The 72,089-nt window shown below is 38.2% G+C and overlaps 2 protein-coding genes across 2 annotated transcripts; both read right to left on the bottom strand.

Moving 5' to 3' along the window:
- Window positions 1-16,266: 16,266 nt before the first annotated feature.
- Window positions 16,267-58,667, bottom strand: LOC140152206 (dual oxidase 2-like). Its single transcript, XM_072174504.1, is given in 35 exon segments — window positions 16,267-16,389; window positions 17,177-17,305; window positions 17,849-18,004; window positions 18,713-18,871; window positions 19,460-19,689; window positions 19,852-20,183; window positions 20,842-20,946; window positions 21,829-22,048; window positions 22,649-22,798; window positions 24,078-24,253; window positions 26,258-26,351; window positions 27,388-27,413; window positions 27,415-27,613; window positions 28,311-28,712; window positions 29,761-29,859; window positions 31,240-31,416; window positions 31,936-32,054; window positions 32,573-32,751; window positions 35,386-35,573; window positions 35,680-35,776; window positions 37,218-37,329; window positions 37,652-37,748; window positions 39,080-39,155; window positions 39,266-39,432; window positions 40,899-41,112; window positions 41,688-41,872; window positions 42,790-42,951; window positions 43,572-43,664; window positions 45,930-46,010; window positions 47,451-47,547; window positions 49,124-49,251; window positions 50,083-50,408; window positions 52,395-52,629; window positions 53,250-53,550; window positions 58,566-58,667. Coding segments are annotated over 35 exon segments (5,736 nt in total).
- A 9,495-nt stretch (window positions 58,668-68,162) lies between these two features.
- On the bottom strand, window positions 68,163-69,218 carry LOC140152204 (uncharacterized). Its single transcript, XM_072174503.1, has one exon. It carries the CDS (start codon window positions 69,216-69,218, stop codon window positions 68,163-68,165), a length of 1,056 nt encoding a protein of 351 aa, XP_072030604.1.
- Window positions 69,219-72,089: the final 2,871 nt, after the last annotated feature.

Raw genomic sequence — 72,089 nt, 5'->3', positions numbered from 1 at the left:
GATATGTACCTGTTTCCTCACAAGCTTCCACACTTTCGAAGTATATATCCTTTGTCGCATTCGCTGATGCCCGATAGTAAGATCCCCAAATCTCTGCCTGGTCTTCGAGGTCAGCAAGCCCAGGGATTTCTAATTCTCCTCTCGCAAAAATGAGACGAGCGGCCAAGGCTGAGTAAAACGGTTTTCGAAGTTCCACCCATTGTACACTCGACCACGGCTTCCCTATCAGGGATGAGACCGATTTGTCTATGTGTACCAAAGACTCGCTTTTTGTCGTGTTTTTGGTTTCCTCGAAGCTTCGCTCATCAACCTAATTATAATAATTATACATAATGATCAATAAAATTGATTTTACATAAGCTTTACGAAATGAGCATGCTATAAAATGATAAAAGATATTTTGAGAAAGTCTCGTTTTCAAACGTTAGTTTGTGCAATTTGTATTATGTTGTTAAATTCAAGCCTATGTTATGTTGTTTCCGTTTTTCTCGAGTTTGTTGACATTTTTTATGGTGTGTAGTTTTGATTTTATTTTTTGGGGTTGGGTCTGTAAGATTTGTAAATGTTGAATAATATACATGTGCTGTTTTTAAGATAGGGTTAAGGGAGGTGTAATGGGCATGAACCTGGTTTGGATTCCAGAGGGAGTGTGCCTGTAACAGACACAGCCACTAGAAAAGGACCAGCTCAGATCGCGCGCTAAATAAGTTTGCAGTTCAGAAATTGCATTTTTTTTCTCAGCCTTGAAACAATAGGCAGGGCTGGGAATCAAACCCGGGACCTCCCTTTTCTAAAACCACTAAGCCAACGGACAATAGCTGTGAGAAGTCTATTAGTAATCTTTGATATTGCTGAATAGAATAAATCAATACTGATAGATCTATTTATCTAATGTACGATGCTATTCAAAATTAATTGACGTTCCATAGAGCCTATAAACTAGGAATATAATGTGAAATGACTATCAAATAACCAATCAATCAAGTTATCAACAATCAATAATAAACCGATGAATCATGGAATAATACCAATTACTTACTAATCTACCAAATAAATAAATAAATAAATAAATAAATAAATAAATAAATAAATAAATAAATAAATAAATAAATAAATAAATAAATCAGTAAATAAATAAAAAGGCATAGGCCTAAACAAATAAATAAATACATAATGCAGAATGCAGTTAGTATTTTAGTTAGAAAATTCCAAACATTTTATTATAATTTTCTGCTATGCACGCAAAGGACCTGTGCTATTAATTTCCGCGCCTTATCAATAATGGGTGTTTCACCATGCTCACACAATGTTAAACTACTGACTGCATCCCTGTAGGATTATCTACTGACCAGGTGCTAAACAACCCAGTACAGTGGATGCCTTTACAGTACCCAATCAAGTCTACATAATTATCAAGGTCATAGCAGGGCATTTACAAAGAATGGTCAAAGGTCAACGTTTCCAAAGAAGTATAGTATAGATGTTGACACAAGCTTTTGTGTGGGAAACATAAAAACATACTCGCCAGTCGTGGCCTTTTTATGAGATTTGATACGGCGCTGGAGTTTATAGCTGTTCCAAAATCAGTTCCAGACCCGGTTTTCAGACGCAAATTTGTATCTTGTTACAAGTAATTTTATCATCAAGTGACCGACATTGAGGAATGCGACATTTATCGTGAGCCAATCTGTTTTCTGTTGCCTGCAAAAGCCGACGATCAGGTAAAAATTCTAAAAGTAGTGTTAATTTCATGATAAGTTTAAAACGCATTGAAAACACCAAATTGCAGTCACAGAATATATAATATTAATAAATAACCAAAGCAAGTGGTAACATAGGTATGCGGAAAAGAACTGCAATAACAATTAAAAACTATGTGCCCAAAGAGTTGTCTTTGGCATGTCGTTTTTTGAAATATCTTCAAAAATATCGAATTTTGAAAAAAACGCCGCAAAACTTAAAACAAACACGAACCTTCCGAAATAAATACATATTCGCACTCGGAGGCCCAGTGACTACCTGCCGCTATGATTTGGGGTAAGTCGTTGCTTCCCCTCTCCAGATACCTGTACTTCAATTTCGCCCATACCCCACGCTAAAAGCTATTTAATATTTGTGTTTTCCGTTTTTCTCGAGTTTGTTGACATTTTTTATGGTGTGTAGTTTTGATTTGATTTTTTTGGGGGGTTGGGTTTGTAAGATTTGTAAATGTTGATTAATGTACATGTGCTGTTTTTAAGATCGGGTTAAGCTATTTAATATTTGTGTTTTTAATAAGGTTCCAGTTTGTTATGGTTTTAGTGTTTTAAGCTTTGAATTTATTTTTACATTTAATTATTTATTCAGTGTTGTTAAATAATAGTGACATTTATAAAGCATCTTTTACATAAGGACATAAGGTATTCAGGTATTGGGAAAAGGAAAAGGAAGGCAACAAAAAGTGAAAAAGGTTGGTAAAACAACCAGCTTAAACCAGTTAAGCTGTCAGGTAGAATTCCTACTGGTGTGTTCATACCAAAATGTCATTATTTCAGCTTAGATTATTTTCATGTAATCGGATTAGGAAAATTTATTAAGTGAAAATAAGTAAAAATAAAATAGGATAAAATATCAGTGTCTATGGTCAGGCAGACAAAAAAAAAGCCCTTGGCAGTCTATTAACTCCTTGCATAATCAAGAATTCATCAAGATTCAACATTAACCAAGGTAAAATTGCTACTACTGCATAAAGAAAGGTTTAGGAAATATTATTAAGAAAGAATAACTATCTAAATAAGAAATTGACCTCTGCATGTTGAATAACAAATTTGAACTTTACCACATAGACATTGCACAGATGTCCAAGGAAGAAGGGAAAGGTTATTTCCCATGGTTTGGTCGGAGCTGGGAAGTTCTTTAAGGATCCGTCTAGGAAATGTTGTGCTTGAATGTGATACTTTATAGGAACAAGCGAATATTTGGCAACAGAGGAACATAAAAAGTAAGAAGAAGATTTCTGTTTAAGTTATAACTCATAACATGTAATTTAGTTGTGCGGGGGTAGCAATGCAATAAATTTGTCAAAATAGGAGGAATGTAATTAGATGTTGTTGTTGCCTTCTTCGATTAATTGGCGTATAAGGACTTTGTGCAAAGGTAAAAGTTCATAATACATGGACCTTGTGGCACGACTGCGTCACAAATATATGAGTTACGGTCTATTAATCTTTAAAAGAAATTGTATCTTGACAAATTACTGTACTGGAGGAATTTGACATAGCTGCTGGACTGCTGAAGCCGTGTGCGCGGTTTGTAAATTCTCTACGCGATTGGGAAGGCCTGTCCTTTTACCTAATTAATACTGTTGTCAGATACAAGTAAAGATTCTGCCTAAAATACACGGCAATCGGCTGAATCACAAGCAGGCTATATGTTAGTACATCTATGAAAATGACAAAGGTATCAATTAATCTGAATTTTGAGGATTTTTACGATCGCCCGGATGGACAAATCACTGCATGGGCCTTTATTAAATTAACAAAAAACCTGTAGACTACCAGTATCACACTATATACGTCTAGCCCTTTTCTATTCACAGATTATCCATTGTATTTCTTTTGTTTAAGGTTCGCTGCCCACACCACTACCTAGAGTAATGGAGGTGGCTAGCTGCCCAGAGACCATTATCAACACAATAGCTCAAGATAACGGTCTCGGGCTGCGAGCTAAACAAAAGGAATACCATGGACATTCTAGAAACACTATGGAAAGGATCACAACATACATGTAGAATCTGAGTTCGTTACTAGTCTCAGGTAGACTTAGAAAACAAATGCATTTACAGCTCAATTTAAATGCAAATGTTACATGGCAAGAGAAAATTATAGAGGGCTACTGCAGTCCGTATAACATTAACAATACTATTTTATAGAACACCACTGGTGCTCAATTAATAAAGATTGTTAAATTTATGCAAATTAAAATTTAATTAGCATTACGAGGTAATACTCATAAATGAAAAGTAACCGTTTCGTTGAATCATGGTTGAATGTATACTCAGTACATGTATATAAACTTGCCATTAGTTTCTAGAAGGGAATCTGTCTTTATCCTTGCCCAACCCAAAAACGCTCAACGGTCCATGCTAATTAGCTACTAGGCAAGAACCCCCGGGATACTACCCGACCAGGGGAGCTTCGCAACTAACCTGCGGTACTCATTACAAGTCAAGAGGCTGGGAGTGCAAAGCCTTACTGTGACCTACCCATAATGGGGAGCACCATTGGACACACGTTACTAGGTGTTTCAAATATCTGGTTACTCACATTTTTCTAAAATATAAATTTCATGGTGTTGAAACCCTAGAACAAACGTTGACAACTCTTTGCATTATTCACGAATCATTTGAATAACAACGGTCACGGGGTGAATACACTCCAGCGGATTAAAAACCTACCAAACCACTTCAAATACAAATGTAAATTGAGATCAATAACTATTATTGATTTGATAATGCTGGCGTCTTAGTGTTTTTAATTCAAGAAAGTACAGTTTGGCATTAAACTTATTTTTAAACAATTATATATACATATTTTGATGCAAACAATTTAATTTTGCTCGCCGTATATGTAAGATAAACGGTTCAAAACAGACCATTACCAGAAATAATGGGTGTGTTGTTCATGACTGGCTCAATGTTAGTTGGTTTGAGGTTTCGAACCCTATCGGGGTCTCAACCTCAAACCAACTAACATCTCACCAGTCATGAACAACACGCCCATTATTTCTGATAATGGTCTGTTTCTCACCTTTTATCTACTACGTAATTCCATAAAGAATGGATCATATTCAAAAGAAACATTTCCGTGTTCTTTTTGCATGAATGCTTTAAGGGCTGGGGTATGAACGTTTGGACAGTATTTATTTTGGGACATTAGAGCACATCAGACATATCGAATTGCATTCTGAATACGAAGAATGTCATTCTGATATCAAATAATTTTGATTTTTGAAATTCGCAATTTAATACACATTTTCTGGCAAATCATTAAAATTGATATTTTGATATTTAACAGTACTTGAAGTAAACTTTATAAATCTGATGATTTATACTTAAAGTGTATGTAGGTGGGATGAAAAGCCGACGATCAATTGAAAATTTTGACCTTTCGTATTGAAGATATGGATTTTTTCCCAAAACACCCAAAAAAATTAGGTCTTTTTGGGAAAAAATCCATATCTTCAATATGAAAGGTCAAAATTTTCAATTGACCGTCGGCTTTTCCTTACTGCTACATACACTTTAAGAATATATCATTAGATTTATATAATTTACTTCGAGGACTGTTATATATCAAAAATTTGAAAAATATCAAATTTTTATAATTTGTCATAAAATTTGTATTATATTGTAATTTTCAAAAAATGAAAATTATTTGATATCAGAAAGACATGCTTCGTATTTAAAATGCAATTCGATAGGTCTGAGGTGCTCTCATGTCCCACAAAAAATACTGTCGAAACGCAATAAACGCTCATTTTAGATCCCTTAAAGGGACAACAATTCAATTTCAATTTTCCAAGTACATCAGGTAACCTTCCTTTAACTTTCTTCACGCGGGTGTCGACGACTGCAGACGACATGTTTAAAAAAAATCAAAATTCAAAAATTTCAGAAATGTAACTGTTCATGACCATTTTTAGAATCAGCATGACAAATGCATTAAAATGAGTACAAACAAGCCTAGTATTGGTACAGTAGATCTTAAGATAGCTCTTGATATTTTGAGAAAATATCTCAGAACTTCAACCACTTTTGTTGACACTCATGGCTAGCACGCAGAGCATCAAGATGATAATCTGCCTTTAGAACAAATGTTGGTTTACAAAATCACAAAATATGTTGCAGGTCCAATATTTCACACAGAGTCAATTGTGATATAAATATTAAGGGCGTTACGCTGAGATCAAATGTTTATTTTGATGGCAAAATTTGGACGATGGTTGATGTCGTTTCAGTCAGCATTTATTTCAATATAATCTCTGGGAGACCGGGGTAGGAGACTTACCTGCCAGATCCCTCCATGGTATCCATTGCGGTATGTTTTAGTGTCTGTTCCATATTTAGATTCCACACATGCAATTCGACGTAGAAAAACCATATCATCTTTAAATATTCCACTATACAGAATTTGGTTTATAGTCGCATCGACCACGTCTTTGCCTGAAGTGTTTGGTTCTTTTGTAGCATCATGACCACGTAAAATGGATTGGTTGGTCGTGGAGACAATTGCCAATAAAAACGCAATAATTGGCCAAGTAAACTTGGTGTTTTCAGAAGAGAAATGTGAAGAATGCACCACTTTTAGGAATAACACCGCGAGATTTTGAAATAAACGAACAAACATGATTGAAAAATCTATCCGCCAAGTGTACAAATGGAGTTGAACTGAAATATTCTCTACATGCATCAATGGTTTAATTATGGTAAGTTCGTAGTTGTAGGTCTTTGAAAAATCGATCCGCCAAGTGTACAAATGAAGCTAGGCCTACACTGAAATACTCAAACCAATGTCATAGGTTATCCTCTGCATGCATCACTGGTTTAGGCAAGGTCATAGTTGTAGTTCTCTGTCATATCCATGGTACAAGAAGGATAAATTAATAATATCTGAAAAATGACTTTGTATCGTAGTATATACCATCAAAAAATGACTCAGGGCTACATCATGTATTCGTCTCAGGACTACAGCATGTATTCGTAATTCAATCTGTATTAAGGATACGAACTCTTTCGAGGTTTTGAGCAAAAAATGGGATGAATTTGCCACATTAAGTATCAAATTTGGCCCAGAAATAATCATCGGAAAAATGAAAGTTATACCTCATCTTAGAGGTAAAGGTTTAGCCTATATATTATTATATTTCCATTGTTATTTTTATAGCCTTAATCAAATTTTCACTGGAAGCCTACGACTTGAGTCCTCGTTTTCACCATTCGTGTTTTATTTTTGGACCATTGACATTATATTATACTTCATTCCGATTTCTCTATGTCAAACATTCCAAAATTACATTCTTGCTATAAATTTTAATATCTAACGAAATATAATTTACAAGTTAGAAAACGTACATTTTGAACTGAGCTTTTTAATCTGCCAAACTGTTTTTAAACTCTCAGGAATTCATAGATTGATTCATTATTTCCCAAAAATTCAAGTTTGCAAGACATCCAGGCATGTTGGTATTCAAGCACATGTAACATTTTAGGCAATATTATTGACCAATTTGTCAGAATTGGGCGGTTTAAATGGCTGTGTACTCTAATTTCGGCTTAATTACACTGAAAGGCATTCGATCCTTGATTTTATTTCTATGAACTTTTTGTAATTATCAAGCATAATGAACTTGGTACCAATTTTATATGTTTATTAAAGACAAGTTTTGCCCATGTTTGACCAACGCATATGTATTGCCCATAGACCTACATAATGGTGTGTGGTAGTCCTCAATAAACATAACACGGCATATTAAAGGACTGAGAGCGAATCTAATTCTCTATGTGGTAGTGGTTGCCGACGAGTGTTTGGAATGACAGAAACTGTCGGTGAAGGTGACTACATACATCTCTAACAAATAAACGTCCTTAACAACCATCTACCATATTCACAATTTTCGAAATAGGAAACTTTCATGATTTTGTTTCGGGTTTTTTGGTATCACCTGATTAATAGACATATCGCCTTGCTAAAAAAATGAAAATATTTTTTTAGTAGACCAATCAAACCAGTATACCAATGTATGTACCCTCAAATCAATCGATCTACTATTATTTTTGTTTTTGTCGACAATTTATCGTTATACAAGGATGATGATAAATTAAATTCTCAATATTTTGTATTTATTCACAGCCAAAGTATGTCATCAAAGCTTCATTATGCATGATAACATAAGAATTGCCCAGCATCGTATTGCGTGCTATTTATTATTAACTCCAAGTGATGAGTACGATCAACGGTTGAGTTGTACATGAATCAGCGTTGGGTAAAAACCTACCCTGTGTTTAAACAGTGTAAAATGAAAGGTCGACAACCCAAACACAAAGAAGCATTTCGTTTAAAATTATCACGTTCTGCCATTGACGTCTTCCATAGCTTGTGTTTCTGCATTCCGAAATAAAAGTAGGAGCAAGGTCCCTCTTTGTCCTTTTGCGAATCACTGACCTATATTATCCACATAATCGTGTCGTTTTGATGGTGGAATGGTACCATAGTATTTGTGTAAGCACGTACCGACGAAATAATCAAATAATGCGGCTGTCAGTTGCAGTCCCTGCCCCCGGGACCCGGAGGTAGCGGGGACTTAGGCGGGGACGTTATTTTGGAAAATGTTACAAACATGAAACAGTCCTGGCTCCCATCCTGACTAATTCCTGGTGGGCGGGGCAATGTTTTCTTGTATATCCCCAGGCAAGTCCCTGCCATGCCCTCGGGCAACCGCCGTAATGATCACAAAACGTGTATGAAATCAATTATATTGTCCTGGATAGATTCCTGGCCCTTTCGAGATGTTTTACATCCCCGTATAAGTCCCGGCTATGTCCCGGCAGCAGTGCGGGACCCAATGAGCTGTAACATCTCAGGCTTAGTCCCGGCTAAGTCACCGCTATTGCCGCCCCACGGGGGGATGATTCAACTGACAAGCGCATAACAGGTAATAAAAGGTGAGAAAACGTCAACATGTGAATTAGACAATTAGAATTGTAATTAGCAATACACATTACTTGAATAGATACGTGATAGCATTTTCGATCCAAAGTATTTTAGGGAATCGAATAGCATTCTGAATACGAATAATGTCCTTCTGGTATCAAATAATTTGTTTTTAATTCGCGATATAATACAAATTTAATGGCAAAAAATTATCTATTTTTGTTGACATTTAAACAGTCCTTGAAGTAAACTATATAAATCTTAAAGTGTATGTAACGGGGGGGTAGACGTCCATCATTAATTTGGAAATTTAGACCTTTATCTACATACACTTTAAATACATATCACATAATTTGCCATAAAATTGCTAGGCCTATATTGCGAATTTCAAAAAATTCAAAATGATTTGATATCAGGACATTCCTCATATTCAGAACAGCTATGGCACGATTTAGGGTGTATTTTGTGTGTGAGGATTTTGTGCCTCATTCACATTACCGCCCTCTAACATGTCTTAAAGGAGTATTTCGTGATCCTAGTATCCTCTTTTTATGACATTTTTCAATACATATCCACGAAAATAGCCTATTCCCAAAATTTCAGTTGATTCCGATTTTGCGTTTGCGAGTTATGCATGATTTATGCGTATTACACTGCTCCATAGACAATGTGTTGTAATTTCGTTCTGGTATACCAGAACGAAATTCAAATTTCACGATATCTTTGCTAAACGAATTAATCTGCAAGTAAACATTATGTAGCCAGCGGTTTCCAGTAATATAAAAATCTCAACTTTTTTGAGAAAAGTGGGGGGGGATGAGGCTGTGGATCACGAAATGCCCTTTTAAGTCTCTCTTCATACATTATTATATTGCGTGGAAGTATATTGTGAGTTGATTTTCTTTTGTTATAATTGTTTTGTGAGGCTGCCATTTTAAGGGAAAGATTTTTTCGCCTCACTCACATTCACACCCTCTACCTTCTCTATACGCATGAACTAATATGTTTGATATTTGTGTATATTCTCAGTCATCCAGGTAAATAAAATATCAAGTTGATTTAATTAAAATCTAGTCAACTGGACTTACTATTTATTGACTGTCGACGTTTCACATCCTATCCTGGAAGCCGTCTGATTTTTCGGCGGCGATTGGTCAGTGACCCGTGACGGGGAGACGTCGAGGGAACTTTTGGATCTATTACTTCTTTATTTATATATTTCTTACATCATAATACCTAACATGATGCAGTCATGTCTACAGTAGAATTCATCTCGACCTTTGCAGGACTTAACCCCATTAAAAGCTATTAAACCAAGATAACACTCATTGAAACAGCTCAACTGATTAAATCGGATCTTCTCTGGTTGTGCACAAGTGTCTGTTTTCATGTGCGATATCGCAATAAAGCTGGTATTATAGCTTCAGTTGGGTAACCGATTATAAAGGAAACGAAAGGAAACAATGGTATGTGTACCTTTGTTCACGAAATGAGACAATGGCGTGCTTTTTGTAAACCAGCATTCTTGAAAATGAGTAACATAATGATTGTTGACTTAACACGGTTTGGAAATAATTTCTTCATATTTTTGGTGTTATCTGTCGTTTACATATCCTTCCTAAAACACAAAAGTGCGACCCTCTCCAAACACCTAAATTAGCTAAAAATTTAGGACATGTTACAAAACTATATTGTCTAGAATTTTAGAAGAGTACTTTTAATATTGGCCGGTTATTTTTCACACAGCGACGTTAACTAGGCAATGTACTATTACCTATAACATTAACTAAAACACCAAAGTACGAATATTTCCAAACATCTAAATTAGCTAAAAATTTAGGACATGTTAAAAACTATATTTTCTAGAACTTTAGAAGAGTACTTTTATATTGGCCGGTTATTTTTCACACAGCGACGTTAACTAGTCATATCCCCATACTTTTAACGTAGGGCTATTTGTAGAGGTTACGCGTCAATGGGAAAGAGCACTGTGTATTGTGTATAGGAAAATGGACAGTAACTGCAGTATGATGATCAGCTAAATGCTAGCTGACACGGGGCCCTGAGTATTCCACATTTTAAAACCATACAGATTCAATGAGTAATATACAAAAGCATATAAAGCATAAGCATATAAAGCACAATTTTAAGGAATAAAATGTTGAGCTTATTTTATACATAAATGCTAATTAATTCTGCAAATATGTAAGTTAAAGAGCGGCTAGAAAATATGCCCTGAACAATACTTTTACCAAGTTCCAAGGCAAAACTTTGCGAAATATTCATGAGCAATTTATGAATTGATTTTAGCCAAATACTGGCAGTTATTTCAGCTCATAACTAATATTTATTATTGATAAAAACAAAAAGATAAAAATAAGATATAGATTGATGTATTATAAAAACCGTATACGTACAAACGTATTTCCTTCAAACGAACGAGATGGTGTAAAATGATTGTTTGATAGAAAATGTGCTTTCCATGAGTTTGCATTATGGTGCTCATAATGTAAGGAAGATTCAATAACCCCGAATATGTTTAAAACAGAGGCTCAGAGCACTTACTAATTGCCAGAAAATTCCTCATATGTGACTGGACGCGGCGAATCAGCCGTAAAGTCGGCCCCGGTCAATTTTGTTTTATTTCGTGTTTAGAAAATATATACCATAAGCTTTAAAATGGTATATCATTTGACTCAAACGATATCCAAAAGCGGGGTTATGATTTGTTGAACTCTGTTCCTTCGACAAAATTGTATTTTTTATCGGTTCTACATGTGTCTCTTTTTCTACATTTCTGGTAATAAATATCCAACAGTCATAATTGGCGGTCATTTCAAATCATCCCCAAGTCAACGAGGTTCAGAAATATCCTCTCATTGTTCATTGTTGATTATACATACCTAGACAAAATACAATGCTTTGTTATCTACCACTTGAACAGGATTTAGCCAAAGCAAACAAAGACAAGACTATTCTATAGAAATAGGTAGAAGCTTATTATCCTCTTCAGCAGTAGTATTATTGATTGATTTAAACAGCGTTTGATAAGATACTTGTCGCAACGAATTGAGACACCTATGAATACGACCTTCACATACATTTTACACTTTAACTCAGAATACAATTTGCCGAGTTTACGGCTGATTCGCCGCGTCCACTCACATATTCCACAATAACGTGTACGAAATTGTGTCATTTATGTGTACAAAATAATTAGTGCATAATTGAAGGGTTATAGAAATCATCTAAATTCAAGAGTTGATTTCCTATTTCATACATAATTCTAAGTAATAAAATATAATGTATTTTCGAATAAAATAAACCATGTTCACATCAGGTGCGGAATGTGGCTCTGTATTAATAATCTCTTTCAATATTTAATTATTTAATTAATTATTTATTCTTACTGTTGTTCCAAGACTAATCCAAATTAGAAATATATCATAATAGATTTGAATTTCATCTCTAGAATCGCCAAGGTTTGGATTGCTTAAAGCCATATTGTAACATTTTCAGAGGAGGACGCCATCAATGTTTTTCAAACTTTTTATACGATTGTAATGATGTACTTTAGTAAACTAATAGTGCATGACGCTATGTGGTGATTTTTATGTTAGCATCTAGCTGTCCTACATTAGTGGAACAAATGTTTTTGACATCCTTACACCTCAAAGGATAAAACTAGATGTTTATAACACTGTACGTACATGGTATGTGGGAAGGTCATCACCCATTAAAAGCACCGACCTCAGTCAAGCGTGACACGGATGAATTAAACAGCGATTTCATTTGTTTTGCCTCTTTGTTTTGTTTTGCTTTGTTTTATTTCTTCTTTAACCTGGGACACTCAATCAGTTGAAAACACAATTAATCATCTGTTCTTCCTTGAGGCCCTCTTCTGTTTCGGATCAAAATTAAAAGGAGACGTGACAGTGAAACTGAATTGAATCAGAATCAGATTTTATTGACATTCATCTTACAACAAGATATGGTCAACGGATACAAATAAGTATACAAATAAAGTACAAGAACAATAAAGTTTACAACTATAAAGAATATAATATAAATTAACTAGGTATATATAGGCCTATTATTTAAATCCCGTTTTTCAAATGCAGTATAAATGAAATTGCCATCTGCATTGGTGGTGTCAAAATCATTGGCACCCATGATAAGAAGAAACTTATCATTTTCAGTTGAATTGTTTGTAACAAAAATATCATCTATTAAAGCCATATTATAACATTTGCTGAGGAGAACGCCCTCAAAAAACATTTTAAATTCAGGTTTTTACACGATTGTAATGTACTTTAGTAAACAAAGATTCTCTGCAAAAATCAAGACTTTAGGTGCTGTAGTTTTGTCAAAATCCGAGAATTTTGAATAAACCGCCGGAACCGGCGTTTTATTATTACGATAGAAATATTAGTCGAACGCGTATGCGATGTCAACACACCCCTACGTACACGGCGTGCGGGACAAACACACACACACACACACACACACACACCCCCCAGAGGGTCGTACTATATTACAACCACCGGAGTAACATGCATTGGCGCTAGTTGTAAATTCCGATTTTCTTTGGTTTACCTCACTTGTTCGGCTCAAAATTAAAAGGGACATATCTGACAGTAAATGCTAATATTTTATTGAAAATGAATACTAATCTATTTTTAAAGAAATGTTATAATATGGCTTTAACGTCATAAATCTTTTATGGATATCGTTATTTCATAGTGAAGTGAAATTCATCCTCAATTTCATTGAGATTACAATATTTACAGATTCTCCATTCTAACTTTTTGTGGAAAAGAACAACTCTATTTCTTATGGAAATGATAAAATATGGCTTTAAATGTTTAATTTATTGGATTACAAGTTTATGGGTTCGTTGTAGCCCCAATAGCAGCATGTTATTTAACATTTTGCGCGCTTTGCGAGCACTGGTCCTTAATCAAATAGCACAATTCGGCTAAAATAGTATGAACTTGAATTTTTGTCGCCATAGTAACATCGAACAAAATATACTCGTCCCAGTCTAAGTCTTATTGCATCCGCTACCGCTGGCCACTTGGCCATTGCACATGCCTTCCTCGGCACGGTGAGTTTGGGCCCTCCAACCCTTGGCCAGGCCCATGGCCCCTCAAAAGGTAATTCCGGCACTGCTTAAAAAACTCTCTCCTCATTGTAGAAAGTCCAGTGGCGTAACTTTGGGTCAGGGTGCCCGGGGGCGAAAGTAGTTCGGGTGCCCCTGACCAACATGGTGCAGAGCTAATCAATTTTAGTATTGAAAGCCATAGACCGAATAACTTACGAAGTGTTTCAGATTAAATTTATATCATGTTTCAATGCAGTTCATTTTAAAGGGGGATAACCCTATCAGTTTAAGATATGGATTGTCTCCAAACTTACATACAATTTCAAATATTGTCCCCTTTATGCATCTATGTGAGAAAACGAGAACATTTTCAGCGTAAAAGTGAATAATTAGCACAATTAGTAAGCCAATAAGTTGGTACGCATGAATTGCATTGTGGTCCGGCATCCAGAAACAACACTGCCGTCGAGTGCTTCGCCATACCACTACGCTCATCATTATTTTGACAAAATATCTCATTCTTTTTATTTTAATTTGACCCTGATACATTTCCCTTTAATTTTGTATATTATCATCACGTACATTTTACACTTATCTTTTATTTTAGGATTTGTTTTAATGAAAAAATTGTTTTTTTAACATATTTTTAATTAATTAATTAATTAATTTTATAGTGGGGGACATTTTTTCTCATATTTTGTTTTCACATTCCTCGTATCATACTTAACAAGATAAGGTCTTGTTTTGTATTTATTTCATCCTTTATGTATTTCTTTATTTTTGTTTTAAGCGTTTATCATTATAGCGCCCTCATTTTTTTCGGACCTATTTCCGTTCGTGCGAATTGGCACGGGAGTAAAACGGCTCTTATTCACGGAATCATTTTTTCCTACCCAGAATGTCGAAGGTGGTTACCAGTATAGCCTGTTTGTTTCTTGATTTCTCCGAAAATACATCAAATTGGATCGTCAAATTTCAGGATGGTAATGAGAACAATATAATCTATTAAATGATACCAAAACCTCATCAACAATGAAAAAAATCGGGGGGATTATGCTGTCGATCGGGTTACGGACCTTTATAAAACAAAATGTTTTCATATTCTCTAATGTCTTTACTTTGGAGACTCGTCACTAGCTGCAGTGACGTAGCATATAGCGCCCAGGGCAAGAATACAAAATACCCCCCATCTTCCTAAAACAATTGCGTGCGGGCGCGCGAAAATGTGCATAAATACCACTAATTTGGTATTTAATCAAGTTGAATTTAGGTCTTTAAAATGACAATTTATATGTTGCAATGAAAAATTTTGTGTTGAAGGGGCATCCAAATGAAGAGTAATTCAATGCATGGTGGGTAAAGGTTTCCACTTCTTTCCTATAACAAAGTACTATCGTGTCAAAGGCTATCCAGGCTTGGGTGCCCCTTAGCCCGGGTGCCCGGGGGCACGCCCCCCCAGAGCCCATAGGAATTACGCCACTGAGAAAGTCTCATTTTCTCATATCATATTTTGCACTAGTGTATTTTACACACAAAGTTAAGTTTTAAGAACATGTTTTTAAAACTCATGATGCAGTCATGTCTACAGTAGAATTCATCTCGACCTTTGCAGGACTTAACCCCATTAAAAGCTATTAAACCAAGATAACACTCATTGAAACAGCTCAACTGATTAAATCGGATCTTCTCTGGTTGTGCACAAGTGACTGTTTTCATGTGCGATATCGCAATAAAGCTGGTATTCATAGCTTCAGTTGGGTAACCGATTATAAAGGAAACGAAAGGAAACAATGTTATGTGTGGCTTTGTTCACGAAATCAGACAATGGCGTGCTTTTTGTAAACCAGCATTCTTGAAAATGAGCAACATAATGATTTTTGACTTAACACGGTTTGGAAATAATTTCTTCATATTTTTGGTGTTATCTGTCGTTTACATGTCCTTCCTAAAACACAAAAGTACGACCCTCTCCAAACACCTAAATTAGCTTAAAATTTAGGACATGTTACAAAACTATATTGTCTAGAATTTTAGAAGAGTACTTTTAATATTGGCCGGTTATTTTTCACACAGCGACGTTAACTAGGCAATGTACTATTACCTATAACATTAACTAAAACACCAAAGTACGAATATTTCCAAACATCTAAATTAGCTAAAAATTTAGGACATGTTAAAAACTATATTTTCTAGAACTTTAGAAGAGTACTTTTAATATTGGCCGGTTATTTTTCACACAGCGACGTTAACTAGTCATATCCCCATACTGTTAACGTAGGGCTATTTGTAAAGGTCACGCGTCAATGGGAAAGAGCACCGTGTATTGTGTATAGGAAAACGGACAGTAACTGCAGTATGTGTGTTATTAAACCTGTGTTTTAAGGTTTAATAGCTTCGTGTTCACTACTTTTACCCCCAGCTTATAGCGTATACAGTGTCGCACCTGATATGAACAAAGATTAACACGATTCTTTAGAAATTTTCATAGTGATGAATAAATTTGGTTTCGTCAAATTTATTGAGTTCAACACATGCCTTTTCCACACTTCCAGTCATTCCTGGAGGTCCACAGCTAAACACACCAACACGACGAACCTGAAATGCAATGAAAAATATCACAGCTTCAACTTAGTATCAGGGGCTGTGATATTATGGGAGAGCTCACTCGTACACGGCAGTATAATTTTGATTTAGGATTTCTGATTTGAGAGAATTTATGTGAACAATTTGAAGTCATCGAAGGTCGGCAAAAATGTGCATGTCTTTTGTTGTACAGATTACATTTTTAAATGTATTGTTAAAACAATAACAAAATAAAATATCGGGTAAAATTATATTCTTCAGAGGTTAATGCAACTACAACTATGCTTTTGAAAACATAAAATTGTAGCAAAGTCCGGCGGTTTACCAACTGAGTTAATGGGGTTGAGACACACATGTCCAGGTTTATTTGTTCGTATAATGTGTATCGAAGATTTGCTTTAAATCTTTTACACTTTTGTGGATGGGGCTCTTAATGTATATTTTAAAAGCGCTCGATAGCAAGTACATATGCTTATCGAGTTTTTACGGCATAGGAGTATTCGGTGCATTATAATAAAGAGCAATATTACGACCACAAAATGACAGCGACAATTTACCTGATAAGCCCCAGATAACCATAGGTTGTCCATTTGTATTGTACTGACTATAGAGGGCGACAGTATCGATTGTTTTCTCGATATATGGCCGTTTTTTCCATGGCCGCTTTCGAGCCCAAGTCCCGCCCCCGCAGGTGGTCGCCGTAGTACCACGATGTGTTTTGTTAGGGGGTGGAGGAAGCGAATATTAGTTATCTAGTGTTCATCAGTATACAGAAATCACAACAAATTATTTTATATACCTCTTGATGTCCCTGTTGAAGAGAGCTGAGGAATGACAAGAAATTTGGTCTTCCAAAATGAGTGACTGAAAGAAGTCCAGTGAAGAGAGATCGACCTGATATCTTCTGAAAATGACGCTCACAGATATACTGAAAACATTTTTTCAAAATAATATTTCAAAATTAGTTTATTTGTTTGCACTTTATAATGAGGATCACTAAGGGAGTGTTCATAAATAGTTTGGTAAGTTGGTCGGAGAGTATGGTGCCAAAAAAGGGGAACCTATTAATGGGATTTTTTGTTTCGACATAGCTAATTTGTACGTTACAGCATCTTCCGCATCGGTTAAATTTTCCGTAGGGTCTTCACTTAAAGAAGACGTCGCAGAAGACGTCGATCAAGCGAAAAAGGTTCGAAAAGAGCTACTCATTTGAGCGAAAAGAACAAAAGGGCGCTGCTGGACAACATCGTGGTTGTTATTCTTCCGTTTCATGTATATTATTGAACGTAAATGCTAGAGACCGCACAATTTTACGTAGAAGACTTGTAAACTTAAATGACTTACAGAATTTCAGAAAATTTAAGCAAATGTAGCATTCATTTCCTGCGTGAACTTTACGTCGTATGTCTGCTACTGATGCAATTTATACATATTTAACGTAAGTGTTTTAGCTGCATTCTGCTCCACTTACCAGCATAGTTGTACGCAAATCAAATTGCTCATAGAACTGTGTGATAAACAGGTGTATGGTGACAAAGTTACTGACGTCGTTTTCTTCGACCTCGCGGATGATGTCTGTCAACCATTCGAATTGTTTCTGCGTTCTCGTTACCCAAATGAAATGAACCTATGATATATAAATTAGAGCAACCCGTTGAAAATATTTCAATAATTAAAGAGTTTCAGTTGCAATTGTGCACCAGATGTAAATCTCAGTTATCATCAGCTATCTCCTTCAAAGCCATGTGTGATTTGCGCCACAGCGCCGCTCTCAATATTTTGTCGAATTTCTCCTTTTTGCACCATTTGTAATGGCCACTGGTGTACATAAAATAAATGCCCTGTGAAAGACTAAGCCTGAAGTGCTTTAATTACAGTAAAATTTAACATTTATAATAAAACCGGGTATCTCCGGTTTTATTCTGAACTCACTGTATGCATATCGATATTCGTCTATTCGTTAGACGCTGTTCGTTATTCGTACATCACATCAGCTGCGTGTAGCTCTGCCAGTAATCATGATAATAATACGATTGGCGAGATTATACACATTGTATAAAGCGCTGTTCGTCTTTACGTATAATCTGTGTGCATATCGAAATTCGTACGTCTTGTTTATTCGTCCTAGCTGTGTAAAACTACGCCAAACAATAATACGTTTAGCGAGCTGATGATTGTGGGCACAAATATAATTATAAACAAACTTAATTGAGCGTAGAGACACAGGCCAATTAGAAACACTGATTAACGCCCGGAAAGTAACAAGGGGTTCTTAATTTACGGTGTGAACTTTTTTACAGCATGTATATCTAGATTTGATAGTTCATTAGCATACCTTCTTGCATTGCAACCGTTGACGGTTATTTGACATTTGAGTGATGTCTTTAAGGATGGATGCAAATGGCGTAACACCAATACCCCCGCCAACCAGAACCGACACATCAAAGTTATACCAATCCTGGTGACCTTCACCGTAAGGTCCGTCTAAGTAAACCTGTACGTAGAAAATAAGTGGAAAGATGCATTTAGGTCATCTCTCATGGTAATACCGTAAAAACTCGACAGTTAGCATATGTGCTTACTATCGAGCGCTTTTAAAACATGCAAGCACGAAGAGCCCCATCCACAAACAAACTCATATTGAACATAGAAATGAATAAAAACAGCTGGCTCTCAACACGCGATATTCATAATTCCCGCGCCGAAATTGTCTAGTGCATTGACGTCATGGTTGCTTGTGCTCAATTGTTGCCGGCCTTCATTGCATTACTGATACGTCATTGCACTGGACAATTTCGGCGCCCGGGAATTTTGAAAATCGCTTGATGAGAGACGGCTGTATTACTTATTGACAATATGAGTTTGTTTCAAATAAAACGACATGATTCGTGCTTGATAATTAATGTTCTATCATATAAGGCATTATGTTATGATTACCGGAGACATCCTTTAAGCTTTCAATTTAAATATAAAATAGCATTAAATAATTATTACAAAACACCACCCCCTGGAAGCTAGAGCCCGCGTCTTTGATACTAGATTTCGCATGTCTAATTCACTAAAAGCGTATTTCTTTACTAACCTTAGGATAAGGGCAGTCTCCTAAGACATCCGGATCATATGTATTCCGCAAGTTAATCGTCCATGGGCCAACAGCTCGAATGTATAAAGACAAATGTGCTTCATGTGGTGATGAAGACAACGTGAAGGGATGGTATTCCCCGCTTCTTAACTCTTTGCAGGCAATGCGTACCCACTGTCCAGACTTAAATTCGAATCCTCTTGGTCGTCTTAATACTAAATGTGTCACATCTATGACGAGAAAGCGAAAAAAGGTTATACCACAAAAGATTATTGCATAAACAAACTTATTGGGTATTCTGGAATTGCTATCTGTTTGTATGTCTCTATTTTTTGACCTTCAACTTGATTTATATTATATCACGAAAACAATATACAAATTATATGGAGTACCTGATGGTAGTAGCTCAGCTTTTACAACAGAAATTTCTGCTTTATTCCGGGAAATACTGACAAGCTTATCCAGCGTGAACAGGATGGCAGGACCCAGGAAGAAGAACCACATAACGGGAGGTTGTACCAGAAGTCCGATACCATGAAGAATCATTAACATGTATAGGACAATATACAAACTATGAGTAAGCCAGAAGACCCGGAAGACATGACGACGGGCATTTTGTGTAGCAAATGTGTATATAACGGCACACATTAGGACCATGAGAACTCCGGTGAAACCGGTAATTGTGCTCCAACACCAGTAATGGAAATTGGTCAACGTGTGTGATCTTAAAACAAATAAAATCAAATCAAAATTACGTGAATTCTTATTACTCACCAACAAGGGTGAAAATAAGAGAGCTTGAACCAGGGCCACTTTGGCAAAAAAGTGGCCCTTGGTTCACCAAGATTTGGAGTGAACCAGGGGCCATTTCCAATCACCAAGGGGCCGATAAAAATAAAGATGTACTAAAATTGAGATGGAACCAAGGGCCATTTCAGAGTTTCTGGGGGCCAAACGACTCCCGTCTTCCACTTATTTTCACCCTTATTCACCAATAATATTCGCATATTATTACAAATTAATAACCTCATATCTATTTAACTATGTCAACCTTTCAAGTGAGGCACATTGCATCCTGGGAATAATTTCCACGCGTTTCAATTGATCAAAAGTGACAATTAATATCGCTGAGTTGATATTGATGAATGTTCAAAATCAAAAACAGGACTAAGCCATTGTCTATTGGTAAACCTAGCTTATTTTAAATACATCAAAATAAAAGAAATTGTGAATTAATTAATACTTTCGTATACTTCTGCCACTTGTGTGGAGTTATGATCAAGTGGCACAATATGTCATAAAATGACGCACGTTTTGAGATTGCAGCAGAAAGAGAAAGGAGAAATTTTACAAAATGTCTGCCACAAACTACAAACACTTACCGATGAAAGTAATCTGGGAAATAACATGACAAGTCGTCTGGCGGCTGGGTATTGATCTTATAAAAATTAAAGGCATGGCCAATAATATGAACAACAGAAAAACAATAATAACATTATAACTTTTAATTTTATTTTCACTTTGTTGAAGTTACTTTTATATAATTATTATTATTATTTTCCCGTCGCGCGATACCATGACTTTATGATTTCCAGTCACCCTAATCAGAAGATACAAAAGGCATATATTTATTGTATTGTTGTTTTATCACTTCATGGAGTGTTCTTGAATTACCGTAAAACCCCGTCTACAAGCATATAGAGTGCTTCTGATGAAAGCTACATTAATCCAGGCGCCATTATGGAGTTTGAGCAAATAAATTACGGATCCAAGCATATACAAACAAGTATTATTTTAAGACCAATCTATTGTATTGGTATATTTACGCTTGCTTCGAATTAATTTACCTTTCATAAAAACACTATATATATGCTTGTAGACGGGGTTTTACGGTATACTCTTTCAATATTCCTCTACTATGAGATGCCTGCAAAATACACTTTGGGTCGGGTTTACAAGCTTTATTTTGGCACGTTTTCCTGACTCACGTTTCTACAAAATTTAGCCATGATTAATATTGAACACTTTTTAATCATTGTGTCGTTGAAACGATTATAAACTTAACATTCACAGTAAGCTTTTCCGACCCTCCCCTCTTTCTCTCGATGTTTATAGTCCCGTGATGACCCTAGTCATTAGGCTAATTTAGAATACTGGGTATAATTATTTTAACAATCTTGTTCATTGCACAACGCTTGGTAATCGTATTGTGTTTAAATAAATGCATATCATCATCATCATCATCATCATCATCATCATCATCATCATCATCATCATCATCATCATCATCATCATCATATGCATATCACCAATACAATCTTCATAATCACCATCATCATCATCGATGGTATTACTTACACGTAAACAGAAGCGCTAATCTAGCAATAATCTTGTGCATAGAAGTAGCGGCATCAAATGGTATGTAGAGGCGTAAGAATGTTTCTCTAAGCTTTGTAATGACGTTACGACACATGGTAATTAACAGAGATGAGTAAGTAAACATCATGACACTTGCTGCTCCTTTCGTTATCGACAAACCATAACCGGCAGTACGTCGCAGTCCTTTATGCTCTCGTTCTGTCGAAAACGCTGCATGCAATAATTTACATAAAAATATGGTTAATCGATAACAGCAATGTATTGTGGTTTATATCAAGAATCCTGAAAAGTATATTACGATGTTTACATTCTGGACAACCTCTTTTGCTTTATACAACTACACAAGGTAAAATAATGCAACAGTCATGTGTCTGTATCAGACCACGTAAAATCCAAAACCCCAAATTGTAGAATGCACCTGTAACTAAGTTTATGCAAACAAATTTCAACTTCCTTCATTTTTCCCTGTAACCTTTTTACATGTCAGACCTACGGAGGGCGTACCAAATACATGTCAACTCATCTATTTTTCTTATAATTGGTCCCTTCCTGCCGTTGATGGCGTTTTGGCTCGGCTAACTCTAATCAGGTTGGAATTTTCGACAAAGAAAAGCGTTACATTCAGTCCGTTTCAACCTCCCCGTGGATATTCCTATTCCATATTTAATTCTTTGCACTTCGAGAGATAGAAGATACATGGATTAGCAAAGTGGTACCCAAGCATAAAAACAATTCCAAACAAAGACACAACAAGTTTAAAGAAGGAAAAACTAAATCTCCGGTCCATTTTAGAAATTGTTACAAACTTACTATATGCTCGTTCGACGAAAATCAAGACGCAGGTGATGATATACATCGAAAGCCAGAATATATGAAAACGATTGTTCTCAATGTAACTCAGTATCGATCTCCAACGATATGCTTTCCGTGTTAAGACCTCGTCTCCTCTAGCGTCTCTACCTTAATGGTACCTCTTAATCCAAATCTACTTAGACTACCAAAGAAAAAAAAGGTCTTAATTACTGCCATTTCGGTTTTTCAATGATTAAAAACAATTATTGACATGAAATTTGAAATAACACGACGTAAAGCTGGTGTAGGAACACACTTTATCATACCACAATTTTACATATTGAAGCTAAAATGGAACAAATTCGCGCGAAGCGCGCCTAAATTTGCATTTTTAACGCTGAAATGGTCGAAATTAATATCGTCAAAATCACATGCACAAAGGCGTTTCTCTTTTTCTCCAATTTCTCTTCAGGCTTTTTTGATACCTGGGGCGCCCGCACGTTTAAAAAGGGCTGTATACGTAACTGGAATGTACAATATCGAAAAAAAAACATCCAGCCCAGCAAACACAAAAACGTTTTAAAAACGTTTGAAATAAGTTATATTTTGGCTTTTGGTTTAGCTGAAAACGTTTTAATAACATTAAAATGTCGGGTTATATAAAGGTCATGATAACGTTTTAAAACGTTTTGTATGAAAACACATTACAACAATATTTTTAAATGTTTTCAAAAAATGTTATTGTAAACTATTTTTGCAAACATTTTTGCCAAATATTGTGTCAATACTTAAATAACATTATGTGAAAATATTTGAATCCAGCAAACACAGAAATGTTCTATGATTATGAATGAAGATGATGAAGATGACCACAATGTACATTACAACAGACTACCAAAGACTACATTAAAATGTCGGGTTATATAAAGGTCATGATAACGTTTTAAAACGTTTTGTATGAAAACACATTACAACAATATTTTTAAATGTTTTCAAAAAATGTTATTGTAAACTATTTTTGCAAACATTTTTGCCAAATATTGTGTCAATACTTAAATAACATTATGTGAAAATATTTGAATCCAGCAAACACATAAATGTTCTATGATTATGAATGAAGATGATGAAGATGACCACAATGTACATTACAACATCGTGCGAGGGTAGAAGGCCGGGGTAGAAGGCGGACCATTTCCAATTAGATTCAAACAATTTTGTCTGAGTTTGTCAGTTAACTAAAATCGATCTTGGCTAAGATAACTAATAACATACTATACCTTCCGTGTTTCTCCTTTTCGTTTTTGAATACGTTAATATTATCTGGAAGTAAATAAATATTAAAAAGATATAAAGTTTAATTATGACACTCAAAAAAGTAAGACCAACTGATTATAATATATGTATCGAAATAATATTTAGATCTTTAGATTCAAGAGATTCAATTTACCAGATATCTGCAGTGCCGACTCGTTAAAATCATCCTTATGTTCAGCCATCAAAACGATGAAGTCTTGGAATGTTAATTCTGCTTTATTTTCAAACCCAGCAGCAATGAACATCGAATCAATGACTTTCTCTAGTTGGGACGATTCTAATGAGGCATTCACCATCTCCATCATAGACCTAAAAGATAGAACATTAACATTGATTACGCTAATATAGGCACGGAACGTTGTTGGGCATCTAGATAATTATTTGCAGTGTCCAAATAAATCTTGCGAATGCGTGTTGTTTACTTTTTTTTTTCATAAAATATAGATGTTAGAGCTAGACCATCGAAACATTTTTGATGGCCCTTAATCGGAGTTGATTCACTTTTGCCAAATACTCTACTATATCAACTTGTAAGTCTGTAGTCAGATATACCGGTATCCAATAGAACCAGATTTGATCGTCTATTTATGTATGTATTAGTGAGAGGGATTTTGGCACACATTTAGGGGGCACCATTAATACGCTCTAAATGGCTTATCTTAACACCAGTATTTATAAAACAAGGCATGCAAGAATTATGTTGTTATCCCTCTTACTTTTTCTTTCATAAAATATAGATGTTAGAGCTAGACCATCGAAACATTTTTGATGGCCCTTAATCGGAGTTGATTCACTTTTGCCAAATACTCTACTATATCAACTTGTAAGTCTGTAGTCAGATATATACCGGTATCCAATAGAACCATATTGATCGTCTATTTATGTATGTATTAGTGAGAGGGATTTTGGCACACATTTAGGGGGCACCATTAACACGCTCTAAATGGCTTATCTTAACACCAGTATTTTTAAAACAAGGCATGCAAGTATTATGTTGTTATCTGATATTTTTTTTTTTTAAACAAACATTGTTTGTCATTTGGCTGAGAAAATTTTCAAGCAAAAAGGTGTGTCTCAGAATTGTCTTATTTAAATATGTATCGATCGACTCCAGCTGCAGCTTGGCTATGAATTTTCTTGATGGCCCAGTCAGGGAACTTAAACTAGACCTGCTGTGGCTCAAGAGCCACGTATGTCAGGTGGTGGTTTCCGATTATGATGACCTCTGCAAGACATTTGACCCCAACATTAAAACCAATGTATTACTTTCAAATAGGTGTTTTTCCTTATCTGTTATGGTTAAGGATATTTTTTTCAAACCCTTAACTGACCATCGACCCCAGTTTCATGTTTTGATTTTCCATTCATTTCGAAGATTATATTCGCAAAATTTAGGCCCATTTGGGCAAGTTTCAACATTTACCTCGGAATGACCTCGGTTGATTTCAGATTGATTTTTTATGTTCCCCTCATATATCGGATGACCCTATATGACATTTGACTTTAGATGACCTTAGCTTGATTTGATTTGAGCAGCTAGTCTGGATGATTTTGGTAGTCTTAGTGTTGTTTGGTTACATTCACGCTACCGGCCTTGTGTGACCCCAAGCGTGGTACATCTTCAGTCAATGGTTCTTCCAAGTTTGGTGGTCATAGCATGTAAGTTAGAGTAGGGATAGCAATTTTAAGTTTTTCACAACCTCTTCATAACCTTTGACCCCTATCTGTGTACAACTTGTTATAAGTTGGTCAGTGCTTCTTGTGCCCAAGTGTAGTCGAAATCGGTGTAAGCGTATGGGACCATTAGCATTTTAAAAGTGGGTTTGACGAATTGGTTCCCAATTTTCCCGATGAGGCATCCCGGGTGAGGCATATTATAAGTGGTTGCACCACCTAACATAAAGATATCTGGGAAGGGCGAGTGACAAAAAGTCTCGCAAAGTCTCGATTCTAAAAGCGGTATATCAAGTCTATTACCTGAATTGACATAGGTCAATCCCAGGGAAGTTAGTACCCTACTCGGCATTCTTAGTAGCCACGTCTATGGATGATATTATTCCTGTGTTTCATAATATACTTGTTGTCATGTTTTATTAATATCATACAATATAATACAGTAAACATGGTATATAATAGGTATATAAACTATTCTATAGTAAATCGGTTATACTACGGGTACGGGACCGATGAGGCATATTATATACTAGAGACTGATCGTGAAAATAATTAGAACAGAGACCACCGGATATACAATATTTTTTGTATACGGCTATGTACGTTAACCCATTCCGTCTAGACATAAGGTCAACTTACTTTAGCATGGTATTGAATGCTTTTCGATCTAATGCTCCGGATCCGTCAAGGTCATACATGTTAAACATCATACGCATCTTATCTTCAGGTTGACCTGATGCCAGTAAAGAGAAGGTTGAAATCGGTAATATTTATGAGGTGATTTAGAATACAGCAGATCATTTCGGTAATTAATTCCCGAAATCATTCGCAAAGAAACTGCGACTACGTCATCGTCGATATGCGAATCTTTACTTCGTACGGTTGATCTGGGCATCGACAATGACGTTGTTTCGGTTACTTCGCAAATGATTCTGGGAACTGTCGAAAACTAGGTGAATTTACAACTACTCATCTGAACCAGTGCATATAGCCAGAAGTTGTGTTCAATTAATACTAACTTCTTAAATTCACGATGGGAAGACAAAGAAACATAATGATACCATATTAATTTGATTTCAAAATAGAAACACTTTTAGGGGCGCTTAATTTAAAAAGAAAGGGCGAGCATAAAACTGTAAAATAGGTTGTTTTCTTGTTAGCATTAGCCAATCGCATGGTCATCTCAAAACGAGATTCTACCCGCAAAGTGCCGTCAAACGCGTACATTAACTGCCGTGTACGCTTTGCAAAAGCCTTCGCATGCGTTTGCATAGAAGACCTCGTTTTGGTAACAAGATGGCGGTTCCGTGCAAAGGTTGAATTGAGTGGCCACTTAGGGGGTACACATGGTCCCGAGCAACAGTTTTGGGCACAGGTGATATCCATGTAAAAATCTAATTAATGCAGATTGATATTTTTGCACACGCGGACATGGATACGAATACGAGGTGTCAAAGATTTTGGTGACTTCAAATACTATTTGTATTTCATAAAATATCTGATCCCGGTCATGTATTTCATTCGCATTATTGTCCTAATTTATACATTACTATTACAAACAGTCATTCACATTTTAATTAGTAGACTTTCTTTGAAAAAAACAAAATCACTGCTGCCTGATGGGATCATAGTAGTTGACCCGTGTCTGGTATTCCGGGAGATTGCTAGAGGGCGCTTTTACTCTCATCAACAGGTAAGATTCGATACACTAACGACTCTTTATGCGGTGACCTTAAACGGCCAAGTAAGAGTTAAGTGTGAATTATTACCTTGAGTAAAGGTAACGAGGATATCCAAAACTCCTGAATGAGATCGTTCCACTGTTGGTTTTATCCGCCAGTTCAAACATCTTTTCAACGAAGAGACTATCAGGTTTCATCGAAAGGGTTTCAGCAAATTCAGTTTTGGTAAGTTCAAATGCCATTATAGGTTGGTCTCTGCCAAGAGCTTCTTTCACTCCTCGGAATTCATCAGTATCAACGTTCAGCTTAAAACCTTCAAATAGGACAGAATTTCCGTTTTATTTGAAATTACGAGTATCGTTCTGGGCATATATCGTATATATATTCGTATTCAGAATGCATTTCGATGTCTGATGTGCTCTAATGTACCACAATAAATTACTGTCCAAACGTTCATACCCCATCCCTTAAGGGCGCGCCAAGAAGCATTTACAGTAATCTATAAAACGATTCTCTTATAAACCATCATGCGCAGAGTTTCCACCTCGATACACCTGAGCAGACGAGTGATGGAGTTAGTCTACCCCCTCTCCCGCCATGGAGAAAATGTGAACAGCAAAGAGTAAAGTGTCCTTAAAATGGCCTAAAATGGAACCAAAATTGACAAACGGGGACGAAAGTTTGGCTTTGCCCACTCACATTTAAATCTGGCTATGCTACTGCATGTAATCTGGAAATTAATGTAATTGGAGTCGGAATGTTTAATATCCTAATTATATCCATGTATTTATTTGAGTGTATGAATTAAAAACTGGGCGGATCGTTGATTTGAAAAATTGATAAATTACCGGCCGGAAAGGCTAAAATTGACTGAAATAGGTTGATTTTCATTTTTGCAGATTCGGTGAGAGGCTAACGCCTGCTCCACAGCCGATCCTACTGTATACACTTCTTTAACAAATGTTTATGGCAGTAATTTTGATAGATTAATATTTATATTTGACTTCAACATACCTGTGCAAAGACTAGCTTGAAAAATCTTTCTAAACTCTTCTGTCTATCTTCTTTGGTAATAGCCAGGGCACGTAAATTCTTCTCCCTCTTCTGCATCTGTTTTCCTCTAATCCCGACATTTGGTTTAGCCAGCCAATGTTCAAAGTCGCTAATGAACGCGTTTCTCATGATTTCGCTGTCAAATCTGATCACCAAATCATATTCCTTATTCACCTCAATCAAGACATATTGCCGTTTACGGTCGGATGAAACGGAGAATGTAAGGTCTGTTACCATGCTTAGATCGATGGTTCGATATGTCTTCATGCCATCTTCGTGGTTGACTTGAATTTGTTTTCCGTTACAAAGTGTGATTTGGACTTGACGATGACCTTCCTTAGGACCACACCATTCAGCAGCTATGAACGTGAGAACACGGCACTGTTACTTTATAATGTGACTTATATTAAAACATATAAAAGCATATTATGAGAAGCGAACACTGTGTAATGTAATCAAGGCGTTGTTTGAAATTGCTAAAGATTGTGTTTCATATATATAAAATGCTAGAGTGAACAATAGCCCACGAGGAGTGACACAGGTCTAGAACTTATATAGGTACCTAGGCACTATAAAAGACAACCACATGGGTCAATCAGTGGTTAGGCACAACAAGAGTAAAATGGGTACAGTAAAGCATGGGACACATGAAATAAGATGCTTATGCACTATGCTCTTCAAGGATGGGCGCAGTTGTCAGAAAGAAACCCTTGTCTTAAAGAAGCCCTGTATATCAATAATATAAAGTGTAATTCAAACTTTTGTAAAAATGCAAGAAATTGCTTAAAATGGTCATCTTTTTTACCAATATCACCAAAAATGCGCATTTTGGTCTACTTATAAATTTTAAGAGGTCATAGGTCACAGAAAAATATTGTTATTCTTTTTTTTTAAACCAAACATCCATCTTGATAAATTCATACATTTTCCATGATGCATAAGTCATTTTTCAAAGAAAAAAATCCCCAAATTCAGTTGTTGTTTTTTTGTCAAAACTTAAAAAAACACACCAATAAATGGCATTTTCACGCATAAATCGATCAATCCAATTAGGACCCAAGTTTTTCTCCGTATGGAGTGACTGTTTAAACAAACAAACAAACAAACAAACAAACAAACAAACAAACGTTCTGTTTAAAGCTAAAATCAGGAGTTGATTATAATATTTTATACACATGTTATTTACAATACCATTAACCTCAACGATAATTTCTTAAATAAGATTTAGATTGGGCTCGCTTTCTTTCTTCTTTGTTTTCCCAGATGTCCTGGGGTTCTTTTGCTATAATTATAAAAATGTTGAACAGATTTTTTGAGTTATTATCTTCCAAAAAGAGAGTAGTTATGTTTTGTGATGTTGTTTTTTTAGATAAAAAAAAAGTAGTACATGCAGTATATTATTCATACCTTGATGTGATATGCTCGAGACCTTAACATGTGGAATCCTACTGTATTTCTTGCGAAGAGTCTTCTGTTTTATCAGAAAATGCAAAACTGCAACACAGCCTTGTTATTTAAAGAAAAAGAACAATGTACAGTTTTAGTTACCAAGTTCTTCAACTCAATCAACTCAACTGTACCATTTATTGGACCAATTTCTGATAATCTCTCATCGAATGACCCCATTTTTCAAATTTCAAATTTTGATGACTTTTGACAATTATATTATACCAACTTTTATATTTTAACTCAAAATTTGTCCGTCTCACGGAAAGACCCCCTTTTTGGTAAGGTTTTCCCAAGTCTCACGGAAAGATCCCCCCTTTTTTTGGGGGGCTTCTCACTGAAGACTCCCTTTTAAGTGTCTAGGCTCTCACCGAAAGACCCTATTTTGGAACTTCCGTCACTTCCAAAGTCGAGTCCCCCCGGACGTATGATATGTAAGTTTGAATATCGCAAGCTCTCTAATATTTGGACTTAAAACGCCCAACCTAAATCCACGAAGTGGATCGTTGTTAATGGGGCGCAATGTCGATTATACCAAACCACCAGGATGACTGTTATAGACGAATCCAAATACACGCATTCCTACACCTTACTAGCAGCCTTTTAGTTGGGTAGCCGTCGGCTACAATGCACTCAAAATGTGAAATGATTCGGCCTTGGCGGAAATTTTAAACTGCATTCCATCACCCGTTTTACACCTTCCGCGAAAACACAGGCAGACAAAAGAATAACACAATACAGTTCCCTTCGACCGTACACACAGCATGGTATATTCGCTGTTGAAGTGACATAATAATCGGATAACTATACACGCGGTATCTATGCATTGATGTACTTGCGAACAACATATATGTATGAATAGATGCGACGGGATTACCTGCGGAATTATCTCCATTATATATATTATTAGCTATTATTCTATTAACCCTCCTCGTCCTTGCATCTAGGTGTTAGGCGGCTTTTATTTGCACAATTGGACGCTCAAAGCACCAGGTTGGTGCTAGCGGCTACCCAAAGATGTCCGACCAAATCCTGACCATGACTTGGCTACTTGGATTCGTCTATAGATCAGGGCCATGAACATGCATATAATAGGTGAGCTCCGTTTTTCGAGCCCCGTTTTAACACACCTGTAACTATTTATGTGGGGATCAAATTTTAGTCTCATAAACACTAGTGACGCAGTGGTGACCACATCACCGTAAACCAATGTATTATGTAAAACGTTTTTAAAACACATGCGAGGTTTAAAATAGAAAGAGACGGGGCACATTGTTCCTTTGAAAAAAAAAGTGTGTCGAGGCTTGTGGATTGCCGAAGTTTGATTTGCCGACAGGCTATTCATAAAACTGATTCCTTTGTTTCGAAAAAAGGGGTATGTGGCACTATTTTTGACAGACCACAGGACAAACTTCATTTTGTAAATGGTGCGCCTCTTACCTACAATCCATATAGCAGCCGCTGTAAAAGTAAGCGCAAATGAAACCTGACTGTGAGTGAAGTAATCATACGTCCGTAAGTTTGTACACTCATCCATGTCAAATTCGGATACCGTGCGGTTCATGTTTCCATGGCCACCTTTGTTTGGATCTACGGCTTCTTCCCAGCAAGGATCTCCTAAGAAATAAGAGACATGAGAAAAAGTAATTTAAAAAGTATAAGACTATACTGAATATTTCGTTTGTACTTTGCCCAATGCACTCCCACTTTGGAGGTGGTACGTATGTAGGGTCGTTAAACCCCCTCAAAAACACTCCATATTTTGTTAATGCTCTGCCACATTTTTCTTTTCGATCTGTCACCCAAAGACCCTTATTTTTTCCATTTGAACAGTCATCTATCACTGACTTTGTTACATTAAACTAGAAATCCAATTTTCACAGCTTTTGTCTCCCAACCAATGATCCCATTTCAAAAAATGGTAATATTCTCACTAATTTATATCCAAACGGTGCGTCTCTCACCCAATGACACCCATAATTTAGTTTGTACAATTTGCTCTCACCAAATGCCAAAAATCTTGCTCTCACCCGCTAACCCCATATCTTTTATATTTTGCTCTCACCGAATGCTCAAAGTGCCAACCCTACACCTATATCCATTTCATATATACGTTGCCTAAACAAATCGTCATACCTTCTACAAAGTGGAAAACATCCTGTTGAATTGCATCTGCAGATATGTTGGTACATCTTGTAATGACGTCATGTAATGTGAGCCCATGAATATAATTCATCTGCTCCTTAGTAAATAATCTGTGGTTTTCGATATTTAAGAAAATAAATCAGCTTCGCTTTCTTTCTTCACCTCCGCGACGAACTACATTTCGATATTTTTTTGTAACGCACCGGATACCGCCTTCATATATAATAGTTGTATTAATATTTAAACTACTTATCATTATATTTATCATTATTAATACAGGCTGTGTCAGAATGATTGGTACCCATCAATTTTGATGTGTATTGAAAATTTCTTTTTCCAAATGCGATGTTCATCGGGTATTCTTGAATGTCCAGAATGTATAGTTTACGACTATTAGAGTTATACAATTAATCTACTACTTATTAAGCAATTTGATGTGTCAGACTGATGTATTATAAATGAATACCGATGGGTTTCAATCATTTTGATATCGCTTGTATAAACACAGTAACACGAATACCAACACCAACACCATATAAGTCCAAACATATTTTTATTATATTTAAATCCTCTATGGCGTAAAAACAAACGACCGGATGCTTTGGTCGTCATTAATTAACAAACATACCCATTATGTTCATTTTCAAACCAAAATCGATCCCCGTCTCGTATCCGAATAAACTGATCTACAATTATAGTACGAAAAAGTTCTCCCGGTCCTCTTGCAGTTGTCTCAAAAAGTCCTCCTACCCAAAGGTCGACTATATCTATGTTATTTTGGTATACTTTTTCCAAGTTACGTAATACCTATAACAGGTAACACAGAAACGTTGAAAACCAAATTAAATGTAGGTAAACTGGTCAACAGTCCGCCCATCACTATACCCCATCAAATTTTGGTATCAGCAGAAAACACAACTATTTTCCTAACTCCAGTGAAATTTTAAGCTTAAAATGTTTCGTTTACGTCATTAACAAGAACATGGTAGTTTGAGAGTACACCACAACAAAAGTCATGTAGGCCTAATGTACATACTGTTAAATACAACAAGAACAACAACAACAGCAACAACAACAACAACAACAACAACAACAACAAAACTGCATGTTAAAGCGCATAAACCTTAAGGCGCTAAACACCCCAGCAAACACAAAACGTTTTCGACATCCTTCGCAAAAGGTTATAAAAGGTTGTCAGGAAACGTTTAAATGTCGGGTTATTTAAAGGGTATATTAAGAGTATAAAACGTTTTCATAACCTTAAAAAACATTTTCTGATAATCTACTGCTCAGCAAACAAAAATGTTTTACAGAAAACGTTTAAATGTCGGGTTATACAGCGTGTCCCAAAAGTAACTTAACATTGTGAATTGGCCATATCTCAAATATTTTCTTCTTCATACCAAAATGGAGAACATATTCATATAGATTGATCTTTTAGAATTATTCTGATACCAAAAACAGCATTATTGATGACCCTTTGACCTTACTGTGCGACTGTATATAATGTGTGTATCAAACCCACAAAAGCAAGCTCGTGTGTTCTTTGTTCAAGAACATGAATGATGTGCTTCCCTGAACAATAGAGTTGGTTCACTCACTGCGCACGCTACATTTAGGTATGAACATTCATGGATTACATGGCTTAGCGTGACTGCTGTTTTAGATTATAATTAGGATATATTGACAATATTAAACTTAACTTTAAAACAGTTAAAGTGAAGATGAGTTTCCTATAGATTAAAGGATTCAGGTTGTATGGTTCTTTGCAGAGACAAAGTCGGACAAACACACTGAAGCAATGTTTAAGGAACAGTTTAATGTAAATTATGCACTACCCAGCCGAAATACAATCCAGCAACTAGTGCTGAAATTCCTATCAACTGGATCTGTTCATGATCTACTTCGGGCAGGACGTGGAAGAACAGGAAGATCGGCTACAAACATTGATGTCATACAAAGAGAGGTGGCGAAAAGCCCAAGGCGATCAGTATGTCGACTTTCAATGGAGAACAACCGCGTACAACTGTTCATCGAATCCTCAGAAAAGATCTTAAGTAGTTTCCATATAAAACCCAGATAAAACAGAAAATGAAGATTACGCATTGAAAACAAACAAACAAACAAAAAATCAAACAAACACAGCCAAATTAAACAAAACAGATTTTAAAATGATAACACGTTATATCGTGTTCACGTCTCAAATGACGATACAAATTTTGTGTTTATAAAAGTGGGTTTTACGGTACGGTAGATATCCATTAATTTCATGCCAAAGGGTCATGACCACATAGGCATGTTTGGTATCATAACATTTCTAAAAGAATTATCTACATACTGTGCAATTTTTGTAACAACACTATTAACCCAACGCAAGTTATGGAAAAATTCACAATGTTAAGGGACTTTTGGGACACCCGGTATAATGGGTATAAAAACGTTTTAACAACATTCCAAAAACATTCTTGAAAACTTGAAACCAAACATTCTAAACAGAATATTATTTTGGGGTTGAAAAAATATTTTGCGAAAAATGTTTGCCCAAAATATTTTCAATAACGTTTTAAAAATGTTTTCATGACCTTTATATAACCCAACATTTAAATGTTATTAAAAGGTTTTGAAAAACAAACCATTTTAAGAACATTTCTGTGTTTGCTGGGTTCAAATATTTTCACATAATGTTATTTAAGTATTGACACAATATTTGGCAAAAATGTTTGCAAAAATAGTTTACAATAACATTTTCTGAAAACATTTAAAATATTGTTGTAGTGTGTTTTTCATACAAAACGTTTTAAAACGTTATCATGACCTCTATATAACCCGACATTTTAATGTTATTAAAACGTTTTTGCCTGAACCAAAAGCCAAAATATAACTTATTTAAAACGTTTTTAAAAAGTGTTTGTGTTTGCTGGGACATTACCTAATACCCTTAATACCTTAAATCGTAAACCTAGTCGATAAAATCCATTTTCGATCACGCCTCACCAACTTAGTTTCGGGATTGAGCTTATGATCAGCGGGTGCTGAGATTTTGAGTTAGAAACGCGCCAGTTTTAAAAGCGCTCTATTAAAAAGGTGTTGGTTTAAATTCGGTTTAAATTGTAATTGGTCAGGAATAACCTTTTTGAAACCCATACTCCCTCTGCATGGCTTTACCTATATTTTCCACAACTGGAGTGACTATTTCAAATGAACGTTACCAGTTACTGTGGAAGACTTTAGCTAAATCTTCCACGGGGGGTAGTGTGGATTTTAAATGGAATAGATCATTTTAAGGGAAAACTCGTTAGCCATGTATCCACATTATTTACTTACTATTTTGTCATAATATTTTTAGCCTACCCATGTGTAGTTACTCATACCTGAAAAAACACGAGTTAATATATCAAATTGTTCATGAAGCAATTATTAGTAAACTATTTTAACACTCACACTATCGTCAATATCAGACATGGTACTGTCGTTGTAATGTGGATTAATTTCAAGAAAGCTGGTTTTCTTCTTCAGACCTAGCGCTTCACGAGCGGTATTGTAATCGGGCAAACCATGGTCCTGGCCACGAAGAATTGTTTCGACCATGAGGTCTCTGCGAGCAAAATTCAGTGGACCGTACACACGTCCTGAATAATTTGACCAAATACAAAGAGCTTACAACAATTAAAAGATATGAAGCTTTAAAAAGTAAAGAAACAGTTTTGGGCAATTTGCCATTTGCCTTTTGCTCACCTTGTAAGTCATTTACAATAACATTGTCTTCTCTATCTGTTATTTGAGATGCCATACCCATCAGAAAAGGTTCAATCCCATATTCTCGCACTGGTTGCTACAAAGATAAACACGAATGTATATATTATTTATCTTGCAACCCAGAGGTTGCCGGAGTTCGAATCCAGCTTCAGCCTAATGTTGTATGTTCCTCTTCCTTTATTTAATATTCTATTACCTCGACAGCAAATTATTGAGAATCGCTCTCTGATTTGTTAAAACATATCACGTGAGAGCCATTTATTCTGCAAAAAATGGTCAAGCGCCGTTCTATTCATAACATTACGTTTGGTTACGCGTATAATATTTCCGTGATCATATAAGCTGTCACTTACGCTGTGTACGCGCTCCACCACAAAGTAAACAATGTATTTGTGCAAAAAGTGACATTTTCGCACCATTTTGTAGTAATTGAGTAGAAATAAAAGGCGAAGAATTATAGCAGTATTCTACTTTACATCCAAATAATGTGTCCGCGGCAGTAATTGACGTTTTTCCTCGTACACATTATTTGGGTGTAAGATACTACATTACCCTTTATTTAAGAAGCAAAGGGTAATGGCGAATTGAAACAAATCAGAGAGTGATTCTCGGAATAATAAGCAGTAGATTCTTAATTAAACCACCCGGACTTAATCATTTTGATGATAAATTGACTTTTTAAAGTTAAGAAAGGACATTAAAATTCTGGAAAAGCTCAGTTACCCTCAGTAAGCCATTCAAATTGCAATCAAATGGTTGTAAATAAACTGAGTCTAAGGCCTAACATTACATGTAGAACTAGAGCGGTTAGCGCACCATAGCTGAACCATCATGGACCTTTGGCAGTATAATATTACGGTAGATGTGAGATGTAGGGGATATACCTTCTTTAGATTTTGAGATAAGACAAGGACTCGAAATAGGAATATTGACACGAGTCTTATGAGGAGTGTCACTCCCGTGTGAGAAAATTATTTTTTTATTATATTCTTCACTTTTTTTCCCTTTCATTTGACATTAACGGAGGTCATACCTTCTTGGCATTGACCCAGCGTCTTGATTTTGAAAAGGACCCAAAATAGAAATATTGACCCAGGTCTTATGAGGAGTGTTACCTCCGATGGGAAATGATTTTGATTATATTATTTACTTTGTTCTCTTTCATTTGACACCACTCGGGGGGTTTGGGTCATACCTTCTTGGCATTTCAAGATATGAAAAGGACCCAGATCTTATGAGGAGTGTCACACCCGGTGGGCAAATTATTTGTATTATATTCTTTACTTTTTTCTATTTCATTTGACAAATGTGTGTATAAATGATATGTCATGAGACCATTGGTGCTCCAATTGTATTGGCTGTGGACGGCGAGTGGTAAATTGGGTGATGATGTCACAGCTCATTAGAGTTTGTCACTCGGTCTATGGCAACTTGTTGTAATGATCAAATCCCAACCAAATCCCCCATAAAAATGCTGTTATGGCGCCCTCTATAACATTGCTAATGTAGATCCTCACCTGTGGGTTCCAATATGAATTACACGTCCTAACGCCATAATGTCCAGCACCTTTCCCATCCGGGATATAACTAGAATTCACAGATGTCTTGATATATTGGCATTGGTCATTCCTTCAAAATAACGTCAACGCACATTCATAATACATTAATTTTGAGCCCACTAAAAATCAAAATGTTTACGTGTTGTGCAAGCAAGCAAAATTTAAAAACTCAACCCTTACCATTATAACATTTTTTGGCTAGGATTTCAATAAGATACGACATCCATGAGCTGCGCTTTATTCCGCGATGTACACGGTTCTCAAAATCATTAGAGGATATTTGACATGAGTGCCGTACCAGATTCTAAAGTTGCGCAATTAATCAGGTGATAATCTTTTATCATTCACTGAATTCATTTATCTGAGGCTCATGACGTTCAAACAGGTCTTACCTCCTGTACACGCCAGCCGGTACTAATGTATGTCCCCATCTCATGGCTGCAGCCTGGAACTCATGGGTGATTCCTGGAAGGACGTAACTCCTGTAACCTATTGAATGGAGAACTATTTAATCTGAGTATTTCATGTTGAGGCTACGGTGTGCATTGGCTTCCAATCCAGGACCGAATTCTTTTTAAACTTCTGCTTTATGTTTTGAAGCCGTGCCCCTAATTATCTTTGTGAGCTTCTTTCAACCTATGCTCCCGGAAGAGGATTGAGATCTTCTTCCGATAAGGCTCTGCTTAGACAGCCTAGGCCACGTAGAGCAGCTGGCTTAAATACCTTCTCTGTCTCTGGCCCGAGGGAATGGAATAAACTCCCTAAAGCCATCAGGGAGTCTCCATCAATTCCAGTTTTCAGAAAGAAACTGAAAACTCACCTCTTCAGTTAGCTTCTTTCTTGTTCCTTCTGTGTTTCTTTTTTCCATCCTTTCTCTCCTTGTTCAGCGCTTTGATAATTTTTAAAGGCGCTTTATAAATATCTTTATGTATGTATGTATGTATGTATATCCAGTGGCGGCGCCAGGGGGCGTGGGACACAATTGGGCTTTGCTCCATAGATGCCCCCTTTGGGGTCGAAAGGGTATGGAATTTCTGTGTTTGCCCCTCTAATAAATTAGTAGGAAACAGGTCATGAGTAGTATGGGGGCAGTTAGAGACATGATTTTATCGATTAATTTTTTTATAAATTATTGTGTACACATAAGGATTGGCAAGAGAGAATCTTCTAGAGTGTAATTGACCAAAACGAAGGTCTTAAAAGCCACAAATATTTTATTGTCGATGGTTTGTGTACCTGGACATATCTGCTGTTTTAAAAGAATGCAGCAATATTTACGGCCAAAAGGTGTCGATATTTACGGCCAAAAGGTGTCTCTTTTTTTGCAGTTATCCCCATTACAATTTCTCGTTTTTGAGCGAACGTCCCTACGACTCAGAAGCTAGCGTCCCAGAAGCGAGCGTCCCATGATATTAATTTAATTGATAAATAACGTCCCTACGTCTCAGAAGCGAATATCACAAAATCTGAACGTCCCTGGAGCTGATCGTTCCAGGATATTAATTTCGAATATCCTCATTAATTATATAATGAGGAATTATCCGATAAAATCATGTCGCTAATCGCCCATATACTACTGCTGTGGAATATAATTGCTGACAGTATTGGGGGGGGGGGTACCAGTACTGTGATCTCGATCTCACCATCGACAACTGCATGGAATAGAACATATTGAAAGCTGAATATTGTAGCTATAGCGTGGTATAAATAACAATATCGCCTATCTTCAATCTTCAAGAGTACACACTCTGCTTTATTTATCATTGGTCCAAGAAATTTTATGCAAAATGGTATGGGTAAAGTTTACTATGTTTCCTTACCAGAATACTCGATGTCTTTCATTTGTTCGTCAGTCAGGTCAAGAAATGCAGGCAGCCAATCATAAAAAACGAATTTCTATACAAATAAAACAACCATTGTGAAGATATCAGGTTTCGTATACTACTGACAAAATATATTGCAAATAGTCTATATAATGTACTATACGTTCATTTCATGTTGCGTACCTGATATGTGCCTATTACCCATTTTCGAGCTTCCTGGTAAATTCTTTCATCAGACCAATCTGGATTTTCCTCGCGAAATTTGTCCGCCCAGTGGTTGTGCCATCTAAACCACAAAATACCAAACGTCAGAAGAAATGGATTTTCGTTTCCAAATGAGTTTCCAAGCTCTAAATAAAATCAGTTGAATTATACATGTTATATGTCGTTCAAAACTACCCACAAACATCCCTCACACTTTTTTTAGCTCTTAGAATTTATAGAATATTCTCAATCATCCAGGTAGACATGCATAACAAAATGAATAAAATCTGTCCATCTTGACTTACTTAGGTGGAACTTCTTGAAAAGGATATTCAAGCGGAAGACGACGAACCTTTAACATCTTATGACGTGCTTGAGTTGTTTACGTGTGTCCCTCCTGACGGTGCGGTTGAAGTAGTCAGATATTTCTGCTCACTGAGACATCGCTGAGTCAACGCACTAACCTTTTCACAGAGCAAATTTCTTCCCTTTTGGAACTTTGTCTGAACTCTGCCTATTTTGTGTATGACGGAATTTTCCAAGCTGCTAGCCCTACAATCGCACAACTGCACACCACCAACGCATTGGTTTCGTTATGTGGACGATACTCTCGTGAAGTTAAAAAAAAGCGAGTAAGTCCCTTTCTTTAAACACATCAAAGCTGTACACAAGAATATCAGTTTTACGCAGGATGGTGTACAGAACAACAAACTTCCATTCCTGGACTGTTTAGTCACTATTGAGAACAATGGCTCGATAAGTACCACAGTGTATAGAGAATCCACACATACGGACCAATATTGCTGTTTGATTCGCACCGTCAGCTCATTCACAAACTAGGGGTAATTTAATAAAACCCTATTTCATCGCGTGGAGAACTATCCATCCACCAAAGAGGCTAAGTTGGAAGAACGCAACCATCTAAAATCTGCGCTAGGTACATGTGGGTACTAAAACTGGACATTTGAGAAAGCTCTCAAACCATGTGAGAAATCAAAACCTACATATTTTGATTCAACTACCACTAAGAACACTACCATCCTGTATATCTCAGGAGTTTCGAAGAAACTTTAGGCGTATTTTCGGAAAACACGATGTCCGTATCTTTGAAACCTGGTAATATTCTGTGACAGAAACTAGTGCATCCTATAATACCCTACCCCCGGAATAAACCAAGTAACATTGCTTATCCCATCAAGTGCAAAGACTCTGACTGATTCGAATGATTCGGCATTTTCTACGCACATCAAATATAGGCCTACATTTGAGGTTAAAGATGTGTTAATGCTCGACAGAGAACATAAGTGGTTTGAAAGAGCGGTCAAGGAGATCCTACATGTCCGACGGGAGGAACCTTCGCTTAATCGAGGAAGGCGACCTTCTCACAACCTTTTAAGGACCTACGACGCATCAATCAGGAAAATACCTCGACTACTCTCCCGTGACGTCATACCCTAAACTGAGTCACAGGTCAATAGTTCAGAGCCTGATCAGTCAGCCTGATGATGAGTCTTGGATGAGACTTGATACTGTCACTATTAAAAATAGTAAGTCCATGAACAGATTTAATATTCATTTTATTTCGTTAAAATTTAGTTTTAGGGAAACTTACTGAAAAACCGCGTGGCATCCTTGAGTTTATGTTCCACAGGATTCGGTGGATTTGCCATTGGTAGACCAATGAAGTTTCTCTCAGGATATTGTGATTCTCCCTCTTCTCCATTGTCAGCCAAACGTCCGTCCTTAAAGGAACGGAGTTTATCAGCCCAAGTCTTTGTTGTTCCATACACAAGACCACCATCAATCCAAGGAGTGTGTTCATTTACCTAAAATGGAAAAATGTTATTTGCAATATTATAAGATTATTCATGTATTTTAATACACGAATAATCTTATAATATTGCAAATAACAGCCTCCTTTTTATCAGAAGTTAGACAAAGCTTAGTATCTAAAGTGTCCAAAATTCTCCTGTCATCATATCATGCAAAAGACCAAACATGTTTCGCATTGAAACCAATCAATCGATGCTCTAAGTAACAGCGATTCGATGACTGCATCTCCATTATGTTTAGGATGTTTACAACTGACTATTTCGGTATGTCCCAAGTCATAAGTGAAGATCGATGCTCTAAGTAACAGCGATTCGATGACTGCATCTCCATTATGTTTAGGATGTTTACAACTGACTATTTCGGTATGTCCCAAGTCATAAGTGAAACAGAAACTGCGTCATTATCGCCATTGCGCATCCTTGACGTTAGTATGCATGTTTTAAATGATGAAGAGTATCGTTGGCTTTGTTGCGCGGTGTGGTTTCGTGAGCATGTGCAATTTGGTTTAATTTCCAAAGGAATTCGGGAATTACCGAAATGTTCTATATTCGACATGACAGAATCTGACCTGATTTCGTGGTGCGTTTGGCGATGATCCTGTATCCAAACTATAGCGACTTCTTACAAAAGGCATCTTGGTTAGATGTGGATCGTTACGCCTAAACTCGTGCCATTCAGGAATGTCAATATATTCATATTCTACCGGACATCCAGATCGACGAGTGTTCAGAATTTCGTCTACAACTTGTTGGCCTATGAAAAAGTAGATTATGATTATAATGTCATCATGCACGTGTTTACATCAAAATATAATACGTTCTGGTGCGTAGAAATGACCAGTGCAACTCTATTAAGATTTCACGCCACCAAATCACACTACGAAGGTTAAAAAAAGTGTTTTTATTGTAAGATTTAATGGAAAAAAGTTTGAAAAGAGGTTTGATGTGCCTATTTCTTTGCGCAGCTGTACTTTGTGGATGGTTTTCTTAACATCTAAGCATGAAAAGATTACATTTGTTACACTTCTGAAATTTGAGGTATGTTTTTGTTCTTCTTGACCAGATGACGTCACTACATAGACTAGGTGTGCTGTATACGTAAGATTGAAAGGATTTACAGTTTCAACGCGTCACTGCGAAAAATCGAGCTGCTTACCTACCAAAAATTTGTTAGATATATGGTATAAGATATCATCAACATTAGGTAAAATGGTGTTTGGAATGAACCAAAGAGGTTTAACAATGACAAAAAGCCAAATTCCTTCAGGCCTTTTAACACATGAATGAATAGGAACTCTATTTCGTGGCGTGCACCCTTAATACTTGAAACGAAAAAGGTGTTTAAAATTTATATATATACTACGTAAATACAAGAATTCTCTGTATGGCATTCCTGACTTTTGCTGAATTTCCGACACACTATTCTAATTGCAGAGAATTACACTATAGTTTAGTGGCTAGTATTCTTCGACAACTTACAGAATTGACATAAACACTTTGTGGCGATCCTCAGAGGACTAATTTTAAACTTACTTACAGGTGTCAGAAGCTACTTTTGGGTCGGTGTATTAGATCTATGTAAAATGTAATACATAGAAGTGGAATTAAGACAATATAACCGATGTATTTATTACTTATTATATTTACTTTACTGTAAATTACCCAACTTACTAAAGAAGGTCAAAAGGACTGTCTTTCCTTTGAAAGATGGTTTCCCTGATGGCCCTCGCATAGCTTTCCAGCTAAGTTCAAAAGGATTTGGTCTGTGTGTTCCTGTCATAGAGTAAACTCCGTCGCTATACGCTACCGGTAATCGTCTACGTAAAGGTAGGTCTGGGGAAAAGAATTGATTGGATTAATGGAATTAATTTATGTTATATACATCCTCATCGGCATTGACGCTCTACGTGAGAATTAATGGTATGATGAAAGAAGATGCACAGAAAACTTATCCAACTCAGAGCCAAATTTTCGTCCCCATTTGTCAATTGTTTGTCCCATTGTGGGGGGAAGCAAATCCAAATTTTCGTCCCCATTGTCAATGTTTGGTCCCATTTTCATTCATTTGAATGACATTTTACTCTTTGCCATGTCCATTTTATCCCTGAAAAATTATGTGGGCCCTGGCTCCCGGTTCTTAAAACCTTTATTCAAAATGTTTTAAGAACATTTAAATGTCGGGTTATGTCTGGTTATAGAAAGATCATGAATACATTTTTAAAGCGCTATTATAAAATAATTTGTCAGCAGTTAAAATGTTTTAATCACGTTTTCAAAAATGTTTTATGAATGTTATTTTTATACCATTATTATAATAGATAACCATTATTTAAACGTTTTTATACCATTATTTAACCCGACACTTAAACCTTTTCTGTAAAACGTTGTATGTCTACTGGGACATCCCGGTAAAGATTATTTTGAAGACCACTCCTCCCTCCCCCCCAACTTACCAGCAGCGCCTAAGTTAGAATTGGCTTTATTATTGTACCAGCCATTGTAACCTTCGTATTCTCTCTGTACCTTATCAAACACGCCTATCCTTCCTGAAATTAAAGATATTCAAATACCGGACAGAGGCTCCGTTAGATTTTGAATATTGGGGGCCCAAAATTATTGGCCTGCTCCGAGGCGCGAAACGCTGAAGGGTGTGGGTGTGGAAGCTTTTGAAATGCATACATGTTTACATAAGAGTGTCCGTTATTATATACTCACTAAGTTTGGTCAACTTGCCTAGAAAGGTCAAATTTGCCAAAATTTATATTCTGTACAATCCTATGCAAGTCCCACATCACATCGCGATTCGCCATTTTTTTCTTATTAAGTTTGGCTGGTTCCCACTGGCGTCACAGTGGAGAATGACACAGCTAAAATAATCGACCGGAAATTAGGGATCATTGAAAAGATTTTTAATACGAAAGACAGAGCGCGGGGGCGAGCGGTCCGAATTTTGAAGTTTACGTGGTGAACTATTCCTACAGGGAGGGCGAGTTAGCGCAGCGGTAGTTCCCTCGCTTTGCACCACTGAGGTCCCGGGTTCAAGCCCCGACGCGGCCCAAGGACTCATGTGCACTTGGTTTATCCCGATCCATGCTCGCTCTCGCAGGTTTTCTCCGGGATCTCCGGTTTCCTCCTGCTTTCAAAAATCGGTGATTAGTTGTTTCGTTATCAAAAACTTCCTCCACCCAATGGAATTTGGAGAGCTGCAGAAAATGGGTGGATGTTACAATCTAAGTGCGGATAGGTTTGCGCCAGGTTCGGCTGCAACTAGCCTAGTTGATGCGATCTGATTGTGATGATTCACCACGCAGCGAAATTACAGCGCTTTGAATCCTCTGGAAAAAGCGCTATATAAATTCCGAAATTTATTTATTTATTTATTATTTATTACACACGAGCCAGCCGCAGATCATCTATCACAGACATTCACAAGACTGTATCATATTACCAATTGGGAGGACTCAAAAGGTATCGACAGTAAAGCTAGATGTCAAGACCACTATGCGGCTGAAAGAAGTCATCTGGATTCGCCGAAAAGGAAAAGACACCCTAAACAAGAACGATGGGGCTTAAATCACTCAACAACATCTTTGAACAACTCATCACGCCCTCTATAGTGGTTCCTGTTGCCTATAAGCATGATAAGAGGAAGTAGTTAGATGTGATGAGCTGCCAGAGCTATTTATTGGATTTGTATAAAACGAATCATGTTAACAGTTAAATCTAACAATGCAAATGAACTTGTTTTGTCAAAATTTGACCGACGGACACCGACTAATAATGGGGGAGGGGAGGGGGATTTTGGACAAGGCCTGATTGATGGGCACAAGCCGTTTTGGGCAATTTTCCTAGTGAATTTTCTTAATTTTCAAGTCGACTGCCGGGGGGCATACCCCCACCCCTTGCCCATATGATGCTACGCTGGAAAATCAGCACTGTTTTCAACAATTTAATTAAGTTAAAAAATATATACATAGAAGAGCTTAGATGCAAAATGTACTAAAGTCCACCCGAGGTCGAAATTGAGTTTTTGATATGAACGTATTTACACGTTAAAATACATCTTTTGGTCTTTGTTTCACATTCATATCTTTTTTCGTTGCCGAGATATTCAAATTATTGATTTCCGGAAATCTTCGTTATTTTCCGGAAAATGGGGTAAAATTTGAATAAAAACAGCTATAAGAGACCAATAAACTCACATTTTAATGTTTTTAGTTTATTTAGGCCACAGAACAGTGTTCTTTTGCATTTGAAACCTAAATACCCCATTTAAAATAATTAATTTAGTCAAAATTTAGCAAAAAACGAAATTTCGTGAATTTTCGGAAAATTCCCCAAAATGGGCAATTTTGGTCATTTTGGCTAAAAGATAAAAAAAATCATAATTAAAAAAGGAAATGAGGTTTTTGTTTAATTCTTATTGATATGACAAGCAGTTGTCAAGCTCTTAAGACTGACACACTAAATTAAGATCAGAAACGGTAAAAAGGGGGGTTTCTAGAAAGGGGTCAATATGTTTAGTGGCAAAACGTACTAGGTCCACTATTTTTTTAAACAAAAGATGTAATAAAAAATATACGAAGTTTAAACATTTCAAATAAACCCGTAATTTTGGTTCACTATGACGATACCTTAATCCACAAGCAATATGAACAAAATCAACCAAACTAAAATGGCCATATCAGAAAAACTTGTTTTTCTCAGAATTGTACTTTGTGGACTTTGGGTGTTTGTCGGGGTAGGTGTGTGCGGTGTACGAGGTAGGGTGGCATGTGGATGCATCTGTGTGGGGTGCGTGCATAACTTACTTTCAAATTCTCTTATTTTGGCTTCAGTTGTAAATTCTAGTCTAGTGGAAGGAACTCGCTTCATGTCATCTGCAGTAGTAGCTGGAAGAATAGGTAATACATAGGTTTGTCGCGGGTAATAAAATAACAACAATTAACTTGGTTGAAGGAATTTATCAGATTGGTGGGGTAACACCTTGGTCTGGGGCGGACATTATAAAAATGAATTTAGAAGAGCAGCAACGGCATCACTTGCATTACATTCCAGATGTTAAATCTACATCATATGCAAAATTTTGGAGAGAGTGCCCGTTGAGGGCGCTATAACCCCCATTTTAGGAACAAAAATGTGATTAAAAAAAACGGACTCGTGCGAATTTTCTAAAATTTTCAGAGTATGTAGTTTGAACATATATATCAAGTAGTTGCCCTACCTGCTCTTCTCCGAAAAATAAAAAGTCCTATACCTCAATGATAATGAAACCTTGGTGGTAAATTAATAAATACCCTTGTCAACTACTATCGGTAATGTATAATAATGATTTATTACCCGGGTTAAACTAAGTACTTATCCCATTGTATACCACATATATTTACTGAAAGTAAACTTGCAGTGGCGGAAACAAAAAGTAAAAGGACACCAAAACTACACAAAAAAGACACAAAAAGTATGGCTGATTCTATCTTTTAAATATGTGCCTATTTAAGCGTAAAGGGGCATGGACAAGGTCGCGTAAAATATGGCAACCAACTTATTGTCGTTTATTCGTGTATGCTGAACTCGAATATTTTGTCTGCCAAGCAGTACTTGAATCCCATCACCTAAAAACGGACCCCATAATGCCTCTATAAGATCATACCGGGAACAAAAATTAAACATGCTCCAAATTCACTCAAAAATATCAAAAAATTATTCGTCTGTTCCTCAGGATCACAAAAATGTAACATTTGTGCGCTTAGGACACGTAGTTAACAAGTTAAAAAGGTCCAAATTCAAGAGATTCAGGAAAAGAATATTTCGCACTAAAATATCTGGGATGTGAAGATTAGATGATAGATGATCAATTAAAGCAATGACCGTTGACCTTTTGTGTTGTGTATAACATACACACTAGACTTCACAGATTATAGAACAAACTATTCCTTTTTCAAATCTCTAAGCTAGGAGAACAATTTGCCACAATTTGTACAAACATTTGAGCAACTTAGAATTTTGAACCCTGTATAACATGCAAATCGACATTAGAACTTTTGTGTCCCATAACTTTTTGAATATAGTACGCGCCGTAAGCGCATGGGCCCACGCGAACATTTTGACATGTTTGAAAGTGTCATATGAATTAAACTAATCCCCCCTTTTTTTTCACGGGCACGGTCTCAAATTATTGTTTGGCAGACAAGACAACAGATTCGATTTCAGCGTACTATATTGATCAAAAATAAGCTGGTAATTGCCTACTTTTACGCAAACTTGCCGAATGGAATGCCATTTTTCAGACATTGAACCAGTCTAATAATACAAGATATAAAGAGATTATTTACCAGCACGAGTATCCCCTATTTCTACTGTTAAACTTAAATCACTGCTGGTGTTTCCGTTGTTAACAATTGTCGCATAAAGTTCAAGCCCACAGTTGGTCTGTTTTTAAAACAAAAGAACATCAATACGAATAAAACCTTTTTAAAGGAGTAGGTCGTGATCCTAGCATCCACTTTTTATGACATTTTTCAGTAGATATCAACGAAAAAAGCTTATTCCCAAAATGTCAGTTGATTCTGATTTTGCGTTTGCGAGTTATGCATGATTATATGTATTACACTGCTCCATAAAATTTGACGATATTTTTGCTAAACGAATTTAGGACAAAGACCTCGGTCGTAATTCTATAGAATTTTCACATCATGCTAATCACTCGCACCTGTAAGAATAGTGTCTTTGAAAAAAAATGGTGTCGTAGTCAATCTAACATTGCACACATACACAGGTGTAGAGTGCATCCTGGTTATAGTGCGGGGCAATATACATACCAAGATAGTGTAAACCCATTGCTAAGGTAATTAAACCTGTTGCATCACTACTTCTACGGCGAATTGAGTTTAATTAGTGACTAATGTTGTTTAAGCACATATTAATGGTCAATTGGCACATTTTGTTTGAGACCCATACTGCATTCACAAGACATGTACTCAGCCGTTGAAAGGGGAATTGTTACAATTTTGATATCATTGTAAAGGGTAATAAATTAGCTGTCCATTGGTATGCAACACAATATGTCACAAATAATTAATTTTTAGATATAGATGCTTGAAAAAAACAATGCAATTTTTTTGAGGAATTTATATTAATGGACAGCAATCACTCACATGTCTGTTGTTCCTTTCCGTTGGATCCCATTCATCGATAAATATCTCCATATATCGATCATTTAGAGATGTTTCCAATTTCCACTCATAAAATGCCGAATTTGGATTTGGTAGCACCGTAGAAAGGAAGACACAAACCTTGCAAATAAATATATATTTTATAAACGACATGACAATGACGCGCAATTGGTTATTTTTCCATGTTTCCATTGTTATGTATCCATGTCATTTTTATGAAAGTATTTCGTTTGTAATTAGATGTTTAAAACGAATTAATCAAGATAGCTCAATCGATTAGGTGCTAGACTGTGGTGCGTGTTTGTACGACAGTGTGGTCTTTGTAATTGTAAAAATCCTTGTTGGGGGGTTCCATTATTATTTTACTTGTTCAGTGGCGTATCAGGGTCAGTTTAATATCATACACATAATTTCCGGTGGGCATCATTTTGGCCCTACGTTACTGTGATAATTTCGCACTCAGCGCAAAAAAACCCCTCAATAATTGTTCACTATTTTAGCCCAAAATTAGGTGAAATTTTGTGTTTACCAGGCCAATTTCTAATTTTACACTATTGGGGGATTAGGGGTCAAAATTTCCATCGGAGTTTTCTTTGGCGAGTTGAATTACCGAACCAACTTATTTGGGGGGTTCAATCCCATTGAAATTCCATTGAACAAAAACTTGAAATGATTAGAGCCACAGTGGTTAGCGGAAACCTGCAATGTGTGCAGAGGCACTGTTTATTTGGCATACCGCACTGTGAATTACAAAAGATTTTAGTGAATATTTTAAATTGATATTGTATGTGCATTTTAATAAGCGCAGTCGTCAAAATCAAGAGAATACTTACAGTTCCATTCTGAGATTCTAGTTTAATTGTGATACTTCTAATATCTGGAATGGGAACATTCAAATATCGAATATGACCTGCCTGCAATGAGACTACAAGCCTGGAGTCCGTCTTCAGAGTACCAGGTTCTAAAAGTGAAAGAGCAACATACAATTACGATTAATGTTAACCAGTATTAAAAGTAACATTAGAAACAGAGATTTTGCTTGATCGCATCACGATTTATCTCGCCATGTCGTCAAGTCGGATGGCACTTAGACGTTTCCGTACTATTTTCATAATCATGATTGTCTTAAGGGCTGGGGTATGAACGTTTGGACAGTATATATTGTGGGACATTAGAGCACATCAAACATATCGGATTGCATTCTGAATACGAAGAATGTCCTTCTGATATCAAATAATTTTTATTTTTTCGCAATGTAATACACAAATTATTAAAATTTATATTTTTGATATTTAACAGTACTCGAAGTAAACTTTATAAATCTGATGATTTATACTTAAAGTGTATGTAGGTGGGATGAAAAGCCGACAATCAATTGAAAATTTTGACCTTTCGTATTGAAGATATAGATTTTTTCCCCAAAACACCAAAAAAATTAGCTTTTGGGGGAAAAAATCCATATCTTCAATATGAAAGTTCAAAATTTTCAATTAATCGTCGGCTTTTCCTCCCAGCTACATACACTTTAAGAATATATCATTAGATTTATAAAATTTACTTCGAGGACTAATATATATCTAAAATGTGAAAAATATCAAATTTTAATATATAATTTGTAATAAAATCTTGAATTTCAAACAATGGAAATTATTTGATATCAGAAAGACATTCTTCGTATTCAGAATGATGTGCTCTCATGTCCCACAAAAATACTGTTGAAACGTTCAAAACGCTCATTCCAGATACATAAAAGTAACAGTAATTACAGTATACAGTAAAGATGCTTCATCACCTTTACAAGCAACGAGTGCTAAGACGTTCTTGATATTGAGCAACATGTTGAAACGTGAAACACTGATTCTATACTTTTCAGCTGGGTCGCTTGCTATCTCATTCAATTCATACACACTGATGTTTCCTCCAATACCGACAGCAAACAAAGTGAGATCTTGTCCTTTACGGCCGTACATTGCAGGTTGACGTACATCATCTTCTGATGGTTCACTTGTTATTAAGATGCAAACTCGCGGAATACTCTTTTTTCGACCATTGGTTTCAAAGATATGAGATAGGTATTCAATCGCATGTCCGGTTCTTGATGCGTTACCACGTTGGTATCTATAAAAACAAAGGGAAAAAAAAAGAAAAGAAAGAAGAAGAAGAGGAAGCACAAATGTTGACCAGTCCGGACAAATATCAAGATTAGGAAATAAGACAAATCTGGCAACACTTTACCCGATCACATGGAAAGGTTTGGCTATAAAACGATTCTCTTATAAATGCATCTATGCACATCTTTGAACAAGTTCATTAGGAATGTTGATATCAACTGTGAATTTTGTTCATTTTGAACAATTCCAAGTAAAAACGTTTTTGTTTTACTAACGTTTTTTTACTCCTAAGACAAGACTTTCCTCAAAACGAAAAGATGACAGTGAAAAAGACAAAGGCATGGTTGTGGTTCCCTATATAGAGGGCGTATCCGAGCGAGTGTCCAGGGTGTTTAAAAAACACGGATTTTCCACAGTCATGAAGCCACATCATACCATCCACAATATGCTCGTCCATCCGAAAGATAAACTTCTCCCTCAACAGAAAGCGGAAGCCATTTATGAAATCCCCTGCGGTGACTGCCCCAGTTCCTACATTGGTGAAACTGGTCGCCCCTTTGGTATCCGACTCAAAGAACACCAGAAAGAGGTGGGGGAAATTTGAATCAAAACCATTTACTCGAGCACAACGTCAATCATCTGTCACGGACATTCACAAATCCGCCATCACTGATCATGTGGCCTCTACAAATCACTCCATCAATTATTGATCGTGAAGCCGACAAGACCATCAGGTGGCTGAAAGAAGCCATCTGGATCCGCTGAAAAGGACATGACACTCTAAACAAGGCCGAGGGGGCCTACTCACTCAACAACATATTTGACCAACTCATCACGCTCTCCACGGTGCATCCTGTTGCCTATAAAAGCAAGCAGTCAGATGTGATGAGTTGCCAGCCTGATGAAGCCACTAGTGTAGTGGTGAAACGTCACTTAACACGTGAGTAAAACAACTTCGTTTTTACTTGGAATTGTTTAAAATGAACAAAATTGACAGCATCTATGCACAGTTTCTACCTCGATACATCTGAGCAAACAATTTCGTCCAAGCAAGCATAAGAGCTGTGTGAGCTTCTACCTGGTGACTAGTGGAAAATACCGCATCAGTGATTGGTTTTTATCAAAACCCCGAATGTTCCCTTCATCCAATCAGAATTTTTTTTTATATCGAACGAAAGCTAACACTTCCCGCTAAAAACACTTTTTTCATTACGTCAACAGATGACGCATTTCCATTGCAAGGTGAATATGGTAAATCTGTTCATAACCACGTATTCACGCACAACTTTTTAAATTATATTTAAATTTAATTAATTTTTTGAAATAAAATAAAAACCTCACAGCAAATAATTTAAATCTCACATCAGATTTGCATGATATTGCATGTTAAACAAATATCCAAACCAAAATTAACACAAAATGTCCATCATTTGCCCGGACTGGTGAAAGGTTATACAGCTCTTGAAAGTATAAATAATAGAAACATATTTCTTTTCATCTTCATGGTAACATCATTTTCGACAAACGATTTCGTTTTCACGTTACACGTCTCTTAAACATCACCATGAACACGTTACTTCTTCTTAATCAAAGTTTGCATTTTGACATCAGAAAGGTGTTTTAAACTGTCGCTGATGAGAACATATACGCAGGTTGTTTTCAGTGGCGTAGCTGTAATTTTATGGGGCCTGTATGAGGCGGGGCCCATTTCACCAAACAAAAATGAGGGTAAGTGTGGGTGGCACGCGGACCCCCCACCCGCGAAATAAGTGCACTTTTCGAGTAAAAATATTAAAGAATGTCCACAATAAAAAGAAAAAATTAGAAAGGGACCAGTTTTTATGCAAAACTGTTTAAAATAGCTTTATAAATTGAATTTTTAGATGGAGTTTTTTGGATTTTGTAGGGAAAAAGTAACATTTGAGAAATTCCTCACCCCATTTAAAGAAGCATTTGCCGAATTGTTATAAATGTAATGTCCTATGATACTAACGTTATATTAGAGACCATTTCCACGAGATCTTCCTTGTTGTTCACTCCTCCAAGAGATACTTCAGTTGACGAATGGTTACTATATTGAATCACACCAAGCCGAATTGCATCTCCGTCAACATTGAGTAGATCAATCATGTTGGTAATGAATGCCTTTGTTTGGCTAAAGTTATCAGCTCCTACCTTATCAGCACCATTGATGACAAACACAACATCAAGTATTGAAGATTGACAGACTGTAAATTCAATTTGAATAAAGTCAGCGCTTGTAATTGCTATATTATTATCATGATACAGTAAACATGGCAGAATATGACTAGGCAAATTGAACAAACCGTCGGGTGAGTGCAAAACGGCCATATGTGACATTTTTGTAGAAATACATTTTTGGTGGATTATGAAAATATTTGCGCATATAAAAAGGAGCTATTTTTCAAGCCTTAAAAATTTATCAATTAATTTGTAATTAAATTATCAAAATGTTTAAAAATAATAAACAAGTAACCAATTGAAACACAGAAACGTTTCTCCTCCAAAATTAACAAATGGGTCATGTGGCTTTTTTGTCAGGGAAAGATAAGGCGGCCCAATGAAGGGTTCGAAAATGGAACCTTGCGGGACACCAGGGGTGACTGGGTCTGAATACCGCTCCATTAATTTGATACCTAAACGCCTATGGTCACGCAGGATACTGAAATACTTATGGACAGTGCGTGAACATGATTATATTCCCCAGTAAAAGCCAAAATTGCAAAATGTCCCATGTTTAGCGGCAATTTTATGCAAATTCACTTTACTCCTTCCCCCTCATATCCCAGCGGAAAAAAATCACTAGTGATTAATACATGACATGTACCTGTTTTCTCACAAGCTGCCACACCGTCTAAGTATATATCCTTTGTCGCATTCCCTGATTCCCGATAGAAAGATCCCCAAATCTCTGCCTGGTTTTCAAGGTCAGCAAGCCCAGGTATTTCTAATTCTCTTCTCGCAAAAATGAGACGAGCGGCCAAGGCTGAGTAAAACGGTTTTCGAAGCTCCAGCCATTGTACACTCGACCACGGCTTCCCTATCAGGGATGAGACAGCTTTGTCTATGGCTACGAAAGATTCGTTTTTTGTCGTGTTTTTGGTTTCCTCGAAGATTCGCTCATCAACCTAATTATAGTAATGAAATATTATAATAAACAATATATTATTGATTTTAGGGAATGAACAATGCTAAATGCGAAAGAGTGAAAGTTGATAAGAGTGGTATCTCTTTTGATAGTTTACGACAAAATATATTAACGGCTATGTAAAATAAATTTTTAAACGTTATTTTGTGCAATTTATTATTTTGTTATTTTCTTTATGTGATATGGTAAATTGTCATGTTTTCAGAAATTCAAATTCCAGCCTATGTTATGTTATTCCCCTTTTTTTTTTTTTTTTAAAGTTTGTTGAACTATTTCATGGTTTGTGTGTGGTTTTGGTTTTTTTGGGTTGGGTTTTCAAAATTTAAATAATTTTGTACTGTTTTGTACGATCAGGTTAGGCTATTTCATATTTGTGTTTTTAATAATTTAACATTTTTTTAAATATTGTTCCTGTTTTTCACAGTGTTTCTTTTGACTATTTTGCAAGTTGTGAATTTTCTAAAATTATGTATACATATGATTAAAAAAAATAATTTATCTTGTCAGTTTGCAAACCTAGTAGTCAGCATGGGTTAATGTTAGACAAAGCCATTTCACTTGCTTTAACGTGAGACTTAGGGAGTGTTCATATTGGATCCCCTCTAAAAAGGGTGGATTTTTGGTTGATCCCTCTCCTCTTTTTATGGTCTAAAATATTTTGATCCCCCTTCCATGTCCTGAAAAAGATAAACCAACATATATGTGATGCGAAAAATTCTTGGATGTAGAACAACGAAACTGTGACGGCAAAAGCATTAAAATTAAGTGTGGACCCAAGTGGAGGTGAATTTGCTAATTGTTAGTCCTGTGCGCGCGAAGCGACCAAAATGTTGCCATTAAACGCTAGCAATTATTGATTTCTTTTGTATTCTATTAGGATTTTTAGGGAGGGGAGCATCGACCATGAAATTTTTTTATAAGGGACACATCACCCTATTCCACCACCAATAGAGAAATGAGGGGCATAATTAATGACACCTCCGGGGCCTGCTTTGACCCCATAAAATTTTGAGATATGACTTTCATGTACATTGATAAATTAAATATCCGGAATTGGCTACATAATACATCAAATTTTAAAATGTGCCGCGAAGCTTCCGCAAAATGTTTTAAAACTGTTTTTGTAAAGTTGTCTTGTCAGATCAAACAATCTTTGTTCAGATTTGCTATGGACAACAGACACTTATCATAGGTTTATGTGTGACATTTTCTGATGAGAAGGACTTTTCCCGGTGGAAATTGGCGTCAATCACACCAGCAACAGGTTAGCCAAATTTTGTTATATCATAAATGATGAAGAACATTTATTACTAACATACTGCCACACCCTATCCCCCACCGGACCTTTTGGAGTTATTACTCATTGGAGTCAAAACTGTTACACCGAAATTGAAATGTGCACACATTTTGTTGATTTGAAGCTTAAAGGGACCATTGAAAGAAAAACATATTTGGTATCAAAATAAAGCTAATTACATATAAAATCCATTTCTAAAATGATAAACGCAATATTCCTTCATTTTACTCTCCAAATCAGCAAATAAAGACAGAGCGCCGAATATTGCGTCGTTCCGCCCAATTCATATGTGCAGAGACACGTGGCAACCCCTGTGACGTCAAAGTGGTTATCCTTTCCGCTGCATGGCAACACTGCATAGGCCAGACTTGGTCCTAAACCAACGCATGAACGTGTTTACAGCAATGAACTTTCCTGTGCCTTTTAGGCCTAATTAGTAGGCCCCTATATTAAAAAAAGAACGATATAAATTACAAAGCTACAATGACTGTTGCAAGATGCCAACCATGAGATGGACACTATACTGGTAGGCCTACTATGATAGCCCTATATAGCTACAAAATTGACCAACTACGGGGAAACACAAGTATTAGGCTACATTGACAAAGTAAAGCTGTACTAGCTGCTCGGCTTTTGCAAGAGAGTATCATTTGTTTTGAGGCATTCTGATCATGCTGATATAGCAACTCTTTACTTATCTGAAATATCTGGTGAGGATAGAAAAGAGAAGGCCATGATGTTTCGGATTAGCCCATGACATGCGACTTAATTTCTTCAGGCCTAATAGCCTACCTCCCGGGCGTGCGGTCTAGGTTTACCACCGCCGGGCCTAAAACGCAAGCCGATCCTGACTCCGGAGTTTGGAAGCTGAATTGCGAATGCTTAAGGGCTGGGGTATGAACGTTTGGACAGTATTTATTGTGGGACATTAGAGCACATCAGACATATCAAATTGCATTCTGAATACGAAGAATGTCATTCTGATATCAAATAATTTTGAATTTTTGAAATTCGCAATTTAATACACATTTTATGGCAAATCATTAAAATTGATATTTTTGATATTTAACAGTACTTGAAGTAAACTTTATAAATCTGATGATTTATACTTAAAGTGTATGTAGGTGGGATGAAAAGCCGACGATCAATTGAAAATTTTGACCTTTCGTATTGAAGATATGGATTTTTCCCCAAAACACCAAAAAAATTAGGTCTTTTTGGGAAAAAAATCCATATCTTCAATATGAAAGGTCAAAATTTTCAATTGACTGTCGGCTTTTCCTCCTGCTACATACACTTTAAGAATATGTCATTAGATTTATATAATTTACTTCGAGGACTGTTATATATCATCAAATTCGAAAAATATCAATTTTTTATAATTTGTCATAAAATTTGTATTATATTGTGATTTTCAAAAAATGAAAATTATTTGATATCAGAAAGACATGCTTCGTATTCAGAATACAATTCGATAGGTCTGAGGTGCTCTCATGTGCCACAAAAAATACTGTCGAAGCGCAATAAACGCTCATTTTAGATCCCTTAAAGTGTGATTATGTTTCTTTAAACGGTCGCTCCGTGTAGAGACACACTTATGGGACCAGGTTCAAAACAAAAGCCAGGCTCGGGAGAGCGAGTTGGCGCAGCGGTTGTTCCCTCGCCTTGCAAAACTCATGTCCCGGGTTCAACTTCAAGCCGCGGCGCGCGGCCCAAGGACTCATGTGAACTTGGTTTATCCCGATCCCGGGATCCCGATTCCATGCTCGCGGTCGCAGGTTTTCTCCGGGATCTCCAGTTTCCGCCTGCTTCTCAAAATCGGTGATTAGTTGTTCGGTTATCAAAAACTTCCTTCACCCAATTAAATTTGGGGAGCTGCAAAGATAATTGGTGGATGTTAGAATCTAAGTGCGGCTAGGTTTGCGCCAGGTTCGGCAGCATCACGCCTAGTTGGTGCGATCTGATTGTGATAAGTACTGTAGCGGGACGGCCGTTTGTCTAATAAATGAATTATGCAAGTCAGGATAACCGGGTTGACACCAGTCCCCTGGGGGACACTGTAATTTTTGTGTGAAACGTGGATAAGTTGTGGGGGACAGAACCCCACTTACTGCCTTGTAAGGAAAACACGGAAGCACAATAACATTTATATATATCACAATAAACACGTTTAATTAACTTTTAAGGTCACAATCAGCAACAATCTCAACAACATACCATTACTCCCAACTTAACTACCTCCTCACCCTCAATCTGGTTCCCACCCTCAGACAATAAAATTAAGGTCTGAATCGGATCCTGATAACTCACGCCCCTGAATCAGAATGTGTAACGCCCTGAATCAGAATGTAACGCCCTGAATCAGAATGAAAAAGAAGAATAAAGAATACTGCATTATCTGTTTACTTAACAAAATATCCCCACCCCCGGGTTATAAAATTAATGTTTTATTACGTAAGCCCGAATAATAGGCCTACACTTTAAAGTATGTGTGTATATAATGTATTTGTGTAAAACTGCTTACAGAGCTTACAGTACACCCCTAGGTCATCATCCTCGGCCTCCTTCTCCTGCTGTCATATATCCCGTGGGTCAACCATGTGTGCTTTCCCTCGGTACGCCTACACCCCGTACCCTCACATCAAGCAACACAAGGTAACGCTCCACCTGTCATGATGATCTTCACGTGCACCCTCATGCACGCCTTCTGGTCTACACTCAGGTAACGACGACACACGACCCCCTGGGTCGGATCCACTACACTCCTGGGTAGGGGCGTCCGTAACCAGTTTGTATATGTATGGGTGTATATGCATGATCAACTTACCTCACAGAATATCACTAACCCCTGGCCTCTCTTTATGCGATCACACCTAATGCTTCATCTCCCTCCTTCTGTCACCACTCCTCTCCTATGAAGCCTGCAAGCACCACCCACGGGTGCCAATATCCCATAGGTGTGACACACATCTAGGCCTGTCCCCAGGGTATGGATATCTCTGTGCGTGTGTGTACGGAATGTTTGTTTGCACATAAATATTCATAACACAAATAATTTACATAGTTCATGAATTTGACATCCTTAATATAATATGAAAAATATGGGCCTACATGCATAAAAATATCAATATGTTTTTATTTAACATGTTTAAAGTTGACGGCACGGCGCGCGAGTATTTTATAATAATAAAATATCACATTAGCAGAAGGAGGATGATTTATTTAAAAATACTCCCAAAATTGCCATAAAATAATTAATTAACACGACAGAGCAATACATCCCGTCCCTCTCAATCATGTTTGTCATGCTCAAAATTAGTTTTGCTCCCTCCCTCACTTCAACAATAATTATGATGTGCGACTTCATAATTATGCGCATGCGCAACAAATAATAAATAGAATTTTGTATCGCCAAAAATATGAAATTTGATGTAAAATCCTGACTTGACATTTTGGAAAATGAATACATGCAAGCGCCTACGCACAATAAGCAATCAAAAAGATCACTGATACATGACTTCAAAAATGCAATTTTAAAGCCTAAATTCGATACTGACATTTCGAAAATGTTCCAAAATGATTCCCTAACATTTGACTTTCTGATCTATAACTTTTTTATGACATAATTCATAATAAAACAGCGAAAATCACTAAATATACTTGCCGTCAACACAAAGATATACAATCAAACCTCTCACCTGAATCAGAATGGCCCAAGCGTCGCCTTGCGTTAACCACGCCGCAAGCCAACCAGCCAGAACCGGTTCTGAGTTGAACGCGTAATGATGATTGGTCATCATTTTCATAATTTTAATTGGTCAGCACATGCGCTCAGCCTATAGGCCTATGTGAATCACAATTAGCGCTAATTTTAAAAACGCGAATTTTATATAATCAAGCAAGTTAGTGATTTTCAGAAATACTTATTTGATTCAATCCCGCTTCACAGCCCCCTCCCAGAGTGTGACGTCCCGGCACACAACGCGCAAATACAAAGCGGGATTGAACACGCGCCGATACCGTCCATCTACTACACAATTAATATAAGTTTTTTTAAAAATCTTCTCTGTGGTCTTGATCCCTCTGCTGTCTTCTGATTGGTATTTGGTTTTGAGTTCGTGGCTCGTGGCTTGAAGCTGGTTGATTTAATTAGACTCTTTATAGCTGCACCATGATTTAGAACAATTTTGGTTGATATACATGTAGGTACACATGTATATGTAACTGCCGTTAAAGAATTACACCTTGGATACAGTATAGATTCGACTGATCATCAGGTGATATACATGTAGCTATATATGTATATCCAACTGCCATCTTGATTAAAACTATTAGCCATCAGTCGATTTGATTTTGAGTTGATATACATATGTATAATTTGTATATCCAACTACCGTCATGATTAAAACCATCAGCCATCAGTCGATTTTGAGCTGATATACATATGAATACATGAATACAAAAGCCACCTAAGTCCATGCGAAGTTATTTTGAGAGAAAAACCTGTGTATCATTTTAATTCCTTCAGTTAGATTTACCTGGTCAATATGGTAAGTTTTACGTGCAAATGAGTGGATTAACCTGTATTAGGTATGACGATTAGCATTTCAGGGACTTCGTGGGGTTCATTTTAAATTTTGGACTTAGGTGGTTGTTTGAATCATATACAAAGACAACAATGTTAGAATGAGATTACCACTAGTAAGATAATACAAAATAAAGCACACAGGTATGTATAATGTTGATAAGCATTCTGCCATGTAATATAAACCACACACTTTCCTTTATTAAACCCATTTTTTGTTCAAAAGTCATTCTCTAGCAATGAATGTGTTACAAGTGGACTTTTATACATACTGGATTTCAATCAATGTGTTACAAGACTCAAATCATGGAATTGGGTGATTCTTTCATACATGTTATTTTTCACATGCCCAATAGACACAGAGGATGAATTTGAGTTGTTCTTTCATGCATATGACAGGCCTATGTATAGCAACAATTTCCCATGCTTAACTCAATTTGGCCAAAGTATGGACTTAGGTGGCTTTTGTATTCATATATTCATATGTATAATTTGTATATCGCACTACCATCATAATTAAAACCACACGGTATTGACTTGACTCGGGCTTCGTTTTTTTTCTTCTTGCATTACATTTTCATTCTACACAACAATCAACATCATCTATATTAGTCTTTTAGTTTTTCACATAGATCAGTTTGTTTCCACTCCGTACCAGTCTTTCCTTTTTCAATAAAAATTACTCTCCATGGGTCAAATCCTTCCTTTTACTAATATTTCTTCTGTAGTTCTATCTATTTGAAAATGTTTGTTTATTTTATTTTTTTCGTTTTTTTTTTTTTTTTTTTTAAACAACTTTTGTAAAAAAATTTTTTTTTTTTTTTTTTACAACTCCGATCTATTCCTTTCCTTGATATTTTGCTTCTCTTTCTCTATTTTTTTTTTAATCCTTCCTTTTACTTATTTCAACTTTTTCAACATCAACACAACTATTTTATTTTAAATTAAACACTTCCTTGCCTTCCTTTATAATAAACCTCTTTCTCTGATTTCCGCATCCTTCCTTTTGATTGACTTATTTCCAAAGCGTTTTCAACAATAACAACTTAAATCTTCTTTTTCAGCAACTCAATTCTTCATTAATTTTTCTTAATTTGCTCTCTCATTCCAATATGTCACTCAGAGCAACTTTTGGTAAAATTTTACAATTCCGATCTAGGCTCTAGGATATTTTGTCTCTCCTTCTCTGACTTTTTTTTCGAATCCTTCCTTTTACTTATTGCAACTTTTTTTTCCAACATTAACACAACTTATAAAACATTTTTTTATAATTTAACACTTCCTTTCCTTCCTTTATGATTGACACCTTTCTCTGATTTCCACATCCTTCCTTTTGATTACTTATTACAACTGTTTCAACATAAACACAACGTATAAAACCCTTTATATGTATATAATTAAACACTTCCTTGCCTTCCTTTATGATTAACCTCTTTCTCCATCTTTCCTTTTGATTTATATACCTATTTCACCTCTTTCTCCATCCACTGTGCCCCCTGTACCACCTCTACCACTACTGCTGGACCTTTCGCTGTATACCGTAAACGTTCGCCTAATGGCGCTCCTGGGCTCCTTTGCCTTGGGGTAAATTTCATGTACAAATAGAGAGCTCCGTCCTCTACAAATGCCAAAAAGAATTAAGGGTATGTCCCCTTATTTGCTGGTGGGATTTTAATGGGAGGGCACTTTTAGTTTGTGTCTAAAATTCCAGTTAAGTCAATGGAGTCCATAGCGCCATTAGGCGAACGTTTACGGTATATATCGCCAGCCTTCAATTTCACCTCTCTCACGACCAATATTTCTTCTCTTCCTCGTCACTGGTGTTGCTTGTACTACTACTGGATTCCTTCTCCTTCTCCCCCTCTACATCCTCCTTCCTTCGTTTCTCCTGCCCCTCCGTCTCCATTTCTCCCACTCGTTCCCTTTTCCTCCCTCCGTCGCCATTCTCTCCTCTCACCATTACCAGTAACTCTCCAGCTCCCTGCTCTTGATCTTTTCCTCTCATGTCTCTCAGCTTAACTTGCCGTCTCTCCATCCTGCACACAGCCGCTTCCTGATCCTTCTGGTCTTGTTCTTTCATTTCTATTTTCTCACGTAGATTGTCTTCTTTCTCCTGTTGTTCTTGCCTCTTCTCCAGCTCTTGTAACTCACTTTCAATCTGCAATGTCTGTCTTTCTATCTCCTCCGCCTTCTCTCGTAACTCCCTTGCCCTCTTCGCCTCCTTCTCTCTCTCTCTCCTCCCTCTCTTTATTCCTCTCCTCTTGTCTCTTTTCCAACTCCCGCCGCTTTCGCTCTAACCCCAACTCCGCCTCCTTCACTCTCTCCTGGCACCTCCTCAATTCCTCTTCGTCTTCTCCTCTTTCTCTTGTGTCTGTCTGTCTTGAAGGTGGTCTGTGGTATATGTTGTTTAAAGGACACGTGAACGCCTTGTGGCCGAACCCTTGGCAGCGGAAGCATTTTATTCTTGGTGGTGCGTCTCTCATGGTCTGTCGCATATGTCTTGATGTTGTCCCGCCTCCATCTGTTTTTGGTGTGTCCGTCTGGAGTCTCTGGGTCCTATTAGTCGCACGGGGGTCAGTCCTATGTCTCGTCTTTGTGCTCTCCTCCAGTCTCTCTTGTGGTCGCTATCAGTGTATTACTCATCATATTACAGGTCTTGGTGTCAGTCTAATAATAATAGAAAAGAAAAAAAAACACAACAAGAACTTAACACAACAGTATAATGGTATTCCACAACATCTATAGATCTACTTATCCTGCCCGTTAACCTGTCGCCCTACACGTATCTCAAGCAGGGGCATAAACACCCCGGCCCCGGGATCACCACCCCACCCCTCAGCACAACGGCATTTCTGGGGTCTGGAGCGAATATAGCCGCTGTCTCCTCCTGGGTCATTTTGCCTCTACTTCTACCTCCTTACTCCTTCCTATCTCCTCCCTCCTTCTTATCTCCTCCCTCCTCCCTTGCTATCGCCAACTCCCCTATCTCCTTCTCTACCTTCCTCCGTACCCCCTCCAACCATACCCTCTCTCTCTTCCTCAGTTCTCCTCTAAATGACTCCAGTCGCCTCTCCTCTTCCTCTTTCCACACTTTCCCCCTTTCCTTTTTCGCCATTTCTCGCTCTGCTGCCCATTCTCCCCTTTCTTTCTCCATCTGTGCCCGGAAGTCTCTCATTGATGACCTCATCTCCTCCTGCTCCGCTTTCAGCTTCTCCCTCTCTTCCCGCAGTGACGCCACCAAATTGATGCCTCTTATTTTACTCATCTCCTTCTTCATTAGGGTTTGGCCTTCTTTCTTTCTTATCTCCTGCCTCCTCTTTGCCTCCTCCTTTGCCGCCGCCTCCTTCTCCTCTCTTTCCGCTTGTTCCCTCTCCTCTCTTTCTACCTCCTCGCTCCACAGCATATCCTTCCTTAGGCCACCATCTGCTCCTCTGAGCCACCCCTCCGGCAGCCCCGGCAACTCCACAATCTCCAACTTCCTTGTTGACCACATGTTTATTTGTTTATTTATCTAAGTACCTGTAACAACACAAAGACATAAATAGCGACATTAGTAACACATTTTAATTATGATACAACTTAATTTACAGGGACCATTTTTTTATATTTTAATTTTAGCCATGTATTCACCTCTTACAATCTCTGGCAGTACACAAAACAACCTCGCAATAATATTTGTATACTATGTATATTTTGTTTTTGGATGTAGGCCTACTGTAACAATAACCCTGCCTGGCTTGACTACGGAAGTACTGCAGTGCTGTGATTATTCCACCGCCCGTCAATCATCACAACAACACAAATTCTTAGCTGGTTCGCGTCAACGCGTAGGCACAGCGCGCGCCTCAAAACTCGCGCCCGCGTCAATATGTCAATCAAAGCAAATGACTGTCGTGGGCCTACTCTCTGGACCAACCATCCTTTGCTAATACACATTGCTAAGGATCTGTTTTAATATTATTATTTCTCCTTACAAAGACACCTCGATAAAAATCTTATGTATTCAACCTCCTCTTTCCTTTTTATTCCAAAAAAAAATCGCGTCTTTCTTTCTGATGCACATGACATAACTGTAGGCCCTATCTATCTACAGTTGTTGCTGACCCTCATTTAATCTCCCCAAACTCTCCGTCACTGCATTTAGGGTCTTATTTATCTCGCGCAGTGCTTTATCAGCACTGTCCCGTCCCTCCTCCTTCTCCTCCTTAGTTATTTCCTTATCTTCCTCATTTGAAGAAAGCATTTTAAGCCTAGCTCCTCCCCGTCCAGCACTCCTCAATGTTGACCAGGCAGCAAATGGTGGGGCTAAATTCACCGTGACCTCTGGGTTACGTGGTGCTACCCCACACCCAAATTGCTGTCCTGTTCTCCCACCTCTGTCAGTAGGCCTACCACTTCTCCCCTCTCTTTCCTTTCTAATACTATTTCTAATTCTGTTCGCACCCCGCTCCACATGCACCCCGGTCATTGAAATATATCCCCATGATGCAAATTGGTCCTTGCTGACCCCCGGGTCACCTCCGCCTCATTTTCCCTCATCTGTTGTTGGGTCATAAACCGGCTCACCCTCACGTCAAACGCCTCTGCCCACTGCCTGACCCATCTCGCCTCCCTCCTTGCCTCTTCTGCCTCTCTTTTTGCCCAACGTTGCAATTTCCAGATTTCTACCAGCCCCCTGAACATCACAAGTACCACGCACATCGACACCCCTATCATAAGTCCCCTACTGACATAGTCCACCATTCCACATGTCCCTCACTCTCAGTGTCGCCCATCATTAACGGTAATTTCTTTTTCTGTTTTCTGAAATAACAATGATAAAATATCATTATTAGTATCCAAGTATACAAAGCCTACTATATACTCAAAATAAAACAATTTAATAAGCGCCCAAGACAAATGCAAAAAAAAAGTCCTACACAAAGTTCCTCTTGTATAGATTATACTCCATAAATTTGTAGGCCTACTCCCATCAGCGATATTAGAAAATTTTAGGCCTACTCCCATCCACAACATTAGAAATTTGGAGCCTTATACTCCCATCCACAACATTAGAAAATGTAGGCCTACTCCCATCCACAACATTAGAAATTCGTAGCCCTACTTCCATCCACAACATTAGAAAATGTAGGCCTACTCCCATCAGCAATTTCGGAGAATTTTATAGGCTTACTCTCATCCGCAACATGACAATTATTTATCGGTATCTAACTGGTTTCTGACGCTTTTCTCTTGGACTCCTGCGTGTCTGATTATCCTCGTTTCCACCCTCATCCAGTCCACTACCTCCTCTTGTGTCCTGTCCTTCCCTTGTCCCCTCCTTCTTATTAATACTAATTTCCCTCTTCTCCGGTACACTTGCGGTTTCCTTCTCCTTTATATCTACTGTTTCCTTCTCCTGTGCACCTCCTGCTTCCTTCTCCTGTGCACCTCCTGCTTCCTTCTCCTGTGCACCTCCTGTGTCCTTCTCCTGTGCACCTGCAGTTTCCTCCTCCTGTGCACCTGCTGTGTCCCTCTCCTTTACATCTGCTGTGTGTAATTGAGGCTCCATTTCACTTGCTACAACTGGTGATTTGTAAGTCCATTTCACCTCATACAGCTTTAGTCGGTCAGCATGGACCACTTTAGTTTTACTTCGGTATGATCTCTGTATCCTAAATACAACATCGGAAAGGACTGTCACTATCAGAAATGGACCCTGCCAAGGTAGGCCTAACTTCTTCGAGAGTTTAGGTCGCCGTTGTGTGTCATATAGCCATACAAACTGACCAAGTTTGTAGACGGGTCCTTGTGCTGTATGGTCATAATTCCTCTTTTGCTGACGTGTACTCACTTCTAGAGCATATCGTGCTCGCTCATGAATCTTTCTGAGTTGCTCCCTCAAGTCCTCTGCATACTCACTCCGACACTCCTTCTCATGAGGTACAGCGCCCACCACTAGATCCAGAGGTAAATGAACTTCCCTACCCAGCATCATCAGGTTGGGACTCTCCCCCGTGGAAGCATGTACACTGCTGCGATAAGCAAATCCAACATACGGTAAGTACCGGTCCCAATCTCTCTGTCCTTGATGTGGTTGAATCATCAATGACACCGCATTGACAATGGTTCTGTTGTACCTTTCCACCATCCCATCTGATTTAGGGTTATACGCAGTTGTCCTCGTCTTGTTGATCCCCAAGATCCTACACATCTCGCTGAATACTGTCGACTCGAAATTCCTACCCTGATCGGAGTGCAACTCCATCGGTACTCCAAACCGACAAACAAATTCTTCTACTAACTTAGCAGCAACCGTCTCAGCCTGCTGGTTTTCTATGGCATAAGTTTCCATCCACTTGGTCCAGTAGTCCCCAACAACCAGGACATATTCATTCCCATCATCAGTCCTTGTCAACGGTCCAAGTATATCTATTGCTACACGTTCCAGTGGCGCCCCCACCTTATACTGCTGCAACGGTGCTCGGTGTTTGCGTTGTGGGCCCTTTTGCTGTGCACATTTGACACACCTCCGAAGGTATACCCTCACATCCCCATTCATTCCTGCCCAGAAGTACCTCTCCTGTACCTTCGGAGAGTTTTATTCCTCCCCAGGTGCCCTCCAGATTTAGATGCATGTACCTCATCCAGCACTCTCTCCCTATCATCCACTTGATGGTCTTTCCATCATCGCTCTCCCATCTCTTTGTCAACACACCCTTTTTCACTTCCCACTGCCCCCAATATGTCTTCGAGGCGCCTGGTAGCATAGAAACTTCCTTCCACAGAGGTTTTCTACCTCCCTCCTCCTTCTCCCGCAAGACTGGGCCTATGGCTTCGTCTTCTAACTGCGCCTCCCTAATCATTTCAAATGTTATATCAGGCTCTATGGTAACATTTTGTGTCTGAACCGTCTTTGAAAATTCAACCTCTTCCTCATTGTCTCCACCACAAGGACCATCTATTGAAGGTTCAAAACCCGTTGACTGCTGGTCTTCATCCAATTTCCCCCCTGTCCCACACATGTTTACTTCACTACCGTCTGAACTTCCTTTCTCAATCGTTTCATCGGTTTGAGTTTCAGCAGCCAATAATTCACATTCGGTCTCCTCTGTCCATGTGTCACCATCAAAATACTGCTCAACATCTAACAACATCTGTAGGTCATGCGTATCATTTTCTTTACTTCCATCTCCCTCGGGTAGGTCCACTACCATGCAACTTGCCCCCGACAGCTCCAAGTTTGCCATATCATCCCTTTCTACCATCCGCACCGTCCCATGGTCACCAGGGTTTTCACCAGCAACATCTCCCTCCTTCTCACTTGGACCCCTTCCTCAGTCTGACAACCTGTTTCGCACATTTCTTTACACGCTTCCGTTGGTGACTCCGACCTGACCCCACTTTCCTCTTGGTCACCTTCAGCATGTGTCATTTTGTCGCATTGCTTGCAGGGTATACGTGACAAACCATCTGTATTCTGATGTCGTCTCCCCTGGCGGTACTCTAACTCCATATTAAAGGTTGATAGCACCTCTAGCCACCGTGCTAGCTGCCCCTCAGGATTCTTGAAGTTGCATAACCACCGGAGAGATCCATGATCTGTCCGTACTTTCACTCGACTCCCTCCCACATAGTGTCGATACTTCTTCAGGAACACAACTATGGCCAACAATTCTCTTCTCGTCACACAATAGTTCCTCTCTGATTTGGACAGAGATTTGCTTCCATATGCTATGACTCTCTCTTCTCCCTCCTGTTCCTGAGACAACACACCACCAATAGCGAAAGCACTCGCATCTGTGTCCAGTACAAACTGTCCATCGGCCCTAGGGTAAGCTAGGATGGGGGCACTAATTAGAGCTTCTTTCAACTGTTCAAACGCCTCATCACACTGACTCGTCCAGTCAAATACAGCCATCTTTTCTGTCAACCTGTGGAGTGGTGCTGCTATTTCGGCAAATCCTCTGATGAATCTCCTGTAATATGATGCCAGTCCTAAGAAACTTCGCACTTGTTTCGGCGTGGAAGGAGTAGGACACGATTTCACAGCTTCTATTTTGGATGCATCTGTATGTAATCCTTCACTTGACACGACATGACCCAAATAACCGACTTGCTTCTGAAATAAGTTGCATTTAGAGGGCTTTAACTTCAGTCCTGCATTCCGAAACCGAATCAAAACAGCCTCCAACCTTTCTACAGACTCTGCTATTGTATTTCCGAACACTATTACATCATCCAGATACACAAGGAGTGTCTCCCACCGTAACCCTGCCAACACTCTCTCCATGAGTCTCTCAAACGTGGACGGAGCATTACAGAGACCGAACGGGAGCACATTCCATGCATACAACCCACTGTGTGTAATAAAAGCCGACTTGTCTCGAGCATCATCATCCATCTCCACCTGCCAGTACCCAGAGGCCATGTCAAGGGTTGAAAATACTTAGCATTTCCCAACGCGTCAAGTGAGTCGTCTATCCTGGGAGGGATACGCATCCTTCGTCGAAATCTCATTAATTTTGCGGTAATCTAAACATAGTCTCTTAGAGCCATCTTTCTTTGCCACAAGAACCACTGGGCTAGCCCAGGGGCTATCGGAAGGCTCTATCAAACCCTTAGCCAGTAACTCCTGAACCTGTCTCTCTACCTCCTCCCTCTGCTGGGGTGATGAACGCCTCAATCCTTGCCTAATTGGTGCAGCATCACCTGTCTGTATACTGTATTTTTACCCAGGGGTCCTACCAATGTCAAACTCTCCCGTGGAGAAAACATCCTGATACTGCACCAATAACTGTGTCACCCTCTCCTTATCACCCGACTCTAAATCAGCAGTACTACGCTCTGTCACCTCTTTCAGATGATCTGGGACACACACCCCGTCCCCAGGGTCAGGTTCAGACACCATCATCCTGGTACGACACACCTCAGCCTCCCCTATCGGCACCATCTTTGCCAAACATGTCCCCTGCCTCACCCTCCTGGGTCTGTTTCCGACATTCATTACACTCACGGGCACCACCTTGTTCTGAGTACATATCACACTCCTAGCTACTAACAAGCCATTTTCAGGCAATCGCCCCCTGCCTAGCGGTTCTACTACTCCAAGCTGTCCCGACCCCCTCATTCCCGATATTGTTGCAGATATAACTGACGTATGCCCAGCTGGTACCATCGTATCAACGGCGGCCACCACCCTCGGGGGTGACGAGAACACAGTGTCTGGGGTCGGGGAACATTGGACGGTACACCCCTCCCACTGGAGTTGTAACTGTCCAAAATCAAGTTTTGCACCTGTCCGTCGCAGAAAATCCATCCCCAACATGCAGCTTGTCACCTCACCCACTACAATCGTCACCCTCTCATATTGATTCCCGACCCTCACCTCAACTGTGGCTTTCCCCCACACGTTCACCGCACTGCCATTAGCTTGTTTTAGAATCAAGTGTGGGCTTTCCAGTTTCGGCCGCCTATCTTCTGGTATACTATGGTATGCGTTCGGTGTCAAAATAGTGTGGGACTTGCCCGTGTCTAACAACAGTGGTATTGATAACCCCTGCACATATGTTGGTACCCATATCTCAGATATATTTTCTGGTATTACCACTTCCTCCATCTCTCCTGTCGGCACTCCGAAGTTCCCCAAACTCCACACCCGACCCTCCTTTACTTTAGCCTGGGCCCCTACTGAGCTACCGGCCGCCCCATGGCCCCCTGGGATAGCCTGCCATCGTTTCCCGACACCTGTGGGCAATTTCTTGCAATGTGTCCTTCTTTTCTGCATTTATTACAGACAACTTCTCGGTGTGTACAATCCCGGGCCCTGTGGCCTGGCATCCGACAACGAAAGCACAGCGTAGGCCTACTTGGACACTCCCGGGCAAAATGCCCCGGTTGCTGGCACCTATAGCACACCTTCGGGTCAGATTCCCTACCCCTCATATCTCCCTGTCGAACATCTGGTGCTCTCATGTCCCTTCCGGGGACCTCCCTCTTATACTTCGCCTCCATCTCTTGATCTACCTCCTTTATCACCTGTTTTGCTATTGCCTTTACAGGTACTTCCGTCGCTTCCGCAGCCCGACTGTATGCATGTCTATTTCTCCCCTTGTTATTTTCTATACGGTAAAATGACTCTACTGCTTGTGCCCCCTGTACTGCCGCCTCCAAGGTCTTAGGCCTTGTGCGGAAGAGTTCTTTCTGTGATTGCATGTTTGAAATACTCTCTTGCAATTCTATCACGCTCCTTCCGTTCAGTTCTCGGGTGTGACAAGGCTGTTAACCGTTTAATATCCTGCGCCAAATGATATAAACTCTCGTCCGGCTTTTGTTCTCTTTTTCTTTTGGTAAGTTCATGGAAATAATTTTCTGAACACTCCCTTGGGCCAAACTCTTTCTTCATCAACCGTACCAGTTCCTTATAAGCCATTTCCCTGGGGTTTACATCATTCACACTTAGTACGGTTAGAGCGCCCCCGTGACAACATGTGAACAATAATGGTACGTAGCCTCCTTGTCACTCCACTTATTATACTCTCTACACGCCTCAAAATGTGTAATGAAATCTTTCCAAGGAGTCTTCCCATCATACGGTAATGTATGCCTTTCACGCTTAGGTTTAGTGCGGAATCTGTCCTGAAACTCCTCAGCATTCCTAACTCTCCCCTCCCTCCGCATGGGTGGGGGTACGTACGGATGGCTACTATTGGTGGGCTCTGGTGCCCCTCCCTCATCATAATGATTAACCTCATCAATGTCAGTATCTTCAACGGACGGGCAATATACTCCCTCTGGGTCCTGCCAATAGAGCGACTCCTATATGGAACACTATTCCTCCCTAAACTCCGATCCCTCCTTTTACCACGCACCTCATCACCACTACCTCCCCGAGGGGTCATGCTGTATGTCACATGCTTTTCCCTGGGCTGGCTATGAAATTGTCTCCTTTGGCTCGCCCCACTCCTCTCTGACATCCGACCCCTCCCCTGTTATACCTCTCATCACAATTACCCTGGGTCCCGTAATGCCTTTCGTCATGATAATCCCCCTGGGTGTCCAAAGATTGTGACACACGCTCCCCCTGGGTGCCATAGCGCCGCTCACCACGGTAATTCCCCTGGGTGTCCCCAGAACGGGACCCACGCTCCCCCTGGGTGCCATAGCGCCGCTCACCACGGTAATTCCCCTGGGTGTCCCAAGAACGGGACCCACGCTCCCACTGGGTCTCGTAACGTCTTCCATTACCGTAATCCCCCTGTGTCCCACGTCTCTCATCACCATACTCCCCTGGGTCATCCCTGCCATGTGTTACACGCCTCCCCTGGGTCTGATAATGAGAATGTTCTCTTATAACGAGCCCCTCTCCTTACTAAATCTCTACATCGTGCCTGCCTCCTTATAAGTTCCTGTTCCCTCTTCTCCAAATTGCCCTGGGGTACTAATCTCCTCCTCCCGTTGTATTGTACTTCATCCTGGGTCCCCTCAGGGTCATTTTTCCGCCCTCTTTTCTTTTGGTCATCCGCCTCCCTCTATTCATCTTTCTTTCTTTACCCTCGTCACTGCTCGTGCCCGACGACACATTTGGTCTCAACTTGGCTTCGGTCATCAACAATTTATTTTCCCTTTTGAGCAATTTAGCCTCCCATTCCTGTCGTTCATCTTCAGATCTTTCCCTCTCCCTTTCTTCGCGGGCTTCCTGTATTGCTCTTTTCCTCTCCCCACGTGTTTGCTGCTTATGATTCCGCAATTTATCACTCCCTCACGTGCTTTTGCCATTATCTTATCTTTTCGTTTTTTACAGTCTATTCGATCTTGCTCCATATGTTCTTCAATTATACGCACTGCGGGACGCACTGCCCTCTCCCTCTCAAGCTCATGCCCATGTGTTAACAAACCCTTAGGTCTCGCACCCTGCTCTAGTGCAGATTGACCTGTTCCATTAACCCCTAACCCCCGGGGTGCTGTCACTGCACTAGGTTGTCGGTCATCAATTTCCATCTCCCTTTCATCACTTTTTGCCTCCCCATGTGCACGTGGCAATTTAAACCTCACTTCAGGGTCCTCAGGGTCTGACCAATATTCGAGCGATGACTCATAATCAGTCTCATCCCCAGATTCAGTACCTGAAAATCCTCCTCCTCCACTGTGTTTGGTGGCACCAGGGTACCTCCATTGTAACTCCCTTCACTATTGGTACCATCCTCAGTATCCTCTCTGCTCGTTCCACGTCGGTCGCCATTCCCCCACCCCCGGGGAACCTGTCTGCTACTTGAGGGGGCATTCTCTGCCCGCACCTCCTTCTCTCTCCATTCGTTGCCATGTCTTCCGACATATTGTTGCTCTCTCCTCACCTCCCACTCTCCATGCGTTGCCATGTCTTCCGACATTTATTGACCCCCTGGGTCCTCTCCTCCGTCCGGCTTCCTCTACTGTGTTTCCTCACACAATCAGTATCCCACTTCTGACACCAAATTTGTAGCGGGACGGCCGTTTGTCTAATAAATGAATTATGCAAGTCAGGATAACCGGGTTGACACCAGTCCCCTGGGGGACACTGTAATTTTTTGTGTGAAACGTGGATACGTTGTGGGGGACAGAACCCCACTTACTGCCTTGTAAGGAAAACACGGAAGCACAATAACATTTATATATATCA

The sequence above is a fragment of the Amphiura filiformis genome, chromosome 5 (assembly GCF_039555335.1).
Source record: "Amphiura filiformis chromosome 5, Afil_fr2py, whole genome shotgun sequence".
NCBI lineage: Eukaryota > Metazoa > Echinodermata > Ophiuroidea > Amphilepidida > Amphiuridae > Amphiura > Amphiura filiformis.
This window is presented reverse-complemented; position numbering and strand designations above follow the sequence as displayed.

Coding starts and splice junctions, on each gene's coding strand:
- LOC140152204 (XM_072174503.1), bottom strand. CDS start 69,218: ATGCAGAAAAGAAGGACACATTGCAAGAAATTGCCCACAGGTGTCGGG.